At 43.3% G+C, this 60,948-nt stretch overlaps 1 protein-coding gene and 1 pseudogene across 1 annotated transcript; both read right to left on the bottom strand.

The window, feature by feature from the left end:
* Positions 1–2,454: 2,454 nt before the first annotated feature.
* Positions 2,455–27,598, bottom strand: PLEKHG7 (pleckstrin homology and RhoGEF domain containing G7). The gene is given in 16 exon segments (XM_072722484.1): positions 2,455–2,838; positions 4,649–4,773; positions 5,652–5,722; positions 9,365–9,368; positions 9,880–9,946; positions 9,948–9,975; positions 10,470–10,565; positions 10,567–10,588; positions 12,354–12,418; positions 12,420–12,474; positions 12,477–12,510; positions 17,927–17,982; positions 17,985–18,015; positions 21,547–21,666; positions 22,688–22,786; positions 27,341–27,598. Coding segments are annotated over 16 exon segments (1,515 nt in total).
* Positions 22,341–22,438, bottom strand: LOC112915092 (U6 spliceosomal RNA; annotated as a pseudogene).
* Positions 27,599–60,948: the final 33,350 nt, after the last annotated feature.

The raw sequence follows: 60,948 nt of genomic DNA, 5'->3' as shown, positions 1-60,948 counted from the left end.
AGGATCGCGCCCTGGGCCAAAGGCAGGCGCTAAACCACTGCGCCACCACCCCCCCCCCCCCAAAAAAAAAAATCCGAGGCTGAAACTTCACTACCTATATCCAAATAGAGCTCATTTAAATATGAAAACCCTTTCTTCCTTCCTTAGCTGAAGACTAGTGGGGCTTTATGAAATGCAATTATGGCTTACCTGGTGGAAAATGGGCACTTTCAAGAAGAAATTTAGCATGTTAGGGGGATAGTGTGTGTGTAAAATATAGACAATAAAAATATGGAAAAGTATGTAGCTGTTGTTTCTTGGATTTCCACCACTCCTTTTTATTTATTTTTTATTTTTTTAATTTTTATTTATTTATGATAGTCACAGAGAGAGAGAGAGAGAGAGAGAGAGGGGCAGAGACACAGGCAGAGGGAGAAGCAGGCTCCATGCACCGGGAGCCCGACGTGGGATTCGATTCTGGGTCTCCAGGATCGTGCCCTGGGCCAAAGGCAGGCGCCAAACCGCTGCGCCACCCAGGGTTCCCTCCACCACTCCTTTTTAAAATGTTACTTTGTATTTAAAGTGAAATCACAGCAAAACAAGGGTTATAAACAAGTTAAGATGTAGCAAAAATACCAAATCTGAGGGCGTCACAACAGGCCAAAAAATTGACTCAAAATTCAGCCTTCCCAAACTATGTGAAATGTGAAACAAACAAAAAGAAGTGTTGATGTGGTTTCTGCTCTTACAAAAGAATCAGTCTGTTGGGTCATTTCCTAGCTGGTCTCTTAGAGAAATGACAGGAGATACTGGGAAAAGCAACCCCTCCCCCCACTTGTTCTGTTTTGTTTTTGTTTTTGTTTTTTTGGTAGCAGGAACTTTTTTAAAATGAAAGCTTCTTCCTTGAATTATTAATACAACACAGGGAGTAAAATTCTGCAGCCTATACAGTTAGTTTAGGTGTAGGAACAAACAGAAAACCAAGCCAGGCTGGTCCTCGGGTCACATCAAGTAGCCCTCAGGGGTGGAGGAGGTGGCACCGGCCTTTATTCCGGCTGAGCCTTAAGCCGGTGCTCGTCCGCTGTCATTATTTGTATTCGATGAAACGTGTGGGTCTGAGACTCCCTGCCAGTGGGCTGGGACACTTTTCAGTATCAAAGCGAATGTAAGACTTTTCTTAATGCAAGAACTAGTCTAGTATCACAGGTACCACTCAGTGGTCTAAGCCTCCTAATTCCTAAATTCTAACACAACAAAGTCTCTTAAGGTCATGAAATTCTGTCCAGCTTCTCTGAGGTTGAGAGGACTATTAAAATGACTTTCTGGAAAAAAGATCTGACTGCGTTTGTTTTACTCCCTGATTTTCCTGCTTATAAATTCCTCGTAGCAAGTGAGGCTTCACAGATCAAGTTGTTGTTCTTGGCTGGATTTGGAGTCCATTCGCCTCAAAAACTGCAACTGTAGTTCCCAATTATTCAAAGCATCCCTCATCTGTTTGATTTGTAATATGGGCACAGGGGACTTTATAAGCAAAGGGAACCAGTCCAGCTAGGCCTGTAAAATAAAATGAGAGGAGATATGTGGTCAAGAATTGCCCCTTTTCTTGCCTGACATTCTAATATAATAATAATTATAATAACTGACACCATTTATTAAGCCCTTACTGTGTACTGGGCACTGGGCCGTATTTTCCTCCTTTTTGTGTCATTTAAGCCACACACCAACCGAATAGGCCCTCTAGTTCCTACTTAGGAACCAGGAAACTGATTTGGTTTTTCCAAGCTCATCCGGCTTGTAAAGGACATGGCCAGGATTTGAAACTGGGTTGTCAATCACTCCGAAGCACCATCTCTTCTTTTTTTACCCCTTATTCTTTCTCTCTCTGCTGCTAGTTTGCTTCATGCACTACGTGTCTCAACAGTTGAAATAATAGCTGAGAGGAATGGGGGAAAAAAAAATATATATATATATAATGAGATGGTAGTGACATCAGAAAATAAAATGGACATATAGCTTTAAAAAAAGATTGTTTTCATTATTTTTTTCAAAAAAACAAACAAACAACAACATGCATCTCCCAAGGTAACCGTGATATGGGATAACCTGAGCCCTCACCCTAAGCCGCCACCCCTGCCCCCCGGGGTTCTGACGGCTTCCTCCCCTCAAGTTCCTGTATCATCATTTTTTTTTTTTTTTAAGATTTCATTCATTTATTCATGAGAGAGAGAAAGGGAGGGAGAGCGAGGCAGAGACACAGGCAGAGGCAGAAGCAGGCTCCATGCAGGAGGCCCGACGTGGGACTCGATCCCAGGTCCCCAGGATCAGGCCGTGGGCCGAAGGCGGCGCTAAACCGCTGCGCCCCCGGGCCCCCTCCCATCTTCTAGCTGAGGCCCCTGTAGTGCGAGGAAAGATTCGCGCCCCAGGGTCGCCTCTGCCCGTGACGCTTCCCCGCCTGGACAGTGCCTCGGAGCAGCCTCACCGCCTCGGGGGCGCCTCGGGGGCGCGGCCGGCCAGGGCGCCCTGTCCCCTCTCCCCGCCCGCACCTGCCGGGCGGCTCCGCCCTCTCCCAGGGCCTATTCCCGGCGGGAGGAGCTGCTGCTTCCTTCGAACCCAGGCCGGGACCCAGCGCTCCGGAGCTGGGGTGTCTTCAAGTGCCCGGAGCCTCGGGGCTCCCACGACGGGACTTACATTGAGTTTTGATCGTTTGGAGGGTTCCCCCCAAACAAGGCCTGTTCCTGGTTTGTCCTTGTGACTCCGGGGTGCCCACCGGGTGCCCGGCTGTCCGGGGACGCTCAGGGAGGCCTGAGTGCGTGGAGATGACCCCGTGTCTCTGTCGTAGCCACGTACGTGTAGACGAGTCTGGGGCACACGTGCATAGATTGGTTTCTGGCACGTTTCCTTCCATCGGGCTGTTGCGGCATCTCAGGCTTGCACGGCACGCTGTGGGCCATCAGTTCTCCACCAACAGCAATAGCCCTGGCCACGGTATCATAATACTGGGCGACAGGTGATCGAGTGCTTTGCAGGCCTCATTTCATTTCCTTCTCCTGACCACCCGCCGAGGCCCATATTCCTATTTTACCAAGAGAGAAACCTGTGGCGGAGAAAACTCAGGGTCACGCAGCTAGGGAGCGGCAGAGCTGGATTATCCACGCATTGGAAACCAAGCCCAACTTTCTCCAGAACTAATCCACAGACTGAGTGACAGCCACCTAGGAACTCAGCATTGTATTTTATGAAGATTTAAATTGGATTCATGTCTTATTACCCCAAAAAAGGACCCTACAAAACTCTGTGATGGTAAACAGAGAAGCTGGATGATACAAAACAAAACAAAAACGAAAACCTGACATGGGGAGTAGATCAGTACTTTTGTCCTCTAATCTGTCTAGTGAGATGGGCATGAACCACCCTCTTTTATTACTGTTTGCAGCTCAGGAGTAAGCAAAGGACACAGCAAACCAGTGTCGGAGCCTCCACGTTTCTGAAAGTAAAGAAGAAAGTAGTGCAATAAGTGGAAAGTAACTACTGATGCACATACCTAAAGTGCATCCTTAACCCAATCAGTTTTTAGAAATAAGTGCTTGAACTCCAGCTATTTTTTTTCTGGTTCTTGGAAAGCATTTCCGTCCAATACCTAGCGATTTAAAGCTTTAACATACATAGTGTTCCCAATCCCCAAATTTCATTGTCTGAATAAATAATGAGTGATGCTCACAACTGGGAAACATTGAAGTCTCCATTGCATCATTGGGGAGATTTTCATTTCCAGTATCTTTCCCTTGTACTCTGTTGGTTGAGCTAGAAAGGGGAGCCTCCTTTTGGCCAACTCTGTCCGTGGAATCTAACACTAAACTCTAAGTAGATTCCATGCCTATGGTTTGTAAATAATTGAATGACTTAAGGTGCTGAATATAAGATGCTCAATTGAAAAAAAAAGAGTGTCAAAGATTGTGATTTGCATGACATATAATGTGCATCAAATAACAAAGAGGAAACAAAATAGAGGAATTTAAAACATAACATTCTTTTTTTTTTTTTTAAGATTTTATGTATTTATTCATGAAAGACAGAGAGAGGCAGAGACAGGCAGAGGGAGAAGTAGGCTCCCTGCAGGGAGCCCGATGTGGGACTCGATCCCAGGACCCCAGGATCACGCCCTGAGCAGGAAGAGGACGCTCAACCTCTGAGCCAACCAGGCATCCCAACATTCCTTATTTTGGAATCCAGTTGTGAAGCATGAAACCAACATATCTTATTATATGGTTACTGTGGGCTGCCAGTAATTCTCATGCTCTGATCTGTGCCACTATTTGAAGTGGAGGCAAGCTGTGTTGGCCTCATGGTTTTTGAAGGGGATGACGATTTCTCAGAGCTCGACTTATTCACACACACTAGTCTAGGTAGTTTAAAACACAAGAAGGCCATCCAGCTCTCAAAACTGCAACTCCTAATTTCCTGCAGCACCCAGTTCCTTCCCCATCACCGATCAGCTATTCACAGATGGATTAATGGGTATCTATTTTACTACATAAAGATCCCTAAATTATTTAGCTCACCTGGCCAATATGCCATCTAGAAGCTCTGGTTCTTAAAAGATGTAAAATAGCTCATGATCTTACCTTTGTGTAAGGCTGAGTCATTTGGTAAAGAAGTGGGATGAACCAACAGTAGGCCCCTGAGGGCCTATGACACACTGCAGCCCCTCCTCCCTGCTCTGAGGGGCAGATGCCCTAGAGCCTTGGGGGAGTCCCCACTCCTGCGACCACTCACACATGTCATTCGGGGAGCACCCTATGAAGGGGGACATTAAACAGAAAGCCTTGAGTGGACCGCAAGACCCCACGGCCTCATACATGGTAACAGCCACCATAACGGTAACCACTGATACTCCAGTCATGGAAGAAATGCCCGTTCTCAGGAGAGATTTTGTGGCTTTAGCCCCCAGTTGACTCATTCTGCGATGCCAGCTATACCTCAGTTGGCTTCTGCAGTTCTTACCTACAGGTAGACACTGAGAGCCCAGGGCTCTCCGATCATCATCTCTCAGGGACTGTGTGCACTTTCAAATCAAAATGAGGGTGAAGATCACCTCAGCCCAAGACAAGAGAAAGTTTAGAGACCCCCCTCAACCCTCGCCCGCAGCTCCACTCACTGGCTGCTTTTGCTCTGGTGGGCAATCTGGAAGGCAGTGATGCTCATCACGATACCAACAATACCACCGTGGATGGTAGACAAAGGCCAACATGGACGAAAGGAGTTTGGCTTCACTTAGGCAGGTCAGGCAAAAAGTCTAGGCTTCTGAGACTTATTTCACAAGTATACAGAGTCTTTCTAAGAATGTATTTCTATTTCTTTTATTTTTTTATTTTTATATTTTATATTTTATTTTTTATTTTTTTATTTATTCATGAGAGGCAGAGACATAGGCAGAAGCAGAAGCAGACTCCATGCAGGGAGCTCGATGTGGGACTCGATCCCTTGGACCCCAGGATCATGACTTGAGCCAAAGGCAGATGCTCAACTGCTGAGCCACCCAGGTGTCCCCCTCTATTTCTTTTAGAGGGTGAAACCTATGTGATGTAGAACAATCTTTAAATTTTTAACACAGCCTATTTAGGAATATCTCTAACCTTATTTAGCAGACTTATTTAGAAATAACAGCATTTTACCTTTTCGTGGCGCTTTTATAACTAAGAGGAAATTATCAGAGAGAAACAGATAAACATCTAGGAATCTTGTGCTTCCCGAGGGGGGAAATAAAAGGCGAAATTGGGGCTGGCAATAGTAAGCAGAAAGGTTTTTTTTTTTTCAATCAAAGAATCCCCTAGAAAACAAGACAGAGTGGGTATCAGGGCATACCAGGCTTACACCTCCGGAAGCTTTAATCATGCGGATCAGAAAACTGCATTACTGTTGCATTGATTTCTGCCGAAAGCAGAGATTTGATGTGAGCCCAGGCTTCCAAATTTAAAGACATTACACTTGTGATGCATTCCATGTGGATCTAAGATAATGCGGATGGTATTTGCGGTGGTTCCAGCTAAGCCTAGGCCACATCTATCGACTAATGGAACTTGCAGTATTTTGGCCTTTTGACTCATCTGGGCGGTCATTGGCAAAGGTACACGTGACTAGAAAAAAAGAAAAGGCATTTTGTTATTGCTGTGAACTGAATTGTGCCTCCCACCGCCCAAACTCCTGTGTTGAAACCCTGACCTCCACTGTGGCTATATTGGGAATAAGTAAGGAAGATTAAATATGAGTGGAGCCCTGATCCAATAGGATCAGAGCCATCGAAAGAGGATACACAAGAAAGGCCTCTCTCCCTGCTGCGTGGGGCCACTGAGAAGGAAGGAGGCCATCTGCAAGCTGAGAAGAGAGCCCTCACCACAAACCTAACCAGCTGGCGACCTGATCATGGACTTCCAGCCTCCAGAATTGAGAGGAATAACGTCCTGTCCTTTATGTGGCCTCGTCTGTGGTATTTTGTTATGACAGCCGTCGCTGATTAAGACAGTCATTGGGCAGCCCGGGTGGCTCAGCGGTTTAGCATCGCCCTCAGCCAAGGGCCTGATCCTGGGACCCGGGATCGAGTCCGCATCGGCCTCCCTCTGTGGACCCTGCTTCTCTCTCTACCTGTGCCCCTGCCTCTCTCTCTCTCTCTGTTTCTCATGAATAAATAAATAAAATCTTTAACAAAAAAGTCATTCCCAAGTTGTTTCCCAACTTCTGCAACGTGTCTGTACATGTTTAAATATTCATTGTGTAGCTTTAGATTTACAAACTTTTCTAATACCACTTTTTATAGTTACATCAGGCAAGTTGGCTTTTATACTTTTCCCCAAGAAGGGGATAGTAGTAGAAGAGAAATCGAGTATTAGAATGAGGATTAGCCTTCCCTAGTCTATTCAATTTCCTTGGAAATTAGAAATAGGAATGGTTAAATGTAAATAATTTCAGAGGAAAAGGCAATCCATTCCGAGGTAGACATAACAGATGTTTAAAGAAACTATAAGAAAAATCAGTAAAATACTTAATATTATTCTAGAAGCTCTTTCTCTCTCTCTCTCTATTTATTTATTTATTTATTTATTTATTTATTTATTTATTTTTGCTCTTTCTCATTTACTGTAAATCCCAGGAAACTGTGGGGCTAAGGTTAAGTCATAGATAAAATATTAAGGGTTCATTTCTATTTCCTCCCCTCTTGTCAGTTTAGAGGAAAGATTCCATACTTGCATGGAGAGACAGTGTACATTTTATTCAATCTTGAATTGTCCCTGAATATTTTTTTAAACTATTACTACTAGAAACTTTCATTTTCACAAATCAAGCTGCTGCAAGGACTGCTTGCTGCTTGTCCCTCAAAAACCATTCACACCCCCTTTGTAGTAGTGGAATTTCTGAGTTTCAGTGTGTACATGTCCACTTCCAATAAATACTACACCTCCCAGCTTCCCTTGTAGCTAAATATGGCCAAGCAACTAAATCTACAGATGGATATGCACAAAAGTGTGTAACTTCTGGGTCACATCCTTAAACAGCAGGGCTCTGATCTCCTGTCCCCTCTTCCCCTTCCCACCTGTTAGAATGTAGACTCACTGGTGACTCATGCTGGGCCGTGCAGAAAAACCCATTCCCCAGGGATGCAGAGCCAGCCTCCGACCCACACTCCATGCAAGCACCCCGAGCCCATGTGACGGATGAATGCACATCTGACATGGCTTTTCACTGAGAGATGATCGTGAGCATGTTTATTCAGCTTCCACATGACTTCTCATCATGACTTCTCACCTACACTTGAATCCTAAAACTGACTCCCTGACCCACTTTCTTGTCTATCCTCAGTGTTGTTCAACCAACCTTTTAGGCACACGGATTAGAACACCTGAGGGTGTCTTCGACTCATTTCCTGTTGACTCTTTTTATCAATCATCAAGTCCTCCTGCCTTCACCTTTGAAATCTCTCTCACATTTATCTTATTCTATTTATGTGCATTTCTGACATTTTAGGATAGGATAGACATTTTAGGATACACCTCACAGGGTTGGCAGATAGAGCAAGGGGCGAATCAAAGTCTCTGATAATGCCAAGTGGAGGCCAATTTTGTAGGGAAAGGCAGTCTTAGTGCAGAGTTGTTTTGCTTCCTTATTTGATTTGGTTTTGTGATGTGGTATAATTATTTTTGAAGTGGCGAATAATTAAAAAAATCAAAATTGTCATCTTTTCAAATGGACGTGGGCAGGGCACGACTTATGGGGAAAGGAGCAGTTGAGAAGCCCAGGCCCAGGATCTTCTCGCCTCACCCTGCTTCACTGAGGAGTTTCACTCACAAAGTAAAGGTCTCTCTACTTTGGTCTCCTTCTATGCGCCCTTTTGCGCTTTGCTTCTGGTAACTCTTTCTTCATCAGCATTGGAAACCTATCATTCCTGTCCAAGAACTCAGCAACTTCTTGTTGTTAGCAGTTTCCTGGCTGGGCCCCTCAACTTGGCTGCCAAGCCAGTTGCTGTGATTCTGGAAGCCTACCTATGCTGAGGCGGCCTGACGCGGGCCTGGTCTCTGCTGTTTGACGTGCCAGGTGAACTTGAGCACGATTATAGCCTCAGATTCCTCATCTATACCATGGGATTAAGTGTAACTTCTCTGTATAACTCACTGGAAGGAGAAAATGCATGAAGCAGCCCCTTGATGTAGAATGCTGGACACATGTCTACCCTTCCTTGTCAGCAGTTGCCAGGTGGCCACTGTGTCCCAACCTGACATCTAGGGCAAACCCTAAAATATCACAGGTTCTCAACAATGTGCATTCAATCAGGAGTTACCATCCAGCACCTCCTCCCTGGACGAAATACTGGAAATAGGCAACCCCGTGTCCCACAAGGCTTCACACGCAGCAGGGGGCCAGTCGAGGAGTGCGTGCAGAAGTGAGTAAATGAATGACTGCAAGTCTTATTTCAGTCTGGCAGCCCTTTCTGATCATGATGGCATTAATTGAGTGCTGACTCAGTGCCAGCCATGCTTTCCAGTACCTCTCCATCCGTTAGCTCATTGAATCCTCACAACAGAGGGAGGGGAGCCCAGGGCGGCAGGATTTCTGGAAGGGGCCGAGGGTCACAGAGGCAGAACGGGCACAGCCAGGAGGTGAGGCTGGCAGTCGGCCTCTGGGGCTCAGCCTCCACACCACCAGCTGCCAGGACCTACATCCTCAGGGGCTTCTCTGCCTCCAATCCTTTCCTCCAGCTTTGTTCTTTATCTGAGATGTCATCCCACTTATCCTTCCAGGGACTTCCAGCCTTCCTAAGGCCTCAGGCCTGCCTGCAGCCCCATGGACCACATGCAGCCTTGCTCAGTCAGGTACACCAGCTTCACAGACTCTTCACCTTTCTGAACTTGCACTGCAGGTCTGCTCGCTGCGGCAGAGCTTCCCCACCTCAGGGACAGGGGTGTGCAGTGCTTCCTGTCCTCCAAGGGTACTTACCTAGCACAACCTGTAGCACAACATAATGGGGCCCGACCAGCACTGACAGGATGGTTGCCCTGCCTACCGGGGGAGTAAAACCAAGATGGCAGCAGATGCCGCCCAGTGTTTGCCATGTTCCAGACCACCAGCCAAGGTCTTTTTGTCTATTATTTCATTTGATCAACAACCTATGAGATAGACATGGCTATCTCATTGCACAGAGAGAAAGTGGAGAACCTGTGGCCTTCACAATGTGGAGTCGTTGATCATACCAGAGTGGTGTGAGAGTCCCCAGGAGGCCCTGCTCCGCAGCTTCCATGGCCTTGGCCATAGGGAGGCAGATACAATTCCTCCCATGCTTCGGTTCACAATGACTGGACAAGGTACAAGGTAGCAAGCAAGGATGTTGAGTTGGTAAAGGAAGCAGTGGTTTACCTGCAGGAGTTAATTTTCCTGTGGAGAGAAAGTGTCTCTTGGTTGGTGACACGATGTTTTCTGCCACACATGTGTTCCTTAAAAATGTTTCAGGCACTTGTTAAACAAGGGAGAACAGCAGAGAGAGATTGTTGGTCATCGAAGGAGAATATATTCCAGGAGCTGGGGCAATGCATTCTAGATAGCTAGAAGGGGGGCGATGCTCAGAAATGCTGGAAGGTGGACATGAAAATGGGACAGAATGGAAACTGCTCAGAAGGGCCACCCTGAGAATGGCTGGTAATGTCAGCCTCCCTCATACAAGGTCACATGGATGAAAGCTTCACTTCTTGTTCATAAAACTTGATTTCTTATTCCAGTGGACAACTGGGGACTTTCTAAGACTCGTGTATTAATTTCTACTTAAATGACAAACTTCTAGAAAAGGACACAAGTCTTAATTGATCTTTTTTGTACCTCTGGAATGAAAAGTGATTTTATTTATTCATGAGAGACACGGAGAAGCAGAGACACAGGCAGAGGGAGAAGCAGACTCCATGTGAGGACCTGGATGTGGGACTTGATCCCAGGACTCCAGGATCGTGGCCTGCCACCCAGGCATCCCAAAAAATCTTTTATCTCTATCCCAAAGGGGAGGCCACCCTCTAATCTCCTGTAGAGGTCGACATTTTCAGAAATTGTCAAGCCTTCACCTTTCCTTCAAGATCCCCTGAAAAAAACAAGACACAATCAATATAGTCTTAAATGCATGTGACATTACAGCACAAAATTTAACCAAGATCTATAGTAATCATTTAGAGAAGCTGACTGCCCCTGGAGACAAACCGTATCTTAGGTTCATTTAACATATTGCTTGCTGTTTAAATGTCTTCGAAAAACTCACTAATTTGAAATCAGCCGCTTGCAGAGAAAAACGAAGCTTAACTATTGTAATTCAGCAAGTTGGCAATGTATTGTGCATTTTTATTTCAATAATATGAATAAAGCCCTTGGTAGCTTTATCTTATTCCCTAAACCATATAGCCTTTAATTAGAAGGGACAGAATCAGATGAACAAGGACAAACATATCTTTCTTGTATTAATTATAAAACCTACATCCACTTCATGATAAGGATAATTATTGTTTTTTGAGAAGAACTCATTTTACCTTCTGAGGATTTGTATTAATTTTCCAACATTTTAAAATAACATACTGTGGGCACCTGAGTGGCTCAGTCGGTTAAGCACCTGTCTTCGGCTCAGGTTATGATCCCAGGGTCCTGAGATGGAGCCCCACACTGGGCTCCCTGCTCAGCGGGGAGTCTGCTTTTCCCTCTGCCCCTGCCCCTGCTCTCTCTTACTCTCTCTCTCAAATAAATAAATAAAATCTTTTAAAAAAGTAAAAAACATATTACTATTGAAGTTTGAAATAATTTTTGGAAAAATGAAAAAAAAATCATAGATCCATAGAATCACATGGTGGGTGGTGGAATTCTAGAGAATTTGTCATCTTTAAAGTCATAGACTTACAGGAAGCTCACAGGAATCTCTTCCCTCAATGACAAAGACCCATATTTTATTGAGAAATCTCCAGAAGAGAGGCTGTTGTCTTCCTCACTAACCTATCAAAATGGTAATAATCTCCAAAATGACTTCAAAAGTTTTTTTTTTAATCTGTCTTTAACTGAGTTTTTGTCTTGTTCATCAAGAAGCTCAATTCTAGTTCCTTGGGTCATTTTAGAATTTGAACGAAAAAATTTAAAAAGAAAAGAAGCTCCCAATTGAATGGCTATTTTACTTCAGAACTTGTAAAAAAACTTTTTGTTTCTGTAGAGCTGATAATCGTCAATTTGAGTTGTTCCTTTTGGATGCTTCCCAGGAAATCTTGGTTTACGGGCATGTGCCATGGATTTCTTTATTTGAATTTAATTATACAAAGATCCACAAATTAACTTAAGTATCGTTGGGCTTGCTTAGTTTCTATTCTCAAATTTTAGTTCTTGAGACTGCAATTAGCATAATGTTATTGGCCCTGGAGTTCAGTGACCTTAAAAAAAAAAAAAGAAATATATATATATATATATATATAATGAATGTAATTTATCCTCCAGAGAGGCTCCCTGTGGTGTTTACCCCCATTTACTTTGTGTGTGGGTTCAGTATGGATGTTAATAACAAAGCGCCTTCAGTCATCTAGGAAATAGGTCTTTTCCTGCCTGAACTCACTTCTGAAGGCCTTGGAGACAGACTCACATTCTCCACAAGCTTGGTGTTCTCATAGAGGCTGCCAGGGTGTGCCTGGAGCCCACTGTTTTGTGTGTCTGAGCATACGATGCGCTCAGACTCAAATCCATGTTTCCAAGAGCCATGACCTCAAGTTAATGGAATTAGCTTCTAGGATGGAAGCGCTCCTGGTTCCCAGCAGCCACAGAGCCCTCTATCTCTTTGAGTAAGCTCACTCGGGAGCTCTGGGGCACCTGTCTCAAGGACTTACTGATGGACTTCTCCACCTTTTCCTTGATGGCATCGATCACGATTTTCTCTGTAGAGTTCCTACTGCAATAACAGAGGGTACCACATCAGCCTGTGCAGTGCAGCCACCAGCAGCTCAGCCAGTGAAGCTGGCTGCACTGTTCTTTTTGCTCTCACCGCTGCAGAAGACAAAAGCAGATATATCAGAATATCACTTCTCCTATCAAGGCACCGAGAAGCCTGGACGCAAGAAACTCTTAGGGACTTTATTCAGTAATGACATGATATACCTGTGAGCTTGGTGGGCAAGTTTATAAGCCTGTGGCCTAGACTTTGGTTTTGAAAATTCCATCTTAAACTGTCATTAGCAAGCATCTACCTACAGGTGCCAAATTCAAGGTTGAAAATGGGGTCCTTAAAAGTGGTTAAGTATTATTGTGGGAAGAAAAAAAAAAAAGTATGATTGTGGGACTGACATTGTTATTTGCCAATGAAAGAAATGAAAGAATCCTTGTTCAGATGTCTTGCCTTCCCAGTAATGATGGTGAAGGCAGCCACCATCAGCACTCCACCAAGCAGGGAAATGTATCAAGATTTTGATACACGGGAAATACTTGAAATCTGTTAAATGTCCTAGAGTATGTATGTTCGGGTCAGGGACAGTGATAAGATGTATCAATATACGTGCTCCAGCTTTGTTTACCCTTTCATTTAAGACTTTAGTCTCACCCATTGGCTTCTTCCCTCTCCGTGGCCATTGGGGGAGACTTCTAGTTTCACCAGCTCTGCTCCCATGCTCATTGTGATGCATAGTTAGGAGAACTGAGAATGAACACTGGAGGGTAGATGGGAAAGGAAGGGATTTTGCTAGTTGGGACAGTTCCTTGAGTTTCTTTTGTTGCTGAGAATCAGGGTAAGAAAGGGAAAAGGAAAACACAAGTCCAAGAGGTTAAATTGATCTACCTGATACAGAGCAGCAAGGAGAGGGGAGAGGCAAAGACAAAGACAATTTTCAATAGAGAGAGCTTGGATCAAGAGGTAGTTGCAGGGCGTGTGAGCACTGGGGAGACAGAGAGACAGTACTCTTAGTGAGTACTGCTATGGCTCATGCACTGGATTTCCATAAAAGGTATTTGAGAAACACAAACAAACATGAGAATAGCTCTTCCATTCGTTTCATCTGCTGGACTGTTTGTTTGAACGTGACACTGTCTTGAACGGAGGGGCCCTGGCTTTTTGGTGACACATGATGCATGGAGCCAAATTTCTGGCTACTATGCACCTAGGTGCCATCAAGGACATGTGTTCTCTTCTTCCCTTCTCCCACCCACTCACGCCTGTGTTGAGCTGTAAAAGGGTCCTACCCTTAACTAAATGTTTTTCCTGCCCCAGGCTATTGCCTGTTTTCCATTTTCCAATTAAGTCCTTTGTCTCATGACCCTGGCATTTCAGGGCCAGCCTCTGGAGGGCCCAAGGCATACTGTAGAGGCTCCTCCTGCCTCCCCAAAGATAGCTGCGCCCATCTTTCTGCCCAGATGTCAACCTTCGCACTTTGGAGATCGGGGTACAATTGGCTCAATGGCCCAGGGACATCTGAAGCCCTTCTGTAGATATTCACGTACTTGCTGAGGGGCACTAAGATTCCAATGGCTTTCTCTGGCCCCTGGGATTCTGTTTGTACCCATACTGCTTCTCTCTTGAACAGCATGGGCCAAATGCCAAGTTAAGTCTTTTGGTTAGTTTCCTATGTTGGTTTCCACTGTAAACCCACTCAGGGAAAACATTTTATGAATTATGAATTATTATTTAAATTTATTTTGCTAAAGATTTTGGGTTGAGGGGAGGGGTCAAATATACAACCCACAGCCCCCCACCATTTTTCTGGTTCCATTTCCTTCTCTGAAAAGAGAGCTCTTTCTCTCTCACCGCTGAACTTACCCCTTCTCTTGCCCAGCCTCATGCTTAGCAATTTGCACCTGTCTTTCAAAGTTTGACCATATCTGTGGGGTTCTCATCTACCCACACTAGCAGCTTTATTGAAATTATTTCTTCTGAAAACATTCAGTGCTCATTCCTCACAGGAATTTGGGCAGACACAGTCTTTTCCACTTTGCCACATACAGATGGCAGGTCATGAAAGTGAGCACATGGGTGTGGGGTGGATGGAGCTCTAGGATCCAGGCTTCAAGGCTTGCTGAGGGATCACCCTCCCTTCTCCGTATCCCAGATTCCTCTTTTGGGAAATAGTGGAAGGTACTAGATCATCTCCAAGTTCTCAGCCAGGTCAAAGACGGCTGTGATTCTCATCAAGGCTGTAAGGGATAGAGAAGGAAGCAGAGACTCCAGGTGCAGAAAGGCTGGGGGTGGAACCAGTGGAAAGAAAAGACATTGGTGGTGGTGGTGGTGGTGGGGGAGGGGGGTTCACCTGTGGCCTTCGGGGCTGATTTCCACGCTGACTCACTGGCAGCTGCATTCCAGCTGGGGTGGTTGGGAGCCCCAGTAACGGATTTCCTCAAAACACAGTCCTGGGCCATTGTCCCAGATTTCCACACCTCAGGGGACAGCTCTGGCTGCCAGCACCCACTGGGATTCAGGGAGACTGTAAAAACATCTGAACCCCCCAGATAACAGTCGGGCAAGAAGCATCAGTAGTAAACAATTGAGCCAAAGATCCAGGCAGGGATAATTGGAAGCTTTTAGAATTTTGAAAGCCCTCAGAAGAGAGAATAAAGACATTTGATGATTCTGAAAGTAGCCATAAATTTTTCTTTCATCTCCCTATTGGCTTTCTTTCTTTCTTTCTTTCTTTTTTTTTTTTTTTTTTTTGGTGCATTAGGGAAGAAAAGAACATCTCTGTCAAGAAAGATTGGACATAAAAGGCCTTTTCATGGATGAGTCTAGATCAATAGAGCCTGCTTTTGTTTTATAATAAGTATCGAGTGTGTTTAGGGGAACAGTGACAGGAATTCAGAGGCCCAGACAAAAACATTCTTCTCATCAATCTGTCTTGAGGGGGATGTAGCATTGGGCTAGGCAGCCTGTACTTGTGGAATCTTTGGAAATTTACATAAGCTCCCTAGGCCTCGACTGTGAAATTCCAGTAACAGGAGTGCCTGTCTTGTCAGGTTGCTGAGGGGTCTTGAGCTCATCTACAGGAATGCCCAGAACAGTCTACAGCAGGTAGAGCTCTTAGACATTGTTTAGTTGAAGCCTATGGACAGAGCTCGCATCAAGTTTCCAGTCTCTTTCTCTGTCTCATCTCAACTGTCTAAGAAAGAGCAAGGAGACTTCAACTCCCATCAGTGTCCACCACCACCACATACAGACACCCATAAGGCCTAGTCCCACATGGTACAGAGGGTAAATCCCAGTGCATTCAGCTTCCAGGTGCATTCCCAGTTCCAGGGAGCCCATAGCATGACACAGATTTCAGTTCTCCAACCATGCTGTTTAATTTTTTTAATTTATTATTATTATTATTATTATTTTTAACCATGCTGTGTAGATCAAAGCAGAGAAGGAAAACACATGTCTGCTTCAGACAGGACTGTGTGTGAATCGTTCCTGCCCTCTTCCCAGAGTGACCCTAATTCCCAACAAGTTGCCTCATTTGTCTAAACTGGAAAATGGGGATAATGTCAGTGCTCACAGGGGAATTGTACAGACAAAGAGATGGTACATGCCCAGCATGCAGCACAGTGCCTGGCCATAGCAAGAGTTCAAGAAGGAGTCACCTTTTCACCTTTATTATTATTACTTCTTCTTCTTCTTATGTATTATAATTATTCCATGTTATAAGCACTATGTGTATAATTATTGTATTTATTGTATATTTTAATACTATGATTATCAACTATCAGTGATGATCCTTTTGTTCTGTACTGTGGGGCTGTGGAGGGCAGATGCACCTCCCATTTCTCCAGAGCCTCCCCCTGATTCCTCAGCTTTGTCTCATGATGGTAACAGCTCCCCAGAAATGGGAAATTGCCTTGAGGACTAAGAAATAATTGTGGTGTAAGAAGCATTGGATTTTTTTTTTCCTGGAGACCTTTATCCATGTTCTTTTTTGCCATCTACTGGCCATGTGACTTTATAGAGTCACATCATCTTTCTGAGCCTCAGGGACATATGGAGACAATGTCATCAGCTTCAGAGTTTTGTGCTAAGGATTAAGAGATGTTTGAGCGAGTGCCAGGTAAAGCCTTATGCGTTGTGAGAGTATTGTATGTTACCACTATGACATGGCCCTCCCTAGTTCTTTTCCTTAAATATCTCAGGTGCTATATACATTTCACAGATAAATGTAAGCCAGTTGATATGGGGTTTTCCACAGTTACTTGAAAGCAGTGGCTGAGCTTGGTTAAATTAATCTCTGCCCTAGCTTGGAAGGGAGAGACATGGACCTGGATTCTCGCCAGTTTGGGGCCCTGGCCAGGAATCCAATCCATCAGCTTCCAGGGAAAACTTTTGCCACAGGATTATTTATACGTTTGGAAATCTAATGAGGTTTTAGTTTGAGTAGCAAATTAAACACTGAAAGGCTGAAGCTACAAAAATGGAGCCAAGTCTCTTCCCAAAGATCATCTCTCTTATCTTGGCCAGGCCACACCCAGGCTTTCTGGCACACGTGGACCACAGCAAAGGCGCAGTGATTCACAGCGAAGTGTTTCGGGCCCGTGGCCACCTTCCCTCCCATGCCTCTGAGATGGTGCTCTGGCAGGGGCTTCTCACAGCTGCAGGGAAGAGCTATTTTCTGGAAAGGCTTGGGCCATGTTCTCTGGATCATACAGAAGGGCTCTAGCATGATACTGAAGGGATCAAAGGAACTAGGGAAGTCAGGGAAAATTCTTTCCAGTTATTTTGTTGTTGTTGTTTTTAAAGATTTTATTTATTTATTCATGAGAGACAGAGAGAGAGAAAGAGAGAGAGAGAGAGAGAGAGGCAGAGACACAAGCAGAGGGAGAAGCAGGCTCCACGCAGGGAGCCCGACGTGGGACTCGATCCCGGATCTCCAGGATCATGCCCTGGACTGAAGGCGGTGCTAAACCACTGAGCCACCTGGGCTTCCCATCTTTCCAGTTATTCTTATTAGCAAATGTTTAAGTTTCCCTACAGGAATTTCTTGCTTTAGGACCCATGGCTGCCATGTTGTACAGCAGACTGGGCAACACTAACTTTGTGCCCCGTGAGGTGTGAGGTGCTCTAGGGGTCCCATAAACTGCAATCTAAGTGGTGCTCCGGGCTTCTGTGCAATAGGACTTTCCTGGGGCCAAATCCTACAAAAGCCAAATGTCTGGTCACAAAGCCACACAATGTACCGATTTCTTCTACAAACAAACCAAAGAACAAAGAGCACTTTTAAGCCCTACCTACCCAAATTTTAGGAAAGATGATATAATGTTTCCAGATGGGCACCACTGCCAATTTCTAAGTGTCCAGTGGACTAGTTATTTACAGGGAAAGCAGATTTGTCATTAAAAGTTATTATTGATCATTTATTTTTCTTCTTTCCCTTTTACATGGTCTGTAATAACTCTTAGAACCTGTTACATCCAAAGAGTCCTAGGGAAAACATAAAAGGAAATGGTACTTGACTTTGAAGTAAATTCCAAAGTCATCTCTTTGCCTCAGGCTCTCAAGATAAAAGATGTGGCTGAGTAATTGAGGCAATAGGTCTGGTGGCTCTCTGAGCTACTGCAAAAAGAGCAGGACAGAAGGAAATTTAGAAGCAAGGAGAGCACAGACATTCTTTCTCCCTTCACCTTTACCATTAGCTAGGGCCGGGAAATGAGAAAGTCACCACTGTCAAGAGGGAGCTGTGACTGTGGACAACAGGCAGTCTTTGTGATAAACACTTTTTAACCAAAACGGTATTCCCATAACAAACAGGTAACTCCTCAATAAGCCCCCCCCCCTTCCTATACTTAAAGAAAATCTCACTTTGGACTACTTAGTTTAATTCACCCTTTACCTCTGTTTATGCTTTGTTGAGGTCTCCACAGCCCACGTGGTTCCTGATCACAAACATTGCCTTTGATTTTGGTGCTCATGTTGGTGGGTATTAAGCTGGCATGGATAGTACGTGATTTACCTCTTCATCAGCTAGTCCTCAAAAATATCCATAAACTTGATTCTCCTGCTGGCTTCCAAAAATAACAGCATTAAATTTGCCGCCCCCCCACCGCATTGTTCTGGTGTTAAATCTGATGAAGAGTTAGATGTTGTTACTTTTATCTTGTAAAACTTTCATCGTGTCTTAAACCTGCTGCAATGACTTCACACTTGTAAGCTATCTCACATTTATTTTAGCAGAGGGCAGATGGCCCATCCGGATGTATATGTTCACATATATGAGGGTCAAATGGAGCACACCACCCAACATGCCACTCCCTCAGAGAAGTGTTTCTTTGGAATCACAGTTACCTTCTGTCGTGGCCAATGCGTCTGCCTCCTTCCTGGCAGATGCTCTCTTCAGGATTCCATAGTGCCTGCCACGTTGCTAGTCCTATGTGCTCCTTGATAGATTTATTGATTAAAATAATGAGTCATGGGTCCCATTCAGGGATTTCCAACAGTGTCATAATGTGATGGAGGGAGAGAAGGAAGGTACGTGTGCTTCCTAGTAACATCACCACTACGGTGAGTAGAGAAAGCAGACCTAGCCTATAAGGCCACTAAAGGAAGTGACAATAGTAATGACAGAGATAACAGAAGCCCAGAAAATATTTTGTGGCAGGACCTCAGATGACAAAACACTCTGGAGAGAAAGGTTACGTTTCAGCTTCAGCAAGAAGTGATTTTTTTTTTTTTAAAGATTTTATTTATTTGACACAGAGAGAGAGAGTACAAGTAGGGGGAGCAGCAGGCAGAGGGAGAGAGAGAAGTAGGCTCCCTGCTGAGCAGGGAGCCTGATGTGGGGCTTGATTCCAGAACCCTGGGATCATGACCTGAGATGAAGGCAGACGCTCAACCGATTGAGCCACCCGGGTGCCCCAGCAAGAAGTAATTTGAAAGATGATGATGCGAGTTTATTTTCATGTCGGGGGCTTTGATATGGGGGCAGGAAAGACTTGGAAATAGAGAGCAGGACTTCTCAGAGGGCACTGAGAACCTTGACAGATGCCATTACCAAGAGGCAATTGTTAAGACCATGAAGAGTTAGTTTTAGAAATCCAGTTCCACAAGCTCTGTGACCTGGGTCAGATGATCTGACCTCTCCACACCTCCTTCTTCTCAGTGACTCGCACAGATGACTCACCTGTGAATAATAAATGCCCCAGTCTGCCCCCAGTGGGCTTCTTGTGAGGCACCAGGGTATTACTCTTCACCAGTTCCCTTTGCCCGGGAGGAGTATAGGTACCGACTCCATTGAGGGGCAGCTTGGCCGTGTGACTCTCTTTGACCTTTGCCCTGTGAACAGCCATGCCATGGGTTGCTTCAGGCAGAAACTTGATGAGTCAGTGAGTGCTCTGCCCTCCTCTCTTATGTCTTTGCCATGAACACAGGTAACACTCCAGATGGTGGCTGTTCCCTCCGCATGGGTCCCAGAGCGAGGACCCCCAGCCACTGAGATTTGGAGGTTGTTAATGTGGCACAAAAATGAATTTAACTTGATTGATACAGGACGATTTAAATTTGGGAAAAGCTTTTACAACCCATCTTTGCGCATTTGTAATACAATATGAAGCATTCACATGTGGGTTTTACTATAGACTTTTAGGAGAGAGCCTATTAATGCCCCATGCTTAGCAGGCCATAAGGGCTTTAATGCCATGGCCTAAATATCTGTGTCCCCTCAAATTCATATGTTAAATACAAATCCCTAATGTGACAGTGTTAGGAGGGGGGGCCTTGGGAGATTAGGTCATGAGGGTGGAGCCCTTGTGAATGGGATCAGCACTCTGATAAAAGATGCTCCAGGGAGCTCTCTAGCTCCTTCTGTCATGTGAGGATACAATGGGAAATCTGTGAACCAGAAGAGGACCTCCACCTGACCATGCTGGCACCGTAATCTTGGATTTCCACCTTCTAGAACTATGAGAAATTCATTTATGTTGTTTAAAAGCTGCCCAGTCTGCAATATTTTGTTATAGCAGCCTGAGCAGACGAATACAACTTATGTGTTGTGATGAGAAGTTGATGTTTCTCCAGACTATTTACTAAAAACTAAATTTAAATATATTCTGAAGGATTGAGAAATCCTGAGATTTTTATCTAATTCCCAACACTATGTTCTTTCTCTTGTTTTTCAGAGCACTTCTTAGTCAAATCTGTTTTCAAAGTTTTACTAAGGATCTCCTTACTTTCACTTAATTTCATGCTTGTTTCACCTTATTAAATACTCCTTCGTCTCTTACCTCGAGCATCATTGCCTCCCAAAGATTTCCTATGTCACTACCTCACCATCTGCCCCAGCCTGGAAGCTTTCTTCATAATATCTCTGTTCTTTTCTCCCCAGTATTTATCTCAATTTGATTATATCATAACATCATTATTGGATCGATTTCTCCCCCATGACTGATAACTCCCCCAAAGCAGGGAGTGTGTCTAATTTTGCAGATTAGCATGTACAGGGTCTCAGCCCCACACCTGAGCACTTAGTAAGTGCTCAATAAATATCAATCCATCTATGGTTTTTTTGAATGGCCTATAAAAATTTAAATCTTGCTCCCTGAGGATGGGACTGGATTAAAAAGGTCAAAGTAAAAAAAAAAAAAAATGGGGGTGGAGGTCAATATTTATTCAGGAAATAAATAGCATTTATCATACCAGAGGTACAGGTCTTTTTTCTCTTCTCCTTCCATACAGAAGTCTTATTAAGGGTGTTCAGAGATGTGAAGGTTTATTTTGTTCCTTTCTGCGAGCCTGGCACTTTGTTAGAAGAATAACTGAACCATGTAATTAGCCTACACAAACTGTTGCCATGAATATTGCTTTAAGTTGAAGTAATTTAAAAAACAGACTTGGAAATGGTGTTTCCATGCATGCAGAATTTTGTTTTAATAAAACCCACACAGGAGAGGTGACAGAGGCAAACAGAAGCTGCAAGTTAGTTTTGAAAATGTTGACTGGCAGAGGAAAGGATGTCTCCTTTGTGGGAGGGTGCGCGTGGAACTTTCTCAGGCACAGTAGCACAAATCAAGCAGTAGTTCAAATCAAGCAGCTGTGAACAACCCTCCCAGGATGGGGGTCAATTTATCGCCTGGAGCTGGGACGTCCCACAAGGATTTCACCTTCGTGAGCACAGAAATGAAATCCAATGGGAATGAGGTCTCTGAAGGCTTGGCATAGTCCTTGATGATGCCAAAAAGACTGTTCACAAAACCAAAGCTTGTCTAGGGCCAGGGATAAAGAAAACAAGAAGTAGGCACACTTTCAGGGGTAAGGAATAAAAAATTGATGAGCTTCGAATATCACTCTTATAAATGATTTCCATTTTGAATTTATCACCTGGCAAAATCCAAAGACTTCCTTTTCTCCACTCTCCAATATATATTTTCTTATAAGTGTTTCTTATAACTAGATTCTTGTTGGTATCTCCTTTTTAGAGGAAAGATATTATTTATTTATAATATATGTGAGAAAAGGTCATTTATTTGAAAATAAATATTTATGAAGATGATGGAGATCTTAAGAATGTGTAACTCTTTTTTTGTATTCAGCATTATTTATTGAGGAAATTCTACATTCAGCTTTATTTATTTATTTATTTATTTATTTATTTATTATTTTTTATAATAAATTTATTTTTTATTGGTGTTCAATTTGCCAACATACAGAATAACACCCAGTGCTCATTCCGTCAAGTGCCCCCCTCAGTGCCCGTCACCCATTCACCCCTCCTCCCCTTCCACCACCCCTAGTTCATTTCCCAGAGTTAGGAGTCTTTATGTTATTTAGTAAGTCCTCCCAGATACCAGGCACTGTTTTAGGTCTCCTGGATACAGCAGTGAACATGATGGGTTCCTGAGTATATTCTAGAAGATGTTCCAGAGTGTGTATTCTAGAAACAAATATGGAACGTTTCACAAATTTGTGTGTCATTGTTGTGCAGGGGCCTTGTTAATCTTCTCTGTATGGCTCTAGTTTTGTGCTAATGAAGCAAGCGCTATGTTTACTTTTTTAAATGGCCATGGCGAGGTGAAAAATGTTACCAAACCCCCACTAGTATCTGCAATCTATTGGAAAGACGTCAACAGACATTTAGATTTCCTGCTTATTAACCCAAACTCCTGATCATGAGGTTATATGGGGACGGAATATAGAATATAAGCCACAGGAATAGAATGAGCATACATTTTTTATGATTCTCTGGTGAATTTTAAAACATAGTTACTGGAATCTTCCCACTATGACTCACCTGACTTACTCCTGTAGGTTTGCTAAAAGTCTCCAAAAAACCACATTCAGGAGATATTCATGAGTTGGTAGATATTTTAATGTATTCATGAAGATCTTTAAGAAAAATGCATATTACTTTCTATTTTCCAATTTTGAAACTTGCCCTTTGAGAGAACATTAAACATAAGGCTCCTGAGTATAACTTTACAAAACAATGTAGAAATCAGTATTTTCAAGGTTTAAGAATTTTACTAAATACAAAAGATGACATTTAAGCCCCATAGGACATATGGGAAATGAGCTGTTCTGTTCAAAGTTGCTGTTGGTCACAATTCCTGTTGAACACTGAATCTGTTCAGCAGCCAAAGAAATCTCAAAGTTTCTCTTCTTGCATTAACTTGAGACCAAAACAGCATTCAAATTGAGTTCTCATTTATTCCTTCCTCTGGAAAAGACCCAAATATCCTGTACATTCAGGAAATTAAAAATAGAGGACGAATGAGTTAATATCTGATAACTGGGAAGATGTTTAGATTTGGATAAAGCCATTAAATATTGATGAAACATTAAGGCAGTCTTTATGTTATTATTACTTGATCTGATGCTTTCATATAGTAGGAAAAGAAGAGCAAGTCAAGAAGGAACTATAATTCTCACAGATAACCTGCCCTCATTCTATAGAGATCAACTTGTTAATAATTCTTTCTTTTTATAGATTTTATTTATTTGAGAGAGAGAGAGAGAGATACTGAGAGAGAGCATGAACAGAGGGTTGAGAGAGAAGCAGATTCCCCACTGAGCAAGGAGCCTGATGTGAGGCTCAATCCCAGGACCCTGGGATCATGACCTGAGCAGAAGGCAGATGCTTAACTGACTGAGCCACCCAGCTACCCAAGATCAACTTATGGAAACAGGACTACTTTGTATAAATATGATGAAGTATTCAAAAGGACCAATTATTTCAAGGAATTTAGGTGCTAAAAAAAGAACTCTAGACCACCAATCTTCTCTAGTTTCCATTTCCATGTATTAATGCAGTGAATGTTTCTAGAACTTGCATCAGAACCACCTAGAAACCTTGTTAAACCAGAGATTAGTGCCAACTCCCAAAATTTCTGATTTGTAGGTCTCTGATGGGGTCTGAGAATATATATTTTTTTAAGCAGGCCCCCTGCCCAACGTGGAGCCCAATGAAAGGCTTGAATTCAACCCATGATCAAGACTGGAATTGAAATCAAGAGTTGGATTCTTAACTGACTGAGCTACCCAGACACCCTGAGAATATGCATTTTTAGCAAGTTACCAAGTGACTGATGCTGCTGGTCTAGGGACCCCATTTTGAGCACCACTGACTTAGAGCTTCCTCACATCCCATGTACAGACACACCTCATAGTCTTGCACTTCATAGGTATACCAGTTTTTACAAATTGAAGGTTTGTGGCAACCCTGCATGGGGCAGGTCTTTTGGTGTGTTTTCCAAGCATTGACTCACTTCATGTCTGTGTCACATTTTCATAATTCTCATACTTCAAATGTTTTCATTATTATTTATTGGTTATGGTGATCATGATCAATCATTTTTGATGTTACTATTGTAATTGTTTTCTGGTTCCACAAACCACACCCACACAAAATGGTGAACTTAACTGATAAGCATTGTGTGTGTGTCCTGACTGCTCCACTAACCAGCTGTTTCCCATCTCTCTCCTTCGCTTTCAGGCCTCCCTATTCCTTGAGACAGAACAATAGTGAAATGAGGCCTGTGAATAATCTTACAATGACTTCTACGTGCTCAAGTGAAAGGAAGAGTCAACTGATATGACAAACTTCATTTTTGCCTTATTTTAAGAAATTGCCACAGCCACTTCAGCCTTGAGCAACCACCATCCTGGTCAGTCAGCAGCCATCCACCCTGAGGCAAGACCCACTGCCAGCAACAGGGTTCTTTTTTTATTTTTTATTTTTTTAGGATTTCATTTATTTTTTCATGAGAGACACACACAGAGAGAGACAGAGGCAGAGACACAGGCAGAGGAAGAAGTAGGCTCCATGCAGGGAGCCCGACGTGGGACTGGATCCCAGGACCTCAGGATCATGGTCTGAGCCAAAGGCAGATGCTCAACCACTGAGCCACCCAGGCACCCCAGGATTTTGACATACTGAAAGTTCAGATGGTGGCTAACATTTTTCAGCAATTAAGTATTTTTAAATTAAGGTACGACCATCATTTTTTAGACATACTATTGCATACTGGAAAGACTGACTATACCATAGTGTAAATGCAACATTTATATGTACTGGGAAAGCAAAAAATTCATTTGACTTGCTTTATTGCAATATTCACATTATTGTGATGGTCTGAAACTGCACCCACAATCTCCCTGAGGTATGCCTGGAGTATTGGTTGTCTGGAAATCTGGCAATATCCAAGTATTTAAAAAACATAAAAGTAAGAAACAGAAGTCATTGCTACAGATAAATCGGGAACATTTAGAAGAAATAGTATTTTTGCTATTATATTTTTTTCCATTATAGAAAATTTTGCCACTTAAAGAGATGTTGAATCCTTTGGTATACTTATTTTACTACTTGACTTACAAAATATAAGGAACTTGGGGAACTTGTATTGACTGTGCAAAGGGAGATACATATATGCTAAATACACTGGGACATTTGAAAATAAATAAACTCAAATTGGCATTAAAAAAAACAGAAAATGCTAGTTTGAAAAGATTATGCACTTTGCAGTGGAATTAAAAAATTCTTAGGCTGCTTATTTGGGCAAAGGAGGTAACATATAGGCCAGGGGTTAGTGCCCCATAGTGAACATCTATTGGCTACCACCCAGCTTCAGTACTCCCTTTCCCTTGTACCTTCTACTTTTCAGTTCAGTGTCTAATCTTCCCCATGCCTTGCATGTGCCATGTATTAAGATGGCCTCACTCCTAGGGATGGGTCTTGATTGCCTTAGACCAATTAGCACTTTCTTTCCTTATCAGAGTAGTTGGTTCAGGAGAGGGCATGTGACTGAAGCCAGTCCAACTGGAATGAAATTCAAGGCTTTGGCTGTGATCTCTCTCTCTCTCTCTCTCTCTCTCTCTCTCGCCTCAAGGACAGCAGCCACTCTGTGACTACAACATAGGATGAGGGTGATGCCCTGGAAGGCAGGGATAAGAGATGGAAAAAAAAATTCTGTCCTTGGTTTTGAGTCCCTTGGTCGAACCAACCTTGCTCTCCCATCTGTGGACTGTACACCCACATGAGCCACTAACATCCTGTATCACTTAAACTCTTTTTACATATCCTGATACGTATCATCTCTAAATCTCAATTTCCTGAGTGTCTTTGTGGTTTAAATTTTGCTGGTAAAGTACTTAACATTGTGACCGACACAATCAATATTACTTATAGAAGATATTAACTGACATTTGTATAGGACTGGTTAGATTTTGAAGAAAACCAATGTGGTCATCACAGTGATGGGACGTTATGAGATAGCTGGAGATGGGATTGTCATCCCTCTTTTATAGCTTAGCCCAGGGGTTGTTAAATGACAGCCTGTGCGATCAACCAAGACTACTACCCAAATAATATTTTATTTATTTATTTATTTTTTAAAATGGAAATGCTTTTTTTTTTTTTTAACATTTTTTTTTAAATCTTTATTTATTTATGATAGTCACAGAGAGAGAGAGAGGCAGAGACACAGGCAGAGGGAGAAGCAGGCTCCATGCACCGGGAGCCCGACGTGGGATTCGATCCCGGGTCTCCAGGATCGCGCCCTGGGCCAAAGGCAGGCGCCAAACCGCTGCGCCACCCAGGGATCCCTCAAATAATATTTTAATGTAATACAGCCATGCGCATTATTTATTTTTTCTTTCTTTTCTTTTCTTCTTTTCTTTCTTTTCTTTTCTCTTCTTTCTTCTCTCTCTCTCTCTCTCTCTTTTTTTTTTTTTTTTTTTACTAATTATCTATTGCAGCTTCTTTGTCTCTGTGGCTGAAGAGCTAAGTAGTTGCAATAAGGACCACATGGCCTGCAAAGCCCAAAATATCTACTGTCTGGACCTTTACGGAAATGTCTGCCAACCCCTGGTTTAGGAAATGGAGGACTAGACTTTCTGAAGGTCAAAGTCATAGGCAGATCCAGAGCTTGAACCCATGTCTCCCCACACAGTGTTGTTCCTGTGTAAGAGTGTGGCCAGAGCTCAAAAGCCTTATGGGCAGAGGCATCCCTGTGGTGAGGTGGCTCCTGCTCCCTATGGCCTTGGAAGGCCACTGCTCCCTTCCCATTCTTTGCCCCGTGGTTCTTCCTGGAGGGAATTCTCTGCCCAGAACTGCCCTGGATCGGGGCTGCAGCCTCACACCACCTCAGGGGCACCAGCTCCCGGGAGATGCCAGGAATATGCTGTGTCATCCAACCCCACTGCACACCGGGAATGGTTGCCCCGGGCATCTGTGCCTGCGAGACCATGTTTTTAAAAAAGAACGAAGAACCAACTCAGTAGTAGATAAACAAAAATGAACAATACATGCAATTTTCTTAAGATCCCCTGAAAGAAGAGACCCTTCCCCCAATTTCATTTTTTTTAAGCATGGAGGGGACCATGAATCCTCAGAGAATCAAATTAATATTTTCCATCTACTACAAAACTGAGAGCCAGCATCACAGTCTTAAGAACTAATAAATGGCCCAAGAAAGAAGTGCATTCACTTGTGAAGAGCTCTCCCACGGCCTCTTGATGCTTTCTCAAGTCTAATTGGTCGGTGGGAAGTTTTTGATGGGTTTCCAGGACTTCGTTCCAGGTTTCACCATGAATGTGGGAGGAAAGAGAGAACAAACCATGTCCACCCCGGTGAACTGGCTTGCAGAATGGCAGGAATAGGCCATTCCCAAAACCATGTCTCCCACTGCAGGCCCTTGGCATCCCTCTCACTAGTGGCTTCTCAAGCTACTCAAACGACAGAACTTACATATAAGTTAGAAATAAGTCCCTGTGCCTTTGAGATGCCAATTGTACTTGATGCCAAGCATGGGCTGCACAGTTTACATACATTGTTTTTCGTTTAAAATGAGAAGAAATCCAAATCGATGTTTTGAATGACACTTCTGAATTTCATGAGTACTTCCCAGTGTATTACAAACAAAACAAGACTATCCTCAAAGAACCCCAAGCCCAGAACTGGGCAGTCTAATCCAGGTTCCACTGGCAATGCTTGTTGAAATTAACTTTTTTAATTTTTAATTTTTTATTGGGGTTCAATTTGCCAACATATAGCATAACACCCAATGCTCATCCCATCAAGTGCCCCCCTCAGTGCCTGTCACCCAGTCACCCCCACCCCCCATCCACCTCCCTTTCTACCACCCCTTGTTCTTTCCCAGAGTTAGGAGTCTCTCATGTTCTGTCTCCCTTTTTGATATTTCCCACTCATTTTTTCTCCTTTCCCCTTTATTCCCTTTCACTATTTTTTATATTCCCCAAATGAATGAGACCATATAATGTTTGTCCTTCTCCGATTGACTTATTTCACTCAGCATAATACCCTACAGGTCTGGAGGAGGGGCAAGATGGCAGAAGAGTAGGGTCCCCAAATCACCTGTCCCCATCAAATTACCTAGATAACCTTCAAATCATCCTGAAAATCTACGAATTCGGCCTGAGATTTAAAGAGAGAACAGCTGGAACGCTACAGTGAGAAGAGTTCGCGCTTCTATCAAGGTAGGAAGACGGGAAAAAGAAATAAAGAAACAAAGGGCCTCCAGGGGGAGGGGCCCCGCGAGGAGCTGGGCTGAGGCCGGGGCGAGTGTCCCCAGGACAGGAGAGCCCCGTCCCGGAGGAGCAGGAGCTGCACCAACCTTCCCGGGCGGAAAGGCCTTGCAGGGAGTTAGAGCAGGACCCAGGAGGGCGGGGATGCCCTCGGGCTCCCTGGGACAATAACAGGGACCTGCCCCGGGGAGATGCGCCCAGCTCCCTAAGGGCTGCAGCGCGCACGGCGGGACCCGGAGCAGCTCGGAGGGGCTCAGGCGGTGGCTCCGCGGAGGGGGCTGCGGGGCGGGAGCGCGAATCCAACAGCGCAGGCCCTGGGGCACAGGGCACCGGGACACAGCCCAGGATCCGGCCTCCCCCGGGACAGGCAGAGGCCGGGAGGGCCCAGGACAGCGAGGACGCTCCTGCCCTGAGCTGAGCAGATCAGCGGCCCCACCCCGGAGCCTCCAGGCCCTGCAGACGGAGAGCCCCGGAGCTACTGCGGGGGCTGACTCCAGGGCTACAGAGCTGCCGCCGCCACTGGGGTTGTTCCTCCTGGGGCGTCACGGGGTAAACAACCCCCACTGAGCCCTGCACCAGGCAGGGGGCAGAGCAGCTCCCCTAGGCTCTAACACCTGAAAATCAGCACAACAGGCCCCTCCCCCAGAAGACCAGCTAGACGGACCAGTTCCAGGGGAAGTCAAGGTACTTGAAGTACACAGTATCAGAAGATACTCCCCGGTGTTTTTTGTTTTTGTTTTTTTTTTCTTTTTGATTTCTGATTGCTTCTCCACCCTTTTTTCCCTTTCTTTTTCTTTCTCTTTTTCTTCTTTTTTTTCCTTTTTTCTTTTTCTCTTTTCTTTCCTTCTTTCTCTCCTCTCTTTTTCTCCTTTTCCCAATACAACTTGTTTTTGGCCACTCTGCACTGAGCAAAATGACTAGAAGGAAAACCTCACCTCAAAAGAAAGAATCAGAAACAGTCCTCTTTCCCACAGAGTTACAAAATCTGGATTACAATTCAATGTCAGAAAGCCAATTCAGAAGCACTATTATACAGCTACTGGTGGCTCTAGAAAGAAGCATAAAGGACTCAAGAGACTTCATGACTGCAGAATTTAGATCCAATCAGGCAGAAATTAAAAATCAATTGAATGAGATGCAATCCAAGCTAGAAGTCCTAACGACGAGGGTTAACGAGGTGGAAGAACGAGTGAGTGACATAGAAGACAAGTTGATGGCAAAGAGGGAAACTGAGGAAAAAAGAGACAGACAATTAAAAGACCATGAGGACAGATTAAGGGAAATAAATGACAGCCTGAGGAAGAAAAACCTACGTTTAATTGGGGTTCCCGAGGGCGCCAAAAGGGACAGAGGGCCAGAATATGTATTTGAACAAATCCTAGCTGAAAACTTTCCTAATCTGGGAAGGGAAACAGGCATCCAGATCCAGGAAATAGAGAGATCCCCCCCCCCAAAATCAATAAAAACTGTTCAACACCTCGACATCTAATAGTTAAGCTTGCAAATTCCAAAGATAAAGAGAAGATCCTTAAAGCAGCAAGAGACAAGAAATCCCTGACTTTTATGGGGAGGAGTATTAGGGTAACAGCAGACCTCTCCACAGAGACCTGGCAGGCCAGAAAGGGCTGGCAGGGTATATTCAGGGTCCTAAATGAGAAGAACATGCAACCAAGAATACTTTATCCAGCAAGGCTCTCATTCAAAATGGAAGGAGAGGGATCCCTGGGTGGCGCAGAGGTTTGGCGCCTGCCTTTGGCCCAGGGTACGATCCTGGAGACCCTGGATTGAATCCCACATCGGGATCCTGGGGCATGGAGCCTGCTTCTCCCACTGCCTATGTCTCTGTCTCTGTCTCTCTCTCTCTCTCTCCCTCTCTCTATCATAAATTTAAAAAAAAATAAAAAAAAAAAGAATCAAAATGGAAGGAGAGATAAAGAGCTTCCCAGACAGGCAGGAACTGAAAGAATATGTGACCTCCAAACCAGCTCTGCAAGAAATTTTAAGGGGGACTCTTAAAATTCCCCTTTAAGAAGAAGTTTAGTGGAACAATCCACAAAAACAATATGAATAGATATCATGATGACACTAAACTCATATCTTTCGATAGTAACTCTGAACGTGAATGGGCTTAATCACCCCATCAAAAGGCGCAGGGTTTCAGACTGGATAAAAAAGCAGGACCCATCTATTTGCTGTCTACAAGAGACTCATTTTAGACAGGAGGACACCTACAGCCTGAAAATAAAAGGTTGGAGACCCATTTACCATTCAAATGGTTCTCAAAAGAAAGCAGGGGTAGCCATCCTTATATCAGATAAACTAAAATTTACCCCGAAGACTGTAGTGAGAGAGGAAGGGGACACTATCTCATACTTAAAGGATCTATCCAACAAGAGGACTTAACAATCCTCAATATATATGCCCCGAATGTGGCAGCTGCCAAATATTTAAACCAATTAATAACCAAAGTGAAGAAATACTTAGATAATAATACACTTAGGTAATAATACGTTTAAAGAAGAAACCATACCTATTCTACTAAAGCTATTTGGAAAGATAGAAAGAGATGGAGTACTTCCAAATTCGTTCTATGAGGCCAGCATCACCTTAATTCCAAAACCAGACAAAGACTCCACCAAAAAGGAGAATTAGAGACCAATATCCCTGATGAACATGAATGCAAAAATTCTCAACAAGATACTAGCCAATAGGATCCAACCACACATTAAGAAAATTATTCACCATGACCAAGTAGGATTTATCCCCGGGACACAAGGCTGGTTCAACACTCATAAAACAATCAGTGTGATTGTTTTATCATCATATCAGCAAGAGAAAAACCAAGAACCATATGATCCTCTCATTAGATGCAGAGAAAGCATTTGACAAAATACAGCATCCATTCCTGATCAAAACTCTTCAGAGTGTAGGGATAGAGGGAACATTCCTCAACATCTTAAAAGCCACCTATGAAAAGCTCACAGCAAATATCCTTCTCAATGGGGAAGCACTGGGAGCCTTTCCCCTAAGATCAGGAACAAGACAGGGATGTCCACTCTCACCACTGCTATTCAACATAGTACTGGAAGTCCTCGCCTCAGCAATAAGACAACAAAAAGACATTAAAGGCATTCAAATTGGCAAAGAAGAAGTCAAACTCTCCCTCTTTGCCGATGACATGATACTCTACATAGAAAACCCAAAAGCCTCCCCCCCAAGATTGCTAGAACTCATACAGCAATTTGGTAGCGTGGCAGGATACAAAATCAATGCCCAGAAATCAATGGCATTTCTATACACTAACAATGAGACTGAAGAAAGAGAAATTAAGGAGTCAATCCCATTTACAATTGCACCCAAAAGCATAAGATACCTAGGAATAAACCTAACCAAAGAGGTAAAGGATCTATACCCTAAAAACTATAGAACACTTCTGAAAGAAATTGAGGAAGAGATGGAAAAATATTCCATGCTCATGGATTGGCAGAATTAATATTGTGAAAATGTCAATGTTACCCAGGGCAATTTACACGTTTAATGCAATCCCTATCAAAATACCATGGACTTTCTTCAGAGAGTTAGAACAAATTATTTTAAGATTTGTGTGGAATCAGAAAAGACCCCGAATAGCCAGGGGAATTTTAAAAAAGAAAACTATAGCTGGGGCATCACAATGCCAGATTTCAGGTTGTACTACAAAGCTGTGGTCATCAAGACAGTGTGGTACTGGCACAAAAACAGACACATAGATAAATGGAACAGAATAGAGAACCCAGAAGTGGACCCTGAACTTTATGGTCATCTAATATTCGATAAAGGAGGAAAGACTATCCATTGGAAGAAAGACAGTCTCTTCAATAAATGGTGTTGGGAAAATTGGACATCCACATGCAGAAGAATGAAACTAGACCACTCTCTTTCACCATACACAAAGATAAACTCAAAATGGATGAAAGATCTAAATGTGAGACAAGATTCCATCAAAATCCTAGAGGAGAACACAGGCAACATCCTTTTTGAACTTGGCCACAGTAACTTCTTGCAAGATACATCCACGAAGGCAAAAGAAACAAAAGCAAAAATGAACTATTGGGACTTCCTCAAGATAAGAAGCTTTTGCACAGCAAAGGATACAGTCAACAAAACTAAAAGACAACCTACAGAATGGGAGAAGATATTTGCAAATGACGTATCAGATAAAGGGCTAGTTTCCAAGATCTATAAAGAACTTCTTAAACTCAACACCAAAGAAACAAACAATCCAATCATGAAATGGGCAAAAGACATGAAGAGAAATCTCACAGAGGAAGACATGGACATGGCCAAGACACACATGAGAAAATGCTCTGCATCACTTGCCATCAGGGAAATACAAATCAAAACCACAATGAGATACCACCTCACACCAGTGAGAATGGGGAAAATTAACAAGGCAGGAAACCACAAATGTTGGAGAGGATGCGGAGAAAAGGGAACCCTCTTACACTGTTGGTGGGAATGTGAACTGGTGCAGCCACTCTGGAAAACTGTGTGGAGGTTCCTCAAAGAGTTAAAAATAGACCTGCCCTACGATCCAGCAATTGCGCTGTTGGGGATTTACCCCAAAGATTCAGATGCAATGAAACGCAGGGACACCTCCACCCCAATGTTTATAGCAGCAATGTCCACAATAGCCAAACTGTGGAAGCAGCCTCGGTGTCCATCGAAAGATGAATGGATAAAGAAGATGTGGTTTATGTATACAATGGAATATTACTCAGCCATTAGAAACTACAAATACCCACCATTTGCTTCAACGTGGATGGAACTGGAGGGTATTATGCTGAGTGAAGTAAGTCAATCGGAGAAGGACAAACGTTGTATGTTCTCATTCATTTGGGTAATATAAATAATAGTGAAAAGAAGTATAAGGGAAGGGAGAAGAAATGTGTGGGAAATATCAGAAAGGGAGACAGACCATAAAGACTCTGGGAAACGAACTAGGCGTGGTCGAAGGGGAGGAGGACGGGGGTTGGGGGTCAATGGGCGACGGGCACTGAGGGGGGCACTTGACGGGATGAGCACTGGGTGTTATTTTGTATGTTGATAAATTGAACACCAATAAAAAATTAATTTATTAAAAAAATACCCTACAGGTCCATCTATGTCAAAGCAAATGGTGGGTATTTGTCGTTTCTAATGGCTGAGGAATATTCCATTGTATACATAGACCACAGCTTCTTTATCCATTCGTCTTTCGATGGACACTGAAGCTCCTTCCACAGTTTGGCTATTGTGGACATTGCTGCTATAAACATCAGAATGCATGTGGCCCAGTGTTTCACTGCATCTGTATCTTTGGGGTAAATCCTCAGCAGTGCAATTGTGAAATTAACTTTTGAAGAATCATGAAATATGGGTTTTAACATTTAAAGAGACCTTTAGAAGTTGTTTCATCAAAAAAGACCCAGAGAGGTGAATAATGGTAGCAACTTTTGACATTTTGCATGGGGCTTTCTGGTCCCCCAAGTGTTCTTATGGCCGTGGCTTTGTTAAGATAAAATAGCTTTCCTAGGTTTCAGTGTGCAACAGAGAGAGCCAGCCGGGTTCTGTCTCCTACATTCTGCTCGTATTATGAACAAGGCAATAATTTGACAACTTAAAATAATGACTACACCAGCAACAACAACAACAACAACAACAACAAAAAGAAGGCCTGCTGTGGCAGCAAACAAGGTATGAGCTACCTTGGGGCCATGGAGCTCACAGGCCCTGAGGACAGAGAGCCTTCCAGATGGGATAGTGCTTAGGATCGTCTTGGCCCTACTTAAAGATCATTAGAAACGGGTATTTCAAGCATGCACTCTTTAAGGACACAGCTTTAGCAGCCTCAGTATGTTCCACTTCATTCTCTAGGATGTATGGGAACAGACTGCATGCACATTTTGTGAAAAGCCATTTCTGAGCCATAGTTTGACCCACAGAACCACAGAGTATTAGACCCAGAGGACAGAAGCCAGGATGTCTAGTTCAAAGGTCTTGTTTTACCTGAGAAAAGACACAAATCCAAGGCTCAGGACAGTCAGGTACTAACTGCGGTCTAGCACCCGTCCTGGGGTGATGGAATGTCCTTCTCCATCCTAACTTTTCCAAATACTGGATCACAGCATGTTAGCATCAGAGGTGCCTCAAGTGTGTTAGCTCAAGTCCTCACTTAGCAGTCCTCACTAAATAAAGCCTTGAGTGGTAAAGGCTGCCCAACATGATAATTCTCTGCCACAGAATACCAGAATATTCTAGAAACTATTCTAGAAACTCTGGTTTCATTAGAATGGGACCGCTCACTTATTTTTGTTGTAATTTTTATTTTTAATAATATTAGTTTTAAAAATCTGATTACAGGGGGACCTGGGTTGCTCAGTGGTTGAGCGTCTGTCTGCCTTTGGCTCAGGGCATGATCCCCGGGTCCTGGGATGGAGCCCCACATCAGGCTCCTTACGGGGAGCCTGCTTCTCCCTCTGCCTGTGTCCCTGCCTCTTTCTCTGTGTCTCTCATGAATAAATAAATAAAATCTTAAAAAAAAAAATCTGATTACAAAGTTATTGCAGAAAATTTGAGAAACAAATAAAAGCACAAAATCGAAGTTACCGATATTCTCTATGCCTAGATAACTGCTGAAAACATTTTTCTGATCGTATTTATAAGTAATTTTTAACGGCGTTGTACTTACACATCCTTTTGTAACTTGGTTTTTAAACTTAATATGGTGTGACTTTTTCACTTTTTTTTTTTTGACTCATTCAGTATTCTGCTGAAAGATCATGAATTGCCACTGAAAGAGCTCATTTCACCAGGAAGAAACTCTCATAACAATGTGGGAGGCTTTCTAAAGTCAACTTGGCTGCATTTCAAATACGTGTTTATCACAGATAATTTTTTAACTTGTTCTATAGCCCCAGGCCTGATGCATGGTGCTGGACAGTGGATCCAAGCAGTTTGCTGGAAGTTACTCAACTTGACAGGTTATAAGCAAGAGAAGGCATGGGTTTCCTGCTGCTGTGGTTAGATGGTTCCCTGTGTATCTGAAAGGAGACCTATATAATAGTTTTAGAATGTGCTCAAGGGCTGTGGCTGGTATTTCTGGTAGGGTTATGGCACTGGAGAAAGGAATCTGTTAGAAGCTCATTAGCTTCCACGGTAGCAAAGGAATCTTGCAGCCAGCTGGAGACCTCCTACAGCAATTGGGACATATGCTTTTTGTTGATGTCTGAAACCATAGCGAGTGCATGTTGTGGAAATTTTAAAAATCAGCAGCCAGTTAGAAAATAAAGAAGCTGAGACAATAGAAACAGTGTTGGGGCTATGGGAAAGTGGGCGCCAGCCCTCTCTCTTGAGGGGCACTCACTGTTACTTTCCACGGGTCTGACCAACCTCCTGACCAAAGTGCTCTGTGGACATACCAGTGAGGAGGGAGGGGACAGTCCTTCCAGAGGTCACATTAAGTCTTTAGAGTAAGACCCATTTTCCAAGGCCTTATTGCTTCTGCTATGGTGGCATTGGCTAGGAGACGCAATGAGAAGCATTTGAAGTATATTTGAAAGGGTATACAGGACAAAGAAAAGGAATAAGCCAAGGTTAGTTCTAGAGTCTCAAACTGAATAACTCTTAAGAGGTAGAGGGGATGGAGTTTGCAGTGGCCACTGGTGCCATGGAACTACAGCAAAATGGACATACGTGGATATATACGTTTTGGAGTGGTTGACAAAGATGGCATTGAATTGGTGAGAACGGGGAAGACTTTTGAGAGCTCTGATGAGAGAAAGGAAAGAAGCTTGTCCGGGGTGGTCATGCGGAGAAGCGGGGCAATGTCAGAACTGAGACCAGAGCCAGACGGTGGGACCCCTGGGGACAAGGCCCCATTTTACCATATAAGAGCCATGTGACCTCAAGAAGCCAATCCACCTCTCTGAGCCTTGGCTTACCCATTTGCAAAATGGGGACAGTAGCATTACCGACCTGGATGGGTTGTTGGAATAATTAATGAATCAACATGTGTAAACCCTGACATGCACGAATAGGAATGCATATAACAGAATCAGCGCCTGGTCATTGGAAACATCCCGTGTGTGCTTGCTTTTATCCCTAATATTGTAACTGATGGTTGGGAAGAAATGAAGGAGAGAAGGAAGGATGGTAAGAAAGGAAAAATCTGTAATAGATTGGGGAAAGACATTACAATGTAGCAGCATGTTTATTATATTCCTGTGTATTATCATTTATATAGATGTGAATTAGGTGATACATAAGGCTCAAAAGATGAAGAAGCAAGTAGACAGGTTGATTTTAAAGGGAGGAAATATTGTATCCTTTTGAGAATGAGCCTTCAAGAAATGAATTTCCTTTCATTACTGAGAACATTTGCTGAAACGTTTTGTCATTCCACTAATTATTCTCCACCGCTGCCTACCTACCTCCAACATTGTGCAAGTTATTCAGCACATTTTTTCTTCTAATTTACATGCCAGTCGAACCTTCTCAATTATGAGTTGGTGATGGGCATCTTGGTGTCTTAGTACATATAGTCACCCAGCACATGTGGGACATGTTGCTTCTTTAGGAGGAATAATAGAGCTACTAAAATCTAAAAATAGATGGGTCATCTTATAGGAGTGTGCTTGTAGGGGTATCCCCTCCTTAGGTAAGTTTTTCCCTTCTGATAGCACATTCTATCTCCTTGGCAGCTCTTACAGCTTCCTTCCTCTGGAGGAAAGCTGGTGGGAGATGCCCCTTCTCCTGGGACCTCACACCTGCCTGGTAACTCTCCCTGCTCCCATTTATATGATGAAAGAGCCCAGGCAAAGCAGTCTCAGATCTGTCAGGAAAATAATCAAATCGAGTCTCTAAACAGGGACAAAATGAGAGTGACTGGTGAGCAACATCTCATGTCATTGTTGATGACGACGGTGTCACAATTGTACCGGTAGTTTATGATTTGAATCTAAACATTTGTAATGTTTAGACTGTGTCCCTACAAACTGAATGTTTGTATCCTCCCCAAATTCATATGCTAGAGCTCTAACCCCTAAATGTGATGGTATTTGGAGATGGGGCCTTTGGGAGGTAAGCACGTTTAGAGGAGATCATGGGGGTGGGGCCCCCACGTTGGGATCTAGGCCCTTATACAAAGAAGAAGAGACAGTAATGTGCTCCCTCTCAGCCATGTGAGGGTGCAGCGAGAAGGTGGCCACCTACAAGCCAGGAGGAGAGCCTTCACCATAACCCAACAATGCTGCCCCCTTGATCTTGAACTTCCCCAGCCTCCAGAAATAAGTATTTGTTATTTAGGCTTCCAGTCATTGGTAGTTTGTTACAGCAGTCCAAGCTAAGACACTTATATGAGTTTTTTTTTTTTATGCTTGAAAAAAATTATGTGAGAGTCACCCACGCATTCAGTTATGAGAACAAATAGTTTTCCAGATCCTAATTATTTTTATTTTTTTAAAAAGATTTTATTTATTTATTCATGAGAGACACACACAGAGAGAGGCAGAGACACAGGCAGCAGGAGAAGCAGGCTCCATGCAGGGAGCCTGATGTGGGACTTGATTCCAGGACCCTGGGATCACGCCCTGGGCTGAAGGTGGCACTAAACCGCTGAGTCACCCAGGGATCTCCTCCAGATCCTAATTAAAGTAATACTACCAACACTATGGTCAGGACCGATTGCCATGTTTACCACATGTCCCACTCTGTGGCAAGCTCCACAAACATTGTTTGATTTACTCATCAGGACCCCCTTCTGAGGCTGGTCCATTACCACACCGCCCTCTAGAGGGAAGGACTCAAAGCCGAGGGAGGGTGATTCATCCGGTCAAGGTTACAGAACAGTAATTAGAGCAGCATAGACTGGAACCTCAGAGGGCTTTGGATTTAGCTAAAGGACTTAAAAAAAAAAAAAAAATCAATGTGTGTGTATCCACAGATGACAAAGTGATTGGAGGCCATGTGGGCAGACTTTTGTACTAGAATTGGGCACAGCCACTACCCAGGAGGCCCTACTGCTCCGCCGGCTGCAGGTGTGTAGACAGCAGTGAAGCGTGCCCACTGGGAAGGCCGGCTGGCCGCCAACTCTTGTCCTAGGTGGTAAAGAATCAAGGATCACCGCTTTCGATTTATAACCCTTCAATAATGGATGGAACCAAGAATGAATTTTAAAAACCTACTAGGACAAGTCCAACTGGCTTTCCCAGAAATAGATGTGTATTTGTGGAATTCGCTTCCATAATATCTCATTAATTTTTCAGTGTTCCCAATGCGCACGGCACCGACTGCAAACCGGGCATACCCTTGTGCAAGTTCAACGAGTGAGCCGCCTCCTAGGCTGCTCAGGTTATAAATTTGCAGTTGTCAAGCATCACAATGCTAGCATTGCTTGTTTTTTTGCAGAGCTCATTACCCACTGGCAATCAGCACGTTCCGCTGCACGCAACGGCATCATTTGGCATGTTTGGCAGCCACTGCCGTGGATGTGATGATATTGTTTAAACTCCATGTGCCATCTGCCATCACGCAAAGATAAAGTGGGATGAAGGGGCTCTTCAGCCATCTCTCACTTCCTCAGCTACTGAGGCTCTCTTAAAGCAAACATGACAATGCACAACACTCACCACCTGTCTCTTGGAGAAAGGCCATCTTGGCTTTTTGGATTCTGCTGAGTGAAATGAAAGAAAATACATGAATATTTCAAGTAACTGGTGACAGATCATTACAGGGCTTGACGCAAATGAGCCCAACAGAATTTATCTTGCTTTAGTGCTCCTCTGGAGTATCACAGAATGAATATTTATATTTATGCAGATGAGCAAATAAAGCAACATCGCAACCTAAAAGTTGGCATCCCATTGCTACCTCGAGGTGATATCGTCCTGCTTCCCAATTAGAGAATTGTTTAGCTTTCTTTTCCCCATCAGTTGGAGAGAAATTTATAAAATATGATAAAGAAGTCCAGTAAATCCTTTAAGACAGAATGTCGTGGTCACACTGGGCTACCGGAAGGCAGGCCAGCATCTGCAATGACCCAACTTGATACGTGGAGATTGTGATGATAATCCCCAGGTGTGGTTAGGCAAGCCCTGGAAATAGGGGGGCCATCAACACGTGTTACCCATCTCTATTCTGGGGCTTTTCGTTGCTATTGGCTACCCTCCGAACAGTCCTTGGGAGTTTCTTTAAGTTGTGAAGAAAGTCATTATCCAGTAACACATTTCTGGGGATTCTCAGGAAGCAGAGATTAGATTAGGGCCTCTTGATTTTTTTTTTTTTTTTTAATGGCGTTTGCATCAACTTGTAATGCTAGTCAGAAAAATCTGGGAATTGTCTCTCAGGTTTAGATGAACTGGTCTCGTGGCTCAATATATAACACGATGTCTTCTGGGTCTATCTCCTTTCTATTAAATTCATCAGGAGATTGTGCAGAGCACTCCCATCAAATGAAAGCAATTACCCAAGCAGCACTTACTACAAAGGATGTGCTCCAGGGACTTTTCCTCCTGAAACCCTGAAAGGCAACTGTCTAGCTGATTATCCCGCCAGTTCTGACCACCCTATTGATCTTTTTAAAGGGGATATTAGGTGCAATCTCCCTTAGGGACAAATCAGCTTTCACGGTGCTCAGCCCCCAAATGCCTGGTGGTAAATTATTATGTCCAGTTTGAACTGCAATAATTGGGGTCTCTGGTCTTAGCAATTTCTCTCTGCTTTTCTAACTTTGGGGATAAGTTTAGGGCCTTGGGAAAGATTCTCAAGCATTCAGAAGGAGATTTAAAGTCTTTACTGAACCCACAATCTTATTATCTGTATTAAATATTCACTTTTGCTGAGTCGGAATCTCTATTCCAACAGTATCTTTAGGTGATGCATTTGCACATCAAAGCTTGGGAAGCACCGCGTGCACCATGATTTTGGGACTTGGGGAATCTATTCAAAATCTATTCTTCAGAAGGAGATGAAGAGAGGTAAGGTGCAGGATGTTGCACATCTTTTACTATGTGGTATTTACCATGATGCTAGGCATGTGACAAAGAATACTTAGTAGGATTTAGAAGCACCGGGCCTGGTGCAGACTTTCCCGGGCTCCTTCCTGACATACATGCAGGCAGAGCCAATTACTGCTCAGGTCCCAGGTCCCACAGGAAGGGCACATCTCCCACCAGCTCTCCTGAGGGCTCCTCCAATGCAGGGCAACCGTAGGACTGTAGGGGAGATAGAAATACGACCTTGTTCCTTAGCATGGGAGTTCTCAAACTTTAGTTGTCATCAGCATCACCTGGAAGGCTTGTTAAAAAAAACCAATTGCTGTTTTAGGGGCTCCACTCCTAAACTTTCTAATTTAAAAGGTCTGGGGTGGGCCTCAAACTTGCATTCCTGACAATTTCCCAGGTTAATACGGAAGCTCCTGCTCTGGGACCACCAGCCTTTGGGAAACATGACATTTGCTCTAAACATGTACTAACTAACTTCTATCAAGGTTATGCTGTGTTCAGAGGAAGCTCTAGTTTCTAGGGGCCTGTCCTTGAGTAGATCACTTAATTCCTCTGGGTTGGTTCACTTGGGTTATTACGTCCTATGAGATGGTAGGTATTCATTTGGATTGTTGTATCAGTGAGACAGTGGGGATGAAAGGGATCCCTGAAGACTGAGGAGCTAACAAATGTTAGCTGTGATTTATTCACTCATGGCTTCCGGACCCCATACACAGAACCTGCAGCTGCCCCTGCAAGCGCCTTGCTAGCCCCGCCAGGGCTAGTGGTCAGAAGCCTAGAGTCCATTTGTCTGACTTGAACCAGTTAGCACTGTGGCTGAGTCACTTCTTTCTGAGTCTCACTTTCCCCCTTTTGTGAATGAGGAGTGCACTTGGTGGTTTCCTAGCTAGGTTGCTCAGGGTCCAGGGCTTCTGGGGATGGTGAGACTGTGGGGCCCACCCCAGCTTCCACCCCCTGGATTGGATTTCCAAACAAGGACAGTTTTGCAAAAATGGCTCTGCTAAAAAAACAAAACCAGTTAAAAATGACCAGAAGAAGGTGCCTGGGTGGTGCAGTTGACTGAGCGTCTGACTCTTGATTTAGGCTCAGGTCACCGTCTCAGGATCCTGGGATGGAGCCCCACGTCAGGCTCTACGCTCAACAGGGAGTCTGCTCTAGATTCTCTCTTCCCTTCTCCCTCTGCCCTTCTTGCTCATGCTCTCTCTCTCTCTCTTTCAAATCAATCGATCAATCTTTTTTTTTTTTTTTTTAGTCTTTTAAAAAACTACCAGAAGGATAATCTTTAGCTTTCAAACTTCACCCTCAGAATCATGGAGGTTGTACCCAGAATAGCACAGTTATTCTTACCTTTCACGAGTGAGGTGAAGATGCAGATTTAGCCCTGGAGCTGCCTCTCTCTAATCTGCTCTAGCAGGAATCTGTTGTCACCAAGACCTCTGCCTCCACATGCCACCACCCTGAAGGCCAGGAGTCAGGTGGGGGTGATGTTACAGCAATGATGGGGGAGCTGCCCCCCAGCACAAAGAGAGCATTCTGCTCCATGATGATGACCGCCTCCAGTGGACCTGTTCCAGGTTCTAGACGTGGGGTAAATTATTTGACAAGAAGAGCTTTTGAGAGAAGGCCCATACTTTCTCCAACTCTGTGAGGTAGTGCCCAATTCCAAGACTGGTATTGAGTTGGCTCTAGTAATTCATGACTGGTGCCTGTCCCAACTGGTGAGACATTGGTTCGAGCTGGTTAGTGCACGTTTTACTAGTTACTAAATATTTTGACGACCTCCTCCCCTCCTCGTTATGATAGCTATCCCGTAGCAGGCATGCAATGCAAGAAGGCTGAGTGAATAGGACCTGAATTCAGTAGCACAAGTGGGTGGCCCCGGTAATCGGCAGCTCCCTCCAACACCACAAGGGCCCCAGGGAGCACCTCCAGCCCAGGGGAGTACCACAAAACTCCTCCTACACTCGAGGAACTGGTAGTCAAGAGGTGGAAAGTGAGATCTTAGAGCTGGCACGTAGAGGGTCCTCGGGTAGACCTCTGGGCACGGGGAAGTGACTGCTAGCAGCCTGATTAATGCCTGCTTTCTTACAAGGACGCCACGCCAGGCTCCAGGTCTAGGAGGGCTGTGAGGACACCCACACCCCTCCTCAACACCTCTTGAAACTTATTGACTGTTCATGCTATTGACTAACCCTCAAATGGGGGAGCTCACCTGGAAATGGCAACACACAGTGTTGCCCTGAAGTGTTCTGACCCTGAAGGATACCAGGAGAAAGTCCTTGAACACAGCAGTGTAAATTATGTTCCAGTGAGGCACACAGGGATCAGAGGTGAGTAGGATCTGTGATGCAGCCCCCAGCATCCCTTGTAATCCGAGCTGCCCAAAACGTATGTGTGACCTGGTCCCTCCTGGCTTCAAATGGCTCTTCATCTGATACTCGATGCTGATGGTTCAGTGGCTCTTCATCTGGTACCCGACAAACATGTTATTAAGATACACAGATAATCCTTTATTTTCCTGGTTTTTTCCTACTTTGCAATTTATTTTCTGGAAACAGGGAATGGATCATAATCTCGACACAAAACAGCTCACACTTTGGTGGCTTAGCTGGCAATGCTTTGCCCTCCCCAAGCCTGTCTAACTCCCACCCATCTTGTGAGATTAGTGCCATGGATCATCTGGTAAGTAATTTAAAAGGGAAAATACTTAAATAAATTTAGGCTGATATTTATTTAATTATCTGCGTTCCCTTGAATTTTAAAACCCACTTTGATTTGCCCTTTCTCTGCTCTTCTCTCTCGTTATTATTTTCGCCGGAAAACTTTAGTGTAATGTTGCAGACCCTGCTGGCTGCTGACCCAATATGTGGGCTTTCCATTTTTCTGGCTATGAAAACCCTGCTTCACTCACTCACGCAGGTGCGGAATTAACACACTCACTTGCTCTGACTGCAGCTAGCAGGGGCCATGTGACTCAAATGTAGCAATGAGCTTCAAACAGGAGCTGCTGGATGTGGCTTCTGGAAACACTTTCTTGAGGGAGCCTAGTGGACTAGTTTCTTCCTTTTTGGTCTTTGCCCTCCTTGTTATCTGGAATATACCTTGATATCTGAAAGGATACCAGAGGTGTTGCAAAGATAACATCAGGACAGAAAAACTCAAGGAGCCTGTCGGGCTGCTGACATCTGCTCTGGCCTGGGCTCTGCTTATTATTACAAGAGGAATTCCCTTTTACAGGGTGCTTGGGTGGCTCAGTCGGTTAAGTGACCGACTTGATTTCAGCTCAGGTCATGATCTCAGGGTCCTGAGATCGAGCTCCACATTGGGCTCTGAGCATAGATCCTGCTTAATATTCTTTCTCTCTTTCCCTTTCCCTCTACCTTTCCTCCCCCAACCTCCTTGTTCTCTTTCTCTCTCTCTCTTTCTCTAAAAAAAAAAAAAAAAAAAAAAAAAAAAAGGAAATACTCTTTACTTGTTTAGCTTATTCTAGTTGAATTTTGTCATCTACAGGCAAATACTATCCTAACTCACACAGATCTCCCCATCCTGGACTTCCTTTTGCAAGAAAAAGGTCATATTTTGGCATTCTGACATCTTGTGACTTTTCTTTTTTTTACTGCCTATTTATGATGAGGTTTCATAATAAGATCATTAGAGTGTTACAACTTCTTATAACTCTCCCCGTCTTGCTATTTGCCAACCCAATGCTTGTGGTGGTTATGAGGATAGAGAGGGCTGAATTAGGTAGGAAATGGAAAAGTTACAGTAATTTGAATGGAGATATATTCCAGTTTCACTGGGTAGAGAATATTGAGACTGACACATAAGAAATGAACAGCATGCAAATCCAGCCAGGACTTTTCACAGTCCTATTAAAAAACCATTAGATAGCATAAAATACTGGGGGCCTACAAGAGGACCCCTGAAAATAAATGTTAGTGGCTTCCCCATCAAATTTATACTTCTCTTGAGAAAGACCCTACAGGCATCTAATAAGAGAGTTGGGATTTAAGGCGATAGATGGGCCTGAATTGGATGGGGACTAGAAAAATTACAACAATACAATGAGAAATGTTAACCTCATTGGGTTCTGGGGGAAAGGTTTACCCTTGAGCTTGAACTCTAGATGTTTCACAATCTGGTAAGTGTTAGTATTTTGTAGTTTCCTGATATTCGGTAAGCTATCTTTGTATTCCCTGGAGACCTCAGAGAGGGTATAGCTACTGGGGAAACAGAAGGACTAGTCCTCCAAGGGCACATCTAGCCTGGTTTATCTCCCGTATGTCCATAGTTCTCCGGAGTGATGGTTGAGAATGCGGAGTCAAATTGTCTGGATTATAATCTTAGCTGTGATCAAGCAAGTTAATGACCTCTCCGCACCTGACGTTGCCATTTGTGAAATGTAGACAATAATGATATTTACCTATTGCATGAGGATGATCGAAGTTAATCAATAGAAAGCACTTAGATCTGTGTCTGGAATTTAGTAAGCGGTCAATAAATGCTATTACGTTGATTATTGAATATGCTATGATATAATGTTCTATTTATGTATCTGTTCACTCCCTAGATTGCCAGCTCCTTCAGTGCAAGAAACTTGTGTTATTTCTTGATGTGGTTGGTGCTCATTTGGTATTTAATCCATCGTTCTTGATGCGCATAAATGAATGAAACATCCTTCTAATGTTGTCCTCTCTTGTGAGGAGTATCTTACTTTACAAGGTAGTTTTGCAGATTTGTCTCATCTCCTCCCTTACCCTAAGCTCCTAGCTCCTGTTGTAAATCCCTCTGTTTAGTAAGAGCTCAATAAACATTTGCTAAGTAGATGAAACCATAACCAAACCCTCACATGCCCAGAGTCATCACTGTCAGTTCCTGATGCGAACTCCCACAGAATGTGTCCTTTGGTGATAATAGCAAGTTGCTCACTGTTCTTTAAAAGCTACTCTGTACTTTGCGTCTCCATGCCTTGGCTCAGGTAGTTCCCATCTGCCTGCCTACCTTCACTTTGCTTGGCAAACTCCCATTCATCTCTAAATTCCAACTTGGACACTCTTCCTTCGGAAGTCTGCTCTGATTCACACAGCAAGAGCCATTTCTCTCTCTTTCTCTCTCCCTCCCACTTCCACCCCCACCTTGTCTTTCTATTCTATAATAATTTCATTGAAGACTCATACTGTGTCTCACATAGTATAGAACCTAAGCAGCTCGCCTAGCGCTAGACATAGAGCTGGTATTCGAATAAGCTTCTTATAGGAATAGGCAAGTTGACCTATAGAATGATATATAGACAGTCCTCAAATGAAGGTGCTTTTCCATTCTAAGTTGTAAATAATCACATGCATTTACAATCTAGCAACATGCAGTACCAGTCCCCCCCCCCCCCCCTTGTTAGAGGTGGTTAAATTATTCTATCCATTTCCTTTACCCTTATCCTCTTATTTCCCTACCCCCTTATGACCTGACATGAGGCATCCATTTGAGGGGCACATAGGCCAGGTTTTGGAGTTCAATTTGTTTGTATGGAGCAGAGGGAAGACAATGGCTGGCACAAGGTTTGAGTCTTGACTTTGGCTCTGTTGCTTTCATGTTAAAAACCCAGTGATTCTCATTCCAGAAAGGTGGGCAAGGCCCTGGAAGGGCATAACAGAATCTTGTGGACATGACATTTTTATGTTCATAAGAAGGTATGGATTAATTAAAATATCAAGTATCACAGTTTTGATGATATGAAGACCCAGGAAAGCAGTAAGGAAGATCATGTGCATATAGTGACATGAAGAGACATGAATTGGTAGAGAACACCTGCCCTGCATCTCCCGTGCCTGGCAGTGGACTAGATTTCTGGGCACTCTGGAAAGAACCCCATGTCTGTGTCGCCAGGCTCATTCAGATCACTGGATTAATGACATTAATGCAAATGGTTGCAATGATTATTTCTGCACTTCCAAATGTAATTTGTTCTTATAAAAAAAATGGCATGCATGCAGGATCCTTGTGTCTAGTTCTGGACTGATTATCTACTGGAAGCAATTACCATAATACAGACTTTTTTTTATTTCCCTTCCCTAAACAAAATGGTACATGTGAAGGACAGTGGCATCCCGTGTGGGGGGTGGGGAGAGAAGTTTCTTATACCTATATTTCTCAGAGGGAGGTTAAGCTAGGAGATGGACTAACTATAAATGCAAAAGTGTTTGGGGTGTGGCTGGCAACCCACTGTCTCTGTATAAACACAGTATAACTTCATGCTGCCTTTATTTGTTTGGAAAAGCACAACTAAACAAATATCCTTGAGAAATGCATTTTTCTTCTTTGTTTGCTGGTTTGATGCTTGGCTATTTTGCCTATTTGCTTCGGAACAAAATTCTGGACCTGAGAGGTTCTCAGTGGACAAGACCTGACCCAGATTCCGCAGCCCGCTTGGGCTTGCCAGCCTCCTCCTGCCCGTCCCTCTCCATCCCCATTCCTAAACCCAAACACAACCACACTAACCCTGAGTTACGTTGCTCCAGGCAGTCATATTTGAAGAGAGTAGTCCCATAGTTGTTGGAATAACCTTGTCTCCTCCCTGGTACCAGAATGTCTCCTTATTCTGTCCTCGCTGAAGGTCCAAATGTCCGTGGTGTGGCCTGGGACAGCAACAATGTAGAGAATCCAGAGAATTCTCCCCCCACTGCTGAGAAGGCCACACACCCGTGTGTCAACACTCTACAATGAGCTTGCTCTTCCATGTTGGTGCCAGAAACGTTTTTGGCTGGTGGAAACGTGTCTCCCCCATGGACCTCAAATGTATACACGTGGTAAGGGATAGATGGGTCTTGGTAAATATTTTATCATTTAAAATCAGCTGGCACTTACCACCAGAATACTTTAACATGCATTATCATACAGATTTTCACAAACATCCCATAAAGTGGAAATCACTGCTGTCATTACAGAGCCAAGAAAACCGCAGCAACGAGAAGGCTATATAAACAACTGACTTAAGGTTGCATGGCTGCTGAGTGACAGAGACAGAATTGCAAGTTCGAGTATGCAAGTCTGTCTCTAATAAGACATGAATAGGGAGAAAAGATACTACAGACCATGTGGGAGCACTAAGTTTGCTTGTTGTTTTAAGATTGATATAATGACAGTGACTGCTTTGGGTAGAAGAGGAAGTGGAGTGGGTTGAATGGAAGCTCCTAGAAAGATAGGTTCATGTCCTATTCCCTAGAACCTGTGCATAGGATCTTATTTGGGTAAGTCTTTTTGCAGATGTCAGTAAGTGAAAAAGCTTGAGATGACATTATTCTGGCTTACCTGGGTGCGCCCCAAATCCATCGACACCTCAGGAAGAGGCACAGAAAGTAGAGAAGGTTGTTTGAGGACAGAGGCAGAGATTAAATGCAGCCACAGTGAAGGAAGACCTTGAGGAAGCAAGGGAAGGTCCTCACCTAGAAACTTTGGAATTAGTACAGCTCTGATAGTTCCTCGATTTTGGATTTCGGGCCTCTAGAACTATGAGAGTGTAAATCTCTGTGTGTTAAGCCACCTGGTTGGTGGCCATTTATTACAGCAGCCATAGGAAACTAATAAAGGGGGCAGTACAAGTGAGTGGCAGGGGTGCTCCACTTATGACCCCGATTCCCAACTCTGACCTTTATTACATTTCATCTTGGCATGTCACTTCCCTGGGACTCAATTTCCTTATGTGGAAGACAACTCCAGGTGAGACCCTTTCTGTCTTTGGTGATCTATGAATCAAGAATTTAGGAGCATTGCTATCAATTTCCCTGCCAGTGGCCAGTGGGTGGGAGCAGTAATTATATGGTGACCTTTATCTTGGCAGAAATGTTTGAAGATGAATAATTAAAGCTCCTCCTTTAGAAATATGACTAATGCATCATTTGCATTTTTTTTTTTTTTTTTTTGCAGTGGGCTTAAACCAAGGCTTTTAATCCCTGGATGCACATTTTAAAGGAAAATAATGAAAAATGCTAGAGATTATGGGGGTTAGCAACTGTCCTACAGTGACATGTGTGTCTCAAAGGAGTCAAAATCTTATTGACAGTACAATAATTTGGGTAAGGCATTATCTAAGTCTTCACCCTGCTATGAATGATGCCCGGTGGTTTCCTGTCAGGCAAGCTCACGAGGCCTCATTTTTCAGATGTGATAGTCCTTGCCTGACAGTCAAATTCGTGGTAAATATACCTTTTCCAGCAGGTGGCTTTCCAGCAGTTGTGAGACTAGAAAAGGTAGGGATTCTATTTTAAGAACCACAGTGTTTTAGTCTATGCAGGCGATACAGTGTAATTTGGAATGCTTGCTCGCAACTATGGGTTGGTTATATAAGAAGAGCAAACTAAGAATCAGCAACAGTCTTAAAAAAAAAATCCCCTTTTAAAATAATCAACAGAGAAATGGCAAACTTTCCAGTTATGGAATTGTCGCCCTCTCGGTGAAATCTGGGACATATTTTTCCATTAGTAGTCTCAAAAGATTATTGGGAATTTTCTTTTGCATGTGCGACTGTAATCTTAAGTTCCACTTTCTACCAAATGTCCCATTTTCTAGAATCCAGAGAAGGCAGCAAGGATGGGGAGCCTGTAGGTGGGGCCCAGGGCCTGCTACCTAGTGGCCCCTTCATGAATGCAAGTGAACAAACAGCAAGTTTGTTGATGAGTTTGCATCACTCATCCCTGGCAAGTCGGTTTCAACACAGAACAGAGGCAGCTTATGGAGTCTCGTCACTGTGGGGCATACCCAACGCTGTTAGTCAGTGACAGTCACCAAATACACATGGATTCTGGGTCCCAGGGCCGCTGCTGGTACTCGTTGCTCCTACTCTCACCATCTTTTTAGGCTACTGTCTTTGCTGGATGAGAATCAAAATACTGCCCAGGGGGATCAAATGATACTTGTGCAAATCCCTGCCCACCCAGAGCACATTTAAGAGACAAACATATCTCCGATTGAGAAAACGGGAGGGTTAAAAGGAGGTGGAGGGAGACAAGTAAGTAGCTGGAGGAGAAAATACACAAAATGAAGGGGGATCATATACTTTCCCCTACCAGGCTTGTCCTAACCTCACTAAGTGACCAATTGATTTCTTTTGTGCTTCAACTTTTATTGAACATCTACTATGTGCCAGGCTGTGTTCTAGGCATTAGGAATATAGAAGTGAACAAAACAGAGAAGAGCCCTGCTTCCATGGAGCTTCCACTCTAGAGGAGCTGAGGTCAATGGAAGAAGCACACACGGGTCTTGCTGTGCAGGGTAGCTGCCCGGCCATCCTCGACCTTCCAGCCATGTCCAGCCCCGTCTCCCTGAGACCACAGTCTCCTCTTCTGATGAATTAACAGCCTTCTGCCTATCCTATGAGAGGGGAAAAGAGTTATAACTATGAGGGGTGATAGATGTTAACTAAATTTATTGCAGCGATCATTTTGCAATATTCATTATACACCTTAAACTTATACCACGTTCTACGTCAATTATGTCTCAAGAACATTGGGAGAAAAATGAAAGTGATACAGTAAAATATGATGCTGTGGAGTGTGAAATGTTTCCAAAAAGCTAAAAATAAATAAATAAATAAAAACTCAACAACCAATATGTTACTTATTAGTCTCTAGTTAATACCTTCCTAACAAGCTCTCAGGCTCTACAAGAGCCTGGATGGAGTGCTCTCCCTCTCTGGTGTCACCCAGAGTTTAGAGACAGCGCTGGGTGTGTAACAGGTTTTAAATAAGTAAAAGTCTGTGGAGGATATAATATCGTATTGAATCTGATGTCCAGACACCTCAGATGAACTGCAAGCATGGGTCATCCCACCCTGGAATCAGAATAGCTTAGAAAGGGTAAGTTAGTGACTCGAATACAGGAAGTGGTTAATGAATGAATGAATGAGTACATCCTTTCTTTAAAAAAAAAAAAAAAAAGCTAATATTTGAGTTGTTCTCTTGATCACATCAAAAGCCTATTAGATGGTACTATTTGCATCATCATTTCAACAGATGAAGACTTGGAGGTTTAGAGCTGTTGAGATCCGCACCTGAGACCACGTTGCCAGAGAGAAATAGAGACAGGTAAAGTTCAAGCCTAAATTCTTCACACCTCAGTAAGAAAGAACTATAAATATTTTTTTTTTTTTTCCAGGAGGCCTATTTTGGTGATAGGAGAAATTTGGAGTGAGTGTGAGTTCCGAGGAAGAGAGAGAATGTCAGCAAGTGTGATTCCAATAGGTCTTAACACTATGCTGTACCACTTCAGATCTGGTTGGGGGGAGGGTACGGGATGGGGGGGATGTCTTCCTGGCATTCAATGTTTTTGTCTCCTTTCTTCTTCTAAAGTGACTTTCAAAATACCTCTCATTTGGTTTTCATGATGTTACCCCATTTGAATATATTTAGCTTTCTTCCTACATTTTGAAGGAAGTTAGCCTTTGTTTTCCTAGACGTGGGATGTACATGTCCCTTTTCAGCTTCAGGGCAGACTGAAAAAATGAAGTGAAACAGAGTTTTTTTGTTATAGATTTTAAGGGGGTGCCGGAAAGGTCTCCCTACCACAAGATCTCCCCCGCTTGCTTCCTGATGCTTGCAGTCCCACCAACGCGGCTTCATTGTTTGGTTCCAAGTCAGTTTTCTGTCAAAATGCAAATAAATCAGGGATTGATAATGGCACTGTAAGCCAAACAGCCTGCCAGCCTGCCCCTCTCCCTTCCTCCACCCATCTTTTCCTTTAATAAATACTGTTGGAGATAGACTCTTGCTGCATAATGGGTTCTAGAGTTTTGAAGGTATTTAAGTGGTCCCTGCCCTCAGGAAAGTCTTGACTCCGGAAGCAGAGGAATTTAAAAGAAATGCAATAGTGTTTGATATAAGGTGTGGGGAAAGCTAAAAGGGAAAAATACTCTGTTTTACTTAGAAAGATGAGCACAGATATTTCTTTTTTTTTATTTTTTTAAAGATTTTATTTATTTATTCATGATAGTCACAGAGAGAGAGACAGGGAGGCAGAGACACAGACAGAGGGAGAAGCAGGCTCCATGCAGAGAGCCCGACGTGGGATTTGATCCTGGGTCTCCAGGATCGCGCCCCGGGCCAAAGGCAGGCGCCAAACCGCTGCGCCACCCAGGGATCCCCAGCACAGATATTTCTTAAGCCTTAAGTCCTTCTCACTTCAGTAAGAAAGAACTATACAAATTCTTTTTCTTCCAGAAGGCATTTTTTGGTGATAGGATAGATTTGGAGTGAGTGTGAGTTCAGAGGAATATTACAGAGGGAGAGAGGGAATGACAGTAAGAAAAACACAAGGAGAACCTTGGAATCAAGGTCGTAACACTGAGCTGATTTCAGAACTGAGTGTCATAGATTGGGCCCTCCTCACTTACAGGAACCTGCCCCACTGTCAGGCCACGTGTTAAAACACCACAATAAAAGAAGAATCAGTATTTTTGCAAAAGGACTTGAGTCTATTCTACAAGGCAGAAAAGGTTTACTGTGACTGATCGGTAGGCACAGAGGCAAGCACTTCTCTGATATACTAGGGGGTCAGCAAACTTTTTCTGTCTACTACCAGCTAGTTAATATTTTTTTTCTTTTAAAGTTTTTATTTATTTATTCATGAGAGACACACACACAGAGAAAGAAAGAGAGAGAGAGAGAGAGAGAGAGAGAGAGGCAGAGACACAGGCAGAGGGAGAAGCAGGCTCCATGCAGGGAGCCCCATGTGGAACTCGATCCCCGGACTCCAGGATCACGCCCTGGGCTGAAGGTGGTGCTAAACCACTGAGCCACCCGGGCTGCCCCAGCTAGTTAATATTTGAAGCTTTGTGGGTCCTACGGTCTGTAGTGACCATGTTGCAGCTCTACCTCAGTGATGTCAGAGCCCCCAAGGCCAGTATTCAAATGAAAGGGTTGTGGCTACTTTCCAACGAAACTACTTACAAAAGTAGATGGATGTCCACAGGGCCTCACTGGCCAGCTCTTGGTTTATACCATTTAATAGACATATTAAAGGCCTGCATTAAGTAAGTGTAAGATTTAAATTAAGTTTAAATACATTTTTTTAAGGTGAGGGTCCCATCTCCTGGATGGACAGCAGGGTCTCCTGCAGAGCCCACTCCTTATGTTAGATGACTGCACAGCCTGGTGTGGAGCCACTGGAAGGAAGTTGCCCTTTGAGCAAACAGCTGCTGAAAAGTCTGCAGTGCGTGAAGAAGAGAGGGAGGGCACAGAAAGGCAAGCAGACAGTCAACAAAACTAAAAGGCAACCTAAGGAACAGGAGAAGATATTTGCAAATGTTTGATCAGACAAAGGGCTAGTATCCAAAATCTATAAACAACTTATCAACTCAACACCCAAAGCATATATAATCAAATCAAGAAATGGGCAGAAGACACGAACAGACATTTCTCCAAAGAAAACCTACACATGGCCAATAGACACATGAAAAAATGCTGCACATCCCTCGGCATCAGGGAAATTGAAATCAAAACCACTATGAGATCCCACCTCACACCAGTCAGAATGGCTAAAATTAACAAGTCAGGAAACAACAGATGTTGGCAAGGATGTGGAGAAGGGGGAACCTGCTTATGCTGCTGGTGGGAATGCAAGCTGGTGCAGCCACTCTGGAAAACAGTATAGAGGTTCCTCAGAAAATTAAAAATAGAGCTACCCTGGGACCCAAGGATTACACTACTGGGTATTTTCCCAAGGGATATAAACATCTATCACTTCAGATCACTATCTGAAGGGGCACCTGCCCCCCCTCCCCGTGTTCATGGCAGCAACATCCACAGTAGCCAAACTGTGGAAGAGCCCAGATGTCCATCAACAGATGAGTGGATAAAGATGTGGTCTATACATACAATGGAATACCACTCGGCCATCAGAAAGAGTGAAATCTTGCCATTTGCAATGATGTGGATGGAACTAGAGGGTATTATGCTAAGTGAGGTAAGTCAGTCAGAGAAAGACAAATACCACATGATCTCACTCACATGTGGAATTTAAGAAACAAGGCAGATGAACATAGGGGAAGGCAGGGGAAAATAAGGTGAGATGAAGACAGAGAGGGAGGCAAACTGTAACAGATGCTGAGCTCTAGGAAACAGGCTGAGGGTTGCTGGGGGCAGGGGGTTATAGTCATTAAGGAGGGCACTTGATGTTATGATGTGATGAACACTGAGTGTTATTTGCAACTGATGAATCACTAAATTCTACCTCTGAAACTAAAAAAAAAAAAAAATGCAGGTAGACAGGATCTTTGTGCCACAGATGCTTAGCTGGTTACCAAAAATTCATGAATTATAAAAGTATAGAGTGAGTAGTCTATGACTGATGAAAAACTGCTGCTTTTTAGTGATAATATATAAATGTTTATCGAACATGCTAATTCACAGATTATAGTTACTCAGGCCTTCATGTATTCATTCACAAACATTGCTTGTCACAAGCCAAGTATTGCAGTACATCCTGGAGAAACAATATTGACTAATTCAGGGTCATCCCTGGACACCCAAGATGTCCAGGTTACCTCCCGTCTAACTCCCTGTTTTTGGTAACGTTCTACTATTTGGTAATATGTGATTATGATACTGGACTGCACAGAGTGTTTTTAAAGCCTCAAGCCCTTGGACCAAGTTGTGCCTTTGAATTTACCAAGACTAGTTCTGTTATAGTCGTGCAAAGATCCTGCCGGTCAGAAACAATTACCTGCATGCCATCTTCTCCAGAATGGCCTGACGCATCCCATCACTTAAGCTGTATGTCTGCTAACTCCATCCTATAATCAGAGCTGGACACAGACTTCACCTGCTCTAGAAAGCATCGCCTTATTAAAAACTCTCAGGTATGTATCCCCATCCCTGATGGCTTCTCTCATCAACTACACCCTCAAAATCTCCGTTCTGATGATCCATAGGTCCTCAAATTCAACATGCCCAAACTTGAAGTCAAGACCTAGACCCCACCTACCCTTCCTTCCCTCCCTCACCCTCCCACACAAAGTCACCTAGATCAGTGAACAGAACTATTTGCTACCCAGTGAAGCCACCCAGAAGCTTGGAGGTCAGTCATTTTCGACACCTTCCTTCCTCTCACCCCTAATGGTCTACTATTCACAGAGTCTAGGTGATTCTATCTCCTAAATACCTCCTCAGCTGAATACTTTTTCTAACTCCAGTGTGTTCACCAGAGCCTAACCTACTAACTTCTCGTATCTGGCCATTCTAATTGTTCTGCTGCAGTCCGCTCTCACCTAAATGTCATGTCCATCCTGTATCCATCTGATCATATCCATCCATTCAGTGGTTTCAAACTGCTCTCAGGCTAAGGTACAAAATACCTTGAGTATCCTGTTAGATTTTTGCACCATCGACTCTAACCAACATCCCCATCTTTCTCTGAGGCTACTCTTTTTTTCCCTTTTTCTGATACGTCTGAATTAGGTATCATTTTTGAGCTTTACTCCGGTCTACACGTGTAGATTTGTATTAATGATTCCATTCTTCATCAACTTTTGTATCTGCACCCTTTGCCAAGTAACACTTCTGTGCTCTCCCCCTGTTGGTGACACATAACTTCCTGTCCCTGGGTTAATTCATGTGATTTGCTTTGGCCAATAGAATAAGGTGCAGTACTGACCCCAGTATTGCAAGAGGCCTTCCTGGCTTCCTTGTCCTCATGAATCTCTTCCCTCACCATAATAAGAACATGCCCAGGGTAGCCCTTTGTTTCCATAAAAAAGTTGAGGAACATGCTGAGTGGAACTATCCTGCTGAGACCAGCCTCCATCAACTGACACCCAGTAGACACACATATATGAAACAATAGCTGGTTGTTGTTTTAAGCCACTGAGGTTTGGGGTAGTTTGTCAAGTAGCACAGCTAACTGATACACTACCATAGTAATCTGCATTTTCCTGCGGCTTGGTAAATGTCCTCAGCCTTTGTTTTTGCGTTTAGGTCAATGGGGGTTAAAGTCCACAAAGACCCGTAGATGGGTCTCATTCTTCCTACTATGAACAGCAAACTTGTGCTTGAGGATTGAGGTCTGGTAATAAAATAATGGCTACTTCCTGAGATTTTCTCTGTGATTTTCCAAATGAAATTAGGGCTTTCCTACCCATCTTGCGAGTAGGGTGGATGAAATTGAGCATGGATCTTTTCCTTGCTGCCACAGAGGTTCTTCATTCCTGGGAGGGATGGCAAATCCACTGCTATAAACTGAGGACCATGCTGAAAATTCAGGCTGGTTTCGTTTCATTTCATTTTGTTTCTCTTTTCTTTTCTTTTCTTTTCTTTTCTTTTCTTTTCTTTTCTTTTCTTTTCTTTTCTTTTCTTTTTCTTTCTTTTCTTTTTTCTTTTCTTTTCTTTCTTTTCTTTTCTTCTTTTTTCTTTTCTTTTCCTTTTCTTTTTTCTTTCTTTTCTTTTCTTTTCTTCTCTGTTCTGTTCTTCCTTTTTTATTTAAATTCAGTTTGCCAACATGTAGTATAACACCCAGTGCTCATCCCATCAAGTGTCAGGGCTGGTTTCTGAAGTGACACAATCTACCTGCTTCCTAACTAAAAGCCTGGGTGTCAGGAGAGGCCTTTTAAAAGGTTGGCCTAGATTGAAACAGCACGTCTTGTTCTTTTTATCCTTGTCCTCTGAAGTTCTCTTTGAAACTCTGTTAAATGTTTCCGGCCTTTATATTTTCTTGACCTAACAAAACCAATTACTAAGTGGATGTTAATTAAGCCACAGGGCCAAGTCATTGGCAATTCAAAATGAAAATCATGACTGCATGTGGCTGTCATACTTTGCCCCAAAAAGCCACAGCGAAATGCTGTGCTTTTCAAGGAGACTCTTGAAATTAAGACTTTCTGAGCCATAAATGTTAAGTGACTTGAGGGCTGTAAAACAAAGTGCCTTGATTAATATGCCATCAGATCTGCTATGTCAGGACAGAAACAGAGATGGAAAAGTAAACAGTGAGCAGTTTTCATGGCACCAGAGCAAATAAAGACATACACACGTGCATGGATACAATGCTTCTCCTGGAAATAAAATTTAAAAACACACGGGTTAGTTTTGCTCAAGTCCACCCAAAATTCCAAAGCAGACATCTGGAAAGGAGAGCAATTAAGCATCCTAGCTAAAATGCTTTAGATATTTCCTTTTTTGGTGGGGAGGGGGAGAAGATTAGAAATTTGAACAATTTGTTCTTTCTCTGCCTTTAAACTAGGTTGTCTTCAAATGGCATGGATTTGCACGATGGCCACCTTTGCTACCCAGTGCCTGACAGACTGTCGCTAACCTGACCTTCTCTAGAAGAAAGTGAGCTAGGCTTCCACTTCCATTCTCCTTCTTCTGCAAACTACTGTACCCTTTTACTTGGGAGCCAACGTGTCCTGAAAAGTATACATCCCCTCGGCAGTGACTTCCTGTGCCATCTCCCATCATAGGACGCCCTGGCCTGAGGGGTAATATGGGAACCCAGAGATGGATCTTGCTCTGTGGTACACAGAATGAGCACAGGAGGCTCGGAGCTGTGTTCTCTGAGGACTGGGGTGGGGTGGGGGGGCTGCATGGCAGGGGTGGGTGGTCAGTGGCCTCCTTCTCTGGAAGAGAGGCCTGGAAAAGAGTCTGCTCAGTGATGGGCTTGAAGCTCAAGAAGGGGTTCAAATCAGTCAGTTGTGTTGAGGGCCCTTTTGGGGTCAGAGGCCATCTTGATTAGAGTCTCAAATGCAATAGGGAGTGTGAAGAATTCTTTGGGCTTCCAGGTGGACTCTTGGAGAGGTAACATAGAGAGCCTACAGGCTCCTTTGCTTCTAGGCTCCTTCCTGGTGGGCATATCCAAGGTCTTTTGCTGAGACAGCAAGTGTGAAGTCCCAAGACCATTGGCCCTTAATCTCCCCAAAGTGAGAGAGGTAAAGATGCATCCTGGGGCTTGTTGGTATAAGTGGAGAAGGTTCCTCTGGTTCTCACAGTGCTGCTTTGACAGACTCCTCAGGGAGACAACCTTAGGTCTGTACCTCTGGGCCAGATGGCTCCATCTTCCCTATGCAGAGAAGAGGCCCCATTACTGGACACTTCCAGGGGACATTGCTGGACTTACTCTTCTCTGGACCATACTGGGGTTGTTTACTTTCTGAATCCAAGTGCTGTTTTTCCTCTGGTATGTCTTTGTCCTTTCCCAGAGGATAGTTACAGGCAGGTTGTTGTATCTTTAGTGAGGAAGAGCAGAGTGTGCAGTCTGTTGCAAATGAGGGAGACCAGTGTGAATAAAAAAAAAGGCATCTGAAATTTCACATGAAAATCTCTAATTTGTACAGGAGATAGGTTGTCATTAGTGTCCTTTATGTTTTGAGAATAATTAACATAAGTGATTTCAGCCTTCCCAGCTGAATAGTTTGCATGTTGAAGTTTGTTTACTATTTACTTACTATACCTTCCAGGTTGAAACAAAAAATGTTTTAAAAACCTTAGTAAGGGGGCGCTTGGGTAGATCAGTTGGTTAAGTGTCCAAATCTTGGTTTCAGCTCAGGTCATGATCTCAGGGTCATGGGATTGAGCCCCAGATTGGGCTCCCTGGAGAGTCTGCTTGGGATTCTCTCTCTCCCTCTCCCTCTGCCCCTCCTGCTGCTCATGTGTGCTCTTTCTCTCTCAAATAAATAAATCTTTATAAAAAAAACAAACAAAAAAACCCCTTAGGGACCTAAAATACTTTTTGGAAGGCACAAAGCTCATCCCCTTTTGATTATTCCATTTTAAGACAATTAAATATACATTAACATCTTTCTTTCTTTCTTTCTTTCTCTCTTTCTTCCTTCCTTCCTTCCTTCCTTCCTTCCTTCCTTCCTTCCTTCCTTCCTTCCTTCCTTCTTTCTTCTTTCTTTCTTTCTTTCTTTCTTCTTTCTTTCTTTCTTTCTTTCTTTCTTTCTTTCTTTTCTCTTTTTTTTCTTCCTTCCTTCCTCCCTCCCTTCCTTCCTTCCTTCTTTCCTTCCTTCCTTCCTTCCTTCCTTCCTTCCTTCCTTCCTTCCTTTCTTCCTTCTTATAGTACTTTGGTGTATTCCAGCAATATAAGGATATAAAAAGAAGAAGAACAAAGCCCCTTCCCTCAAGGTTTAAATTACAGAATGAGACATGTTTTCAGAGATACTGCTACTAAGTATTTTGCAAAAGGCATTCTAGATTTTATCCATCCTTGTGTTTTGGAAAAATAACTTGCAAATTTGAAAAGAAAAATCCAATGTCACCTACATGCCCCACTTCTCATGATTAGAAGTGTTTTCTAGGATTCACCAATGCAGAATTACCTCTCAGTTAAGCTCTTTTCATGCTCAAGTTAAGCTGATTCTACCATTTGACAACTTGATCTGTGGCCACATGGCAGTGACTTATGGTGACTCCATGATTTTGGAGTTTCCCGTATGAAGAAAGTAGTTGTGTGTAGAATAGCATTGATCCTTACCCATCCTGATACCATAAGCGTTAACCTTAATTATTTACAGACCTGGTGTGGGGATGTGGATTAGTTGTAATAACCATCTTCCCTTGCCGTGGGCAATGTGGAAAATGGTTTCAGACTGTGTTTGGCTTGTTTACAGATGCAAACATCAGCAGTTGACCTCATATTCTGAGATCCCCGGTAATAGTTTTAGCCAGTCTGTAATTCTAGAGCAAGACTCAGCAATCTGAAATGCTTTGGGAATGAACACATTCAGGATGCCAAATTTTAAGGATCGCTAATAATTTCTCCTTTAGTGCTACATGATTTTAATTGTGCTGACAACACTTCAGGAGACCTATTTCTGCAGTGTATTATTTACTTCCTCAACCTGATAACAGAGAATACTGCCCAGCAGTAAGCCTTTTCTTGATGACCTGGCCTCCTTATGTTGATTATCACTCACTGTACTAGTTGACATGCAATGATTTTTACTATGTTTACTGCAGTTTTATGGAGAATACAATAACTGTTACAGATTTTTACAGCATATGATTATTTACCCCACATTAAATGGCCTCCCACTGATGTATTCCCGAATTCTTATTCATTATTTCTCATCATAGTTGGGATACTTGCCTATGGCAGCCACTCTCACCTTTGTTTCTTCCAGAATGCTTCAGGCATAGAAGTCCAGGAACCCTATATAGACAGGATTCATAGGCTCTTAGTTTTAATCTCACCATTAAGGAGTAGGAATGAGGAATGTGGAAGGAGCCAAGGAGTAGGAATCCAATGTTATGACATGGTCATGACAATACTGTGACCCTGTATTCTCTTATATTTGCTCCCAGGTTCTCATCTGGTTTAAGATCAAATGAAAATAACAGATACCAGATTTTAGATTGGAGAGTTGCTCAAGGAGCTACTTAGATATGAATTAAAATCAATTCAACTCTTACTAACAAAAGCAATTGACAATTCTTAATATTGGGTAGCTTTAATATTTTGAGTTGAGTGGCTACAAAACTTCACATGTAGAACAAAAATGTATGATGTATCCTGATTTTGGAGGCAAGAGAAGAGCTAAGAAACTTACATTTTAGTTAAGGTGGGCCTGAACTGATTTTGGTTTTAGATTGATAATTTCTGGCTGCTTCTTTAAAGGCTGACACCAGCTTTGTTGGAGGAGAATGAAGAGGCCCATTCTGACCTTTGATGAAAACAGAGATATAAGGTCTTTTACTAGGTCCTGCATTGGAGGGGCCAGTTCCTCATTCTCCCAAGAGATAAAGGCCTGAGTTGAGGACTAGAGTTGCAGGTACTTTCACACACATACACGTGCAGGAAATTTAATTTTTTTTCTCCTTGATAACCAAGTTCAAGTTTTAAGCAGCAACTCTATTAAAGGAATTTGGTATGATTCCATAGATACTTGGAGAAAAGTTCTATCAGAATCCTTAGTACTTGGGTTTCTCCTGGTTCTTGTGACTTCTTTCTCCTCCTTTGAAGAGTTAGGGCACTGTGTTGACCTCCTTTCCAGTCATAGTGGCTGGTAGGAAGTCCTGATGTCTGATATGACTTAAGGGTTATTAATATTATTCATTGGCCAGTGTTACAAATACTGGAACTAAAGCAGTAGTAACTGCTGGCATGACTCACCGCAGAATCAGAGACACTTTAAATACAGCAGGTCTCTGGGAGACAGTTTGAGGAGAAGGAAGAGCATAGCCTTGGGAGTAACCTACCTGTCGGCTGTCCCCACCTCACCACCAGCTAGCCTGTGACCTAGGATAAGTTATTGTTTTCTGGCAGCTGCTAGGCTGCATTTATGGAAGGGCATCAGAGTTCCTCTCTCACTCGCTGGGTAGTTGCAGGCATTAAGTGGATAACACCCAGGTTCTGGGACAGCCCTCCCTAAACTTTAGATTACTCCCATGGAGCTCGTAAGGAATCAAAAGTTAACAGAAAAGGTAGGAAAAACTTCTCCTTTGTGTTCTTTAAAAGACAAACTCAGTAAATGATCCTTAAAAAGAAGATTGACCAGCCTTTGACCTCCTG

The sequence above is a fragment of the Vulpes vulpes genome, chromosome 10 (assembly GCF_048418805.1).
Source record: "Vulpes vulpes isolate BD-2025 chromosome 10, VulVul3, whole genome shotgun sequence".
In the NCBI taxonomy this organism is placed as follows: Eukaryota; Metazoa; Chordata; class Mammalia; order Carnivora; family Canidae; genus Vulpes; species Vulpes vulpes.
The sequence above is the reverse complement of the archived record's forward strand: the minus strand, read 5'-3'. Positions and strand labels throughout refer to the sequence as shown.